The sequence below is a fragment of the Pristis pectinata genome, chromosome 4, assembly GCF_009764475.1.
Source record: "Pristis pectinata isolate sPriPec2 chromosome 4, sPriPec2.1.pri, whole genome shotgun sequence".
NCBI lineage: Eukaryota > Metazoa > Chordata > Chondrichthyes > Rhinopristiformes > Pristidae > Pristis > Pristis pectinata.
The window spans coordinates 48,469,065-48,541,153 of record NC_067408.1 but is presented as its reverse complement, the minus strand read 5'-3'; the positions used below and the strand labels follow the sequence as shown (position 1 = coordinate 48,541,153).

At 42.0% G+C, this 72,089-nt stretch overlaps 2 protein-coding genes across 5 annotated transcripts in view; both read left to right on the top strand.

Annotated features, from left to right (window-relative positions):
* Positions 1 to 1,730, top strand: part of LOC127569973 (M-phase inducer phosphatase 1-B-like) — a 34,409-nt gene extending 32,679 nt beyond the window's left edge. For all 4 annotated transcript variants that reach the window (XM_052015101.1, XM_052015102.1, XM_052015103.1 and 1 more), the window contains one exon: positions 1 to 1,730. This exon is cut by the window's left edge and continues 1,346 nt beyond it. The gene's annotated coding sequence lies outside the window, so the exon portion shown is untranslated.
* Positions 1,731 to 25,005: 23,275 nt separating this feature from the next.
* Positions 25,006 to 52,534, top strand: LOC127569548 (GDNF family receptor alpha-4-like). Its single transcript, XM_052014298.1, has 8 exons — positions 25,006 to 25,452; positions 37,285 to 37,566; positions 39,023 to 39,115; positions 41,050 to 41,398; positions 42,085 to 42,194; positions 46,353 to 46,487; positions 49,172 to 49,329; positions 50,530 to 52,534. Exons 1-8 carry the CDS (start codon positions 25,413 to 25,415, stop codon positions 50,698 to 50,700), a joined length of 1,338 nt encoding a protein of 445 aa, XP_051870258.1. The 5' UTR covers positions 25,006 to 25,412; the 3' UTR covers positions 50,701 to 52,534.
* Positions 52,535 to 72,089: the final 19,555 nt, after the last annotated feature.

Sequence of the window (72,089 nt, the reverse complement as noted above, 5' to 3'; positions counted from 1 at the left end):
AGGGTGGTTAAAAAGTGAATTGTTCTTTTTTAATGCTTCCCTCTGTGTCACTTTGGCTGAGATGAAATATGGACCAGAAATGGGGCTTTTATTGTGACATTAATTTGTCTTTGTTCTGGGATCTTCAAGAAATTCCATCTTGTATTAGTTTACTGTAGATCCTTTGTTAGATCCTTTGAAGGTTATGGCAGGGGTACACATTATCATCACTACTGCCTTGGTGCCAGTGAACAGTGAACAACAGGGATTTGACCAAGTGCATCTTGGATTTCAGAGCCAAGAACTCAACATTTTCAATGGAAATCAAACCATTGCCAGGCAAAGGAGTTGGATCCAATTTGTTTAGAATGACTGTTACTTAGACTAATCTTAGATCTTCCCTTTTTCTATTTCCATCTCACCCCATCAAGATAAATTGTCATTGAGGCTCCCACCAATGTTGGTTGAAGTTGACACTGCATAGGTTCCTTCCATCTTGAAGGAACCATGACGGTTGATTTGTGCAATGTCAATATTCCAAGCAATGATCATGCCACACAATCTTTCACTGGCTGCATACCAGTGGAGTTGAGCCTTTAAAATCCATATTTGGGGTGTGGGTATTCCTGGCATTTAATGCCTATCCCTAATTACCCTTGGTGATGGGCTGCCTTCTCTAACACTGCAGCTCGTGTGGAAAAGATGCTCCCACAGTTAGGCCTGTGTGCCCTTAGCTGTGCCAATGGTATGACTGAGGAATGAGGAGGAGGCTGTTTCTCCAGACTTTGGATGGGCCACTGACATTTTTTTTGAATGAAGCTGCTCATGCTCCTCTTCGTAATGTGACACCCAAACCCTCTGACCCTTACCCCAATCATCGTGACTTGTGCCTCTAAAGACCAGTCCACTTAAAGTTACTACCACATTCTCTCTGCTTGGGCAATGATAATTGTAACAACATCAATATTGCATTTTAAAGTAAACAGTACACTATTTAACTGGAATGGAAGTAGACATATTAAACCTTTCTACTTTGTCACACCTTTATTGCCACCCAATCAGTGATTTTATACACACAATATCTCAATCATCCCAGGTTATGGACACCCAACTGATGGACACTCCTACATGTGAATGGGCTCCCATAATGTTACTAAAATCAAAAGTCTGTGTACACATGTTCTGCCATTCACAGGAATGAATTAGTTTCCTGTCTGTGTGTGTGTCTCTCCTTTTAGTAATTGTTCTCCTTTTAGTAATTAGTAATTGTTTTTATGTCTTGTGCTTTTGATGCTATTCATTACAATACTGAAGGTATGGTCACCAATATTGAGTGTTTTTTTTGTGGTATTAGTTATTGCGTGTATTTTCTGACATGAACAAGGTCAACTTGTGGATGTCTTTGAAAAATGGAACCTGTTCATTACAAAGGGGTGGCATGTGTATGGTACCAAAGTCTGAGATGGTGCAACAAATCTTTTTATATAAACATGGCTTTTATTTGATCTTCATCAAGCCATGCATTTATTTTTTAAAAGTACTTTTGTCTTCTAACTTTCACTGCCTTAAAAATAAGGAACTAATGATCTCCATTGAACACTGATCACTCAGCGTAGCTCTCAGATGTGGTGCTGAGCCCAGTTGAACTACCAGATACCCGACAGTAATTCAATTCAATATGTGTCTGAACCATAATCCTTGTAACTTGCTGGCTTGGGACATTTTAACCCAACGCATGTAATAAAATCTGGTTGTTCAATGGTAAGCCTGTTTTGTTTTTATTGCAAGTTTTATTGTGCACTATAATTGAAAATCACTTCAGGAGTGCCATTTATCTCATCTCTCCTGAGTGTGCTGAGTTCACTTCATTGGAGACTAGGGCGAAGTGGTGATTATTGTTGGTGAAACATAATGGTGGGAATGAAGGGATTACTGGTTTTGATGAGAGTTGTGGGATGGGTGATTATTTGGACAAGGGATTTCTGGAGCTTTTCCATGTTTACAGGTCCAGTTGTGATGGGAATGAGAGCACTGGAGCAGAGGAGTGGGCAGTTAGGAAGTGTCCAGTCACGTTGCTTTTGGCATTGTGTGTGGCAGGTTTAATGGGCCAGCAGGTGGCTATTTCTGGTGATGGGGAGGCAATGAGTCCTGTAGTTGCTGGTGGGTTGCTATGGGTTGGGGCACAGACCACTGGCATCTGAGAATTGGGCTAGAAAATTTGAGATCAAACAGACTTGTAGGGATGGGCCGGATGAGCACCCAAACATGCTACAAGGCCACCTGAAACAGGACACTAGAGGGAACTCAACTCAATGTGTCCATTGTAGGAAGTGGGGATATCACTGAATTCAGGAAGTAAATGTTTGAAGTGGTAACTCTGTCACATTGCTGACCTGAGTGGTGGGTTTGTCCCTTTTCCCACATGTGACCCAAGAAGTAGATGGTGAGACTGGATGGAAATAGTGGATTGTTTCACTGCTCTGCCCTCTATCATAGGAAACTTCCAGTCAAACAAATGCAGCATGAATAGCTCTCACGTGTATAGATACAGTGGCTGGGATATTAATGGAAGTGGGGTTGGTGGGAGGTGTGCATGAGGAGCTCTTGTAGGTTTCCCTGAATACAATGGAGTATTCAGTCCACATTGTGCTCTTGTCCCTGACTGGTTTCCCCTCTCAAATGTATTTGATTGACAGGCTTGACTTCTAGTAGACTGGGAAGCACTCCAGAGCAGTGCTGATCCATGACGTTTTGGCATGAGGTCTGAGGTGCTGTTTGTCCAAAGGTGCATAAGATTTAAGATCAGTGTCCTGATGCAGGTGGCAGAGATCAAGGGGCGGGAGACATATGCCTTCTGACCTATCTGCAGTGCTTTGTAGGCACTTTCTGTCTGAAGCTGTCTTTGCCTGCCTGTGGCCTGGGAAATGCAGCTGTCCACCAACCAGGTTAAACTGGTGGCTCTGTTTTCAATGAATTATCACTTGCCAAACCCTGGAGAACAGTTGATTGTCTCACCCCTGTCCAGTCTCCTCCAAACCCAGACGCAAATGGGCTGGGGTTAGTGCTCAGATTCTAGAAAACTTTCCTTGTTTTACCCACTCCACATCTGATCCTAACTCATTCATTTTTGTTAACCAAAATCGACCAAGGTCACTACCTCTCCCACTTCCCCCCCCCCACCCCCCCCCCCCCCCCCCCCCCCCCCGGGTCACAGTAAATTTTGGGCCTTTTTGCTTTATTTTTGTACTCTTTGCACAACCTCCTCATCTAAAGTATTGGAGCCAAGTTTCTAAATGAGCACTAGTCCTTTTTAATTCAACACCATTGAAACTGGAGTTTATTACTATGATCTACATTAATCACTCATGTTTGGTAAGCATTGTAATGGCACAGAATGATATGTCTCCTTGAGGAAAGATTCCAATGGAGCTCGGAATGTCCCTGCATAGAAATCAGAGCTAGAATTCCAAGGTAGCTGAGATTCTGGGATTGAGGTCTTGCTATGAGTTTTGCAGCATTAAGGATTGAAAAAATTTAAACCTGAATTGCTTCAAGTGCAAATTGTCTACTGTGAACTTTTGCATTAGTTTAGAAAGAGGCACAAAATGCTACCCCCCTTCCATAAACCTGGTCAATTAATCACCAGCATGTATTTCCAACAATTGGGCCTCTTTTTGTGAAGCTCATAAAATTAATTCTTTAGGGTGCTCAATCCCAAATGGACACTACTCCAGATGCTTTCATTACTTTAACAAAAGTACTGACTAGAGTGCACTGATGGATCAGTGATTTAAATCCGATTACTGAAAAGTATAGGTCTGGATACCCTCATTAAAATACTTTTAAACCCATTTTCAGCTGTATTGATAACTGTTCCAGATACCACTTAACAAAATCAAAGAATATTTCTTTTAATAAGAAAGAAACAATTATGATAATGTTGGCTCAAGGAAGTCTTTGTGAAGATTTGTTTGGACACTTGCCCCATAAATTCTGTTGGGAAGCTAACACAATTTGTCCAGTACTGCTGATCCAGTGTTACATTGGCTAACCATTCTCTTCCTGTCCTCTGGTCTATGGATGATGCTCTTGTGTTATTCCAGGCTGCAGAGGGGAACCACCTGAGTAATGCAGTTGAAAAGATGGGGAAACTGTCAGCCTACAACCTAGTCAAGGTGAGGGGATTTGGACTAGTAGGGTATTGTTTTTGAGAACAGTGATCTATTAATCAAGGTGGCCATTATTGCCTTGCAGATACTAAAACAGAATGACTTTGTATCGATTGAAACTCTATAACGGGCACGTGACAGATGCCACCATCTCTGTTCTGCACCAAGGCAGAGGTAGACATCCATTGTGTGATTGATGGCTGTGGTGTACTTGTGCTGTGCCTTGAGGACTGGGATTTGTGAAGCTGAATTCTGAATCTCATCGATATTGTAGGAGAGAAGAATGAATCCTGAGCTGGGACTGCCATGAAAATTTCTCCAGTGTACAACTTGTCAGGAATGAATAATAGGGATATTAATGTCAGTTTGATTTTCTTCAGGCACCAACATAGAATCTTGTACTTTGCTTCTTAATAACCAAATAACCAGCAACATTTATTTGATGTAAGGTACCACTATGCTATTTGTGCATCAAAATGTTAAATGTTTACACATATTCTAGAAACCAGGGACCTTCTCCACCAGATTACCTGCTTCCTAACAACCGGCAGACACTACTTCCACTGGATTATCCTCTGGTGAGGGGGTGGGTGATTGGTGAGAGATGGTGGGGGGGGGGGGGGGGTGGTGAGGGAAGGTGGGGGTGAGGGTAGATTGGGGGGGGGTTGGTGAAGGTGGGGGGGGAAGGTTTGTGAGGAAGGCGGTGGCACCACGAGGAATTCCAGAGTTTAGGATTCAGGCAAATGAAGGCATAGAGCGGTTAAAGTGCAAGGTGAGAATTTAGAGGACTGTGGATATCTCCATGGATTATAGGGCTGAAGGAGATTAGAGGTGGGGTGGAGTGAAACAATGGGGAGATATGGAAATGAGGTTGAGAATTTTAAAAGTGAGGCATTATCAGAGCAAGAGCTAATGTGGGTCAGCAAGTAGAACGATGATGGGTGAACAGGTGGTATGAAGTAAGACATGGGCAATAGCAGAAGTGGGAGTTGAGATCCAGGCCAGGAAAAGAATAACCAAGTACTTGGAATAGAAGCTCACCCCTTTCAATAAATGTAACCTGTTTTCTCTCCTGCTATTAAAAAAAATTGTAATATGTAGCTTCAGCCTTCTCCATGTTCTTGATCGAAGGGCTTTATTTTGTAGCCTTACAGATATAAAGCTTTGCTCCTGATATTCTGAACTGATAGTACATTAAAACTAAGTAAAAGCTAAATACATTCAAAGAAGATTTAATTCTACATTATGTTTTTTGAACACATGATGATTTGTGCTTCTATTGATTTGAAAACCAATGGTATACCGGTAAAGAGAAGTTGGCAGTGGAAAAGGTTTGGTGATGGATTTTGCTGAGTAAACTTCAGCTGTTGTTTTTCTGTTTTTGTTTAAAGTTGAATTACCTTCCTCTAAACTTGGCTAACTCTGATGGATGGGTGATACATATCCCACCATATGCCCCTGTTCTCTTTGTTTATCCTTCACTGGTCACCATTTTCCATCTGAAGAAAGTCTTTTGTGTCTTCATTCCAGTATTGTTCCTGTAGAACAAATGCTCTGATTGATTTTCCTGTTCATAGCCCTGTCAGCATATTCTAGGATAATGGGATGACTTGCAAGTCACCCTAGGAGTTCCTGTCTGTGATCACTAAGGTCCCTTCAAGTCTCATCTCGATTTAAAGATGGATGTCAGTTAACCTGTGAGGGAAGTTGCAGTTCTCCAGTGAGTCTCCATTACAAAATTGCACTGCAGATAATCTTTACACAGTAGTTATACATGTTTCACTTGCAATGAAAAGCTGCAAAGAATATTGCGAAATTCCTTGATTTTCTTTTAAACAATCAAGTCTAATGTGTCCCCTCTATAATAACCAACAGGTACAATCCTAATATCACTCATTCTGCTCCCTAACAATCACCGGAAATACATTCACTTCACAGCACCTCTTTTAGGCAATCTGCAATGGTCCCTGAGTGGATAAACTTTAATCATTGCAGTTGTAGGACTACTGAGCCAATTGCACAAGAAGTGCTTTGGGGGTGCAAAATGGCCCACCCTCAAGCCTTAACAATCAAGCTTCTCATTGTGTTGGCCAATATAAATGAAGTGTGATGCACAGTCAAAAGATTCCATTTGAGTCACAGGCACCTTCTAAAGTAAATCTTAATTTTCTTGGATGGGCCTGTAAGATTTGGCATTTACTATAAAAAAATTTTAAGCAGCATTTTGAAGCCAATGTGCTGATCCCTTGTGGTTTAGAAGTGTGTGTTTTTGCCTGTCTGCCCTGAGCAGAGTGATCGGTGCATGATTTGTCAGTGTCAGAGAATCATACAGCAGAGAAACAGGCCCTTTGGCCCAGCATGTTCATGCTAACCATCAATTACCAATCAATACTAATTCCATTTGACAGCACAAGGTCCATAGCCTTCTGTAACTTGGCAATTCAAGTGCTTTTCCAGATACTTTTTAAATGTTCTGAGGGTATCTGCATCCACCCACCCCCCTCAGGTAGTCTGTTCCAGATTGTAACCACCCTCTGGGTGAAAAAATTCTTCCTCAAATTCCCTCTGAACCTCTTACCCCTAAACCTAAGCCCTCTGATTTTAGACACCTCCACTATGGGGAAAAGTTTCCTTTCCTATCTATGCCCCTCATAGTTTTGAATACAGCGCAGAGCATGCCATTTCATCACAACCGCACCTTACACAGTCAGTCTCAGACCAGTCCCTGTAACATAACTGGGTCCTTGTATCTTGTTCCTGGGTACTTTGATGCAACAGTAGGTTACCGGTGTGACTCCCAAAGGGAAGAAACAAAAGTTTGCAACCAGCTTCTGTCTTGACATTTTCCACAATCCCTGTTTCTCTATATGTGTACATCATGTGACTGTGATTCTTACTGAATTCAGTTTCCTGCTTGTTGGTTTCCCCAGAGGTAGCAAACCAATTTACCTGTTATTCTCAAGAGAGCTTCCTATCTAAGTACTAACCAGGACTGAGTCTGCTTAACTAGGACCAAGGGAGCAAGATGAGAATACCGATCCATTGCTCGCCGGGTGAAGGCTTTAAGTTAAGCGAAACTGCCCTCCTGTCTTGCATTCACCTGCAAAACTGGATCAGTTGTGCAGTTATTTTCACAGCTCAGGCTATCACTCTAGAACAGATCTTTCCAACGTTTAGTGCCTCTATACGTGTAGGTGAGGCTAAACGTCACTCTGTTCCATGACCAATGTGCCTACTCAGCCCCAGCCACAAGGTCCTCTATTAGATGAGAGGATATGGAGCATTCACAGCCTTCCAATTTTTCAGGGTTTGGATTAGGATATTTGTTTATTCTAGGTAACTCTCCCCAGGAATTGGTAATTGGTGTTTAGAACCAGCAGGTGGCAGCAAAAGTTAACTGTGAGCAGGCAGGAGGGCCTGGGTGTTGGAGCAGGCTGTCAAATTACCCGTGTTGATCCCTGGATTCATTCAGATGTACCTCTGTTTTATTTGAGTTACAATCAGTTTTATACTAGAACAGTTCAAATGCTGGTCACTAACTTGTTGTTTAGTACAGAACTGTTTGGGTTATGCCAAGTTCAAATCCTTATTACAGTTTAGCAACACTGAGCACTCTGATCACTTTGTTTTTATTTGTTCTAATTGTGTTCTTATAAAAATTGTTTAATTTATGTTTTTTCTTGTGAATGCTGCTTATATGATGCTATGTGCCTGTTATGTTGCTGCAAGTAAATTTTTCATTGCACCTGTGCACACATGTACTTGTGCATATGACAAACTAGACTGACCTTTTTTAAATCTCCAAATAGACCTTGTGTCAAGAGTGGTCACAACCCCGGTTCCAATTCACAACAAAGGTCAAAGCAATAATGTGAGGAATACCGATGGATTCGGCAGGTTGATACTAGGTAAGGTGGTGGCTCTCTGTGATCAGTGACAGTGGGAGAGGGGAAAACAAAAGGGTCCAACCAAATGAATGGCATTGATGAGTGACCTTAATGAGAGTACGATTTTCCTCAAGGTCAAACATTCAAAGTCTATTTGAGCCTGGGGTGGGTGGGATCCCATGCCAAATCCTATTAATGAGAAAGGAACTCTGGGCGAAGCATCATTGGGTAGCCTGCGTCCTGTTTTCCAATGTTCTATAAACCATCAACGTATTCTGCAGCACAAAGAGCTTCTCTCATTGTCTGCCAACCCTAAATCTGCATGAGCTGACAATTGGCAACCTGAAGGTACAATTAATGGGAGGTGTGAGCACGTAGCAATGAGTGGAGGCAATGTAAGGCTGGGTGTGCACTATTAACCATGGAACTCTCAGTCCACAAACTAAATAACAAAGCTCAAGGCACTCCCTTGCCTGGAGTGTATGCAAGCAAGCAAGTGCATACAGATTTCAAAGCAACGCATAAGAAGCTGGTGCGAAAATGGAAAAGGAAGGAGATGTCATCACTTGGAGCTGATGGAGCAGCTCTCAGGAAGCACATCAGTCAACAGGCCATATCGGTTTGGCACATGCAGGTTTCTGCTCTTGGCTCCATTTTCTATCTCTCATTAATGTTGAGTCTTGTCAAGAGCTTCCTGTTGCTGCTGGGCCATTCTGTGTTTTAAAACAAGGACAGCTGAATAGTGGAGGTCCTGAAGAAGGGAGTTGAGTAATAAGTGTGGCACAAGTGAGGCAAATCTCCATAAACTTTCAGTGTGGAGAAATGAGAACTGTACTGCTACAGTGTGGTACAGAGAATGGGATTATTGGGTGAATATTGTCCCAGCACTGAGGTGGGAATTTTTTGATGGATATTCTTCCTGTGTATATAGAGGTCGAGATTGTTAGGTGGACGTTGGCCTGGTGCAAGACTGGGGGTTTTAGATGGATGTTGTTCCAGGACCATTACTGAGATCAGGATTTCTAGATGAACATCGTGCCTTTGCATCACTGCATTTGAGATTTTGAGCTGGATGTTGTCTGAGTGCAGTACTTAAGTATTGATCTTTAGATGTATGTTATCGTGGTACAATACTGAGATTGGGGTTTTTTGATGGACATTATCCCAGTGCTGTACTGACTTGAAGATTTTTAGATGGATGTTATCCATGTATAGTGCTGAGATAGGAATTTTTAGGTGGTTATAAGGAAAAGCATTTTGATTAGCTACTTCTGCTGGTTCCAACTTAGAATGTCTAAAAGGGCAGCGTGGAGGGAGTTTTATTCCACATTTAAATGTTGTTGGTTTAATGCTTGGAGTGCCTGAGAGAGCAGTGTAGAAGGAGTTTAACTCTACATCCACACTGTGCTATGATTTACCCTGGAAGCATTTGATTAGGCAGAGGGCTACATTGGATAAGAACCATGAAATTATCTGTCTGGACAGACCTCCTCAGAGAACTTGTACATTTGGAGGGCAAAAAACATATCTTCAATCTCTTAAAATTAAATTATATAAAAGGTGCCATCTCCAATGTGTAAACCTATGCACCTACACAGGAATACACACCTCACCAATAACCAGTTCTGCACCAGATAATAGTCTGAGTTGTTAATAAATGTATTATTTCTTTTGTGTGCAGAAACCAGTGTAATTGGTAGATAATGAAAATTAAACGATGTCATTACTTAGTTAACTGGAATCAATACAAGTCTGTTTAGAGTGGACGGAGCTTTTTGGAAAAAAAATTCTGTTGCTTAGCAAGAGCAGCCTCTTATCAAGTGTTCAGATAAGTCTAATCAGCTGTATAAAGGTTCAAACAAAATGGCCAGCTCTTGTCACTGCCCCGTTTTCTGTCTGCCTCTGTTGAAAGTCAAACAATGAGCTTTAATTTCATTGCAAATCTTTTGTTCAAGCACTGAGTTTTATATTTTATCTACTTGCTAGTCTATGGTATGTTTGTGGTTTATAAAACAACATTAGGCAACAGTAAAATCTACAAGCCCCCAGTTCAATTGCCTAGCTGCTGTTGAGTTTGCTGATTCCTGAACTATGACCACAGAGGATTCTTGGTTTGTCTAAATGCTGGAAAGGCAAAATCAGTCAGGGTACTTGTTCTGGATCATTGTCTATTGAACTTGGCTCAAAAGTTGAATAGGTACATGATCTGGTTGATCACTGGATTTGTTTATAATGCCCTGGTATGGTCAGACTAACCTGCCTACATTCAATCTGAGGTTCCCACCTGTTTTAAATTCAATCTGAGGTTTCCATCTGTTTTAAGAAGGCCACTATCACCCCAGTACCTAAGAAAAACAAGATAACATGCCTTAATGGCGACTGACTGGTGGCTCTGACATCCACCATCATGAAGTGCTTTGAGAGGCTGGTCATGGCACGCATCAACTCCAGCCTCCCAGACAACCTCGACCCACTGCAATTTGCCTGCCGCTGAAACAAGTCCACGGCAGACACCATCTCCCTGGCCCTGTATTCATCTCTGGAGCATCTGGACAGTAAAAACACCTACGTTAGACTATTGCTTATTGACTACAGCTCCTCCTCCAATACTATAATTCCAAGCAAACTCATCAGCTCCCTCTGCAACTGGATCCTTGACTTTCTGACCATCAGACCGCTATCAGTGAGGATAGGCAGCAATACCTCCAGCATAATTATTCTCAACACTGATACCCCACAAGGCTGTGTCCTCAGCCCTCTGCTCTACTCCCTATATACTCATGACTACGTGGCTAGATTCTGCTCTAAGTCCATCTACAAGATGGCAGATGATATCACTGTAGTGGGCTGCATCTCAAATAATGATGAGTTGGAGTACAGGAAGGAGATAGAGAGCTTAGTGCCAAGGTGTCATGACAACAAGCTTTCCCTCAATGACAGCAAAGCAAAATAGCTGGTCATTGACTTCAGGAAAGGGGATGTACATGCATCTGTCTACATCAATGGTGCTGAGGTCGAGAGGGTTGAGAGCTTCAAGTTCCGAGGAGTGAACATCACCGACAGCCTGTCCTGGTCCAACCATGTAGACGCCACAGCCAAGAAAGCTCATCAGTGCCTCTATTTCCTCAGGAGGTTAAAGAAATTTGGCATGTTCCCTTTGACACTCACCAACTTTTATCGATGCACCATAGAAAGCATCCTATCTGGATGCATCATGGCTTGGTATGGCAACTGCTCTGCCCTGGACCACAAGAAACTGCAGAGAGTTGTGGACACAGCCCAGCACATCACCGAAACCAGCCTCCCCTCCATGGACTCTGTCTATACCTCTCACTGCCTTGGTGAAGCAGCTGGCATAATCAGAGACCCCACCCACCTGAATCATTCTCTCTCCTCCCCTCTGCCATCAGGCAGAAGATACAGGAGCCTGAGGGCACATACCACCAGGCTCAAGGACAGCTTCTACCCCACTGTGATAAGACTATTGAACTGTTCCCTGATACAATAAGATGGACTCTTGACCTCACAATCTACCTTGTTATAAGCTTGCACCTTATTGTCTACCTGCACTGCACTTCCCTGTGGCTGTGACACTTTACTCTGTATTCTGTTATTGTTTTTACCCTGTACTACATCAATGCACTGTGTAATGAATTGATCTGTATGAATGGTATGCAAGACAAATTTTTCACTGTACCATGGTACAAGTGACAAAGATAAACCAATACCAATACATTCCCCACATGTGCTTAAGCTATGGGAGTCCATCAGGGAATGGGAGCAAAGAGAGAGACTTGGATGAATATTCTGCTTTCTATTTGAGCACTGACTCTCCGTCGTATGATACCTCCTAAACTACTTTTCCATACAAATGGAAAAGAAAAATTTACCTCTCCAAACTTCTGTGTGGAGTTTGCACATTCTCCTTGTGATTGTGTGGGTTTCCTCCAGGTGCTTCAGTTCCCTTCCACATCCCAAACACACAAGGGTTAGGAGGTTAGTTGACCACTGTAAATCGCCACTGGTGTGTGGGTGAGTGGTAGAATCTGTGGGGAGTTGATGGGAATGCGGGGAGAATTAGTATAGGATTAGTGTAATTGACAGTCAGTATGGATCTGCTGGGCCGAAGGGCCTGTTTCAAAGCTGCATCTCTCTATGACATCCCTTCAGTTTCAAATTTAATTAGTTTCAAACAATGTGCAACAAGGATGAGAACAAAGAGTTGTTCTGTGTCTGTCTATTTTTTCATTACTCTTGGGCCATGCTTGGGGTTGGTTAATACAAAGGTGATAAAAGGTTCTGTTTCAATATTGTATCAGTGTTGTTTGTGAACCCTCGCGGAGAGCATGGGTAAACATTGGCAGAAAGTGTGGCAGCTGGCAGTGCATCTCTATTTATATCACCACGCTTCATCATCTGTGCATCTCTGCATGCCTTGCCTTTTGCAAGTAATCACCTTCAGATAGCTTTTGACACCTTGTGTGCACAGTGGAACGAATAGATCGACTTCCCACATGAAAAAAACATTTATGACTCATTGTAAAAAAAATCATGTAATCACGTTATTAAAAAAGTAAGGGAAAAGTTAGGAGCAAGTATCAGCCAAGAATCTTAACAAAATGGATGAACGTAATGATCATTGAACTAAAGGCACCCTGGTCTAGGTATAAAATAATGGATTCAATAAATAGGCTGCCTTCCAAGGGACCCTGCATTATGGCTGGAGTAGTGAAGTATTTCACCCTTTCTACGCTATTACTGATAGGCTGATGTACATACTTAAGGTGCGCCGATAAAATTGTGTCCCATTCATGTAACAAAATTATTGTATCTGTTGAAATAGGAGAAATATTGTTGAAATAAGGGGAAATATTGTTGAAAACACACACCAGAAAATAGGCAGAGATAGAATTTTTGGGTGGAGATATGGATCTGATGAAGTATCTCTACTTGCAAGACTGGCTTTTGTCCTGCTCCTGAATTTTGACCCGAGGTTTCTTTTGCCTTTCTACTTGTGATAACAACCAGATATTCTCCTCCCCACAAATGGCAACTATCCAGCACCCAATCCCTCATGCCCTGATTTTCCTTGCCTCCGCCATTACTTAAAACAGGTTACATCGTAACATTTTCCAGTTCTGACAAGAGGTCACAAACCTGAAATGTTAAAAGTCAGTTTCTCTCTCCATAATTGCTTCCTGACTGTCTGAGTATTTGGATCATAATTGGCACTACATAAATGCAAATAATTTTTTTTAATGTGGGAACTTTTGGCATACTCCCCTCCACATGCAGTGTTTCAGTTAGTAGCTACTACTTGAACACTGTGAGCAGACAGATTCAGAGGACCATCCCACCGAATAAATATCACCAAGTTATTTCATTTCCTTCCCTGACCAGTGGTGGAGCTGAATCATTGATCCTGCATCACTCTTCTGCCTGTTGCTTCAATAGCCCAAGCTACAGACATTATGATCCATGGGGAAACATAGAATTAAGCACTCAATCCCGAGAACATTTTGCAAATTTGTGGCTCATTAGGTTTCAATCCCCTGCACTGTCATGCTGTAATACAGCATGGAAACAGGCCTTTCAGCCCATCGATTCTGTGCTGACCCTCAAGCACACATCTATACTAATCCTACAATAATCCCGTTTTATTCTCCCCATGTTCCCATCAACTTGCCCCCGCACTCACCGAAGCAACTTACGGTAGCCAATTAACCTACCAACCTGTATATTTTTGGGACGTGGGAGGAAGTTGGAGCACTCCAGAAGACACCCATGTGGTCACAGAAAGAATGTGTGAACTCCACACAGACAGCACCCGAGGTCAGGTTTGAACCCGGGTCTCTGGGGTTGTAAATCAGCAGCTCTATTCACCATGCTACCTTTGTGATCAAAACAGGAAGTGGGACCAAGTGAGGAGTACCTACTTCGAGGGTGGTGAACCACAACAGAAACTATTTTGAGTTTAGGGACTTGGCTCTTCACACAGATAATCCCAATCAGTCAATTTCACATCCAGTCACACTCCTTTGAAGTGGTTTGCAGTGTTTTGTTCTACCAACGCAAAATCCAAGAGCATCTCATTTTCTATTCAACGTAACTGATTTCTCAGCTACTGCTCCCATTCCTTTTGTTACTGCCTACCTATAATCTGATAAGCAACCAGCAACAAACAAGTCTGGCAATTCATTTTCCTTGGACCTGTGCCATTCCCTGGGAACATGCCCTGTTTATGCTTCCATTCACTTATTTGGTCAGCTGTCAATAAATCGATCAGTTAGTTAAAAATACTGATGTGAAAGTGGGGAGAATAAAAAAAAAGGATTGATGTAGGATTAATGTAAATGGGTGATTGAGAGTGTGCAGGGACTCATTGGGCCAAAGGGCCTGTGTCCATGTTGTATTCCTCTGTGACTCCTTGGCTTTGAAAAATATACAACTTCTACCAAGTGATAATCTAATTTTTTTCCAAATTTCTGTCCCTTTTATAACGTGTTTTTATTGGATTCTCAAGAAAGTATATTTTATAAAGTCATTATGGATTCATATGTCATGAAGCTGTTGTACAATTAACTGTATTGCCACATATATATTTTATGAGGGCATTGTGTGATTGAACACATACATTACGTGGAAGTCTGTCAGAGGTAGTGACCCTCTTTCAAGACTTTAATTTCAGCAGTCTGCTCTGTACGTGGTGAGGCAATCACAGAGCAGTAACAGGATAGGAGGGCATTCAGTCCTTTCAATCTGTGCTAGCTCCCTGCTACAGTTGCGCAGCTAGTCCCACTTCTAGCTCCTTCCCTGAGGATCCTGCTACTTTTTTTTTCATCCTAATCCTATTCATGTTTGTGTGCTGTGACTGAACCAACCCCACCATCTCCATCCTGTCAGGTGACATGTCCTTGGTGCGAAACCCACCCTCTGTGTGTAGGGAAGATAATTCCTGTTACCTTTCGTCCTTTTGTAAATCACCCTGATCTATGTCCTCTGGTCCTTGAACTTCCCACCAACGGGAACAGTTTCTCTCCTCCCTGTCTGACACTGTCAATATTTTGAGCCTCTCTAATATGTCTCCTCTCAACTTCCCTTGCCCCAAGGAAAACAATCCCAGCTTCCCGAGCCTTGCTTGTAACATATCCTTGGAATCTTTGGAATAATTCCAGTAAGTTTCTTCTACAGGGCTGTCACATCATTCCCAAGTGTGGTGCCCTGAAATGAATATAATATTCCAGTGTTTTATAAAGGTTCATCACAATTTCCCAGTTTTTAGCCATATAGAGAGATAAAGCACAGGAGCAGGACCTTTGGCCCACCAAGTCCATGTCAACCATCAACTACCCATTTACGCTGATCTTACATTAATCATTTTTTTATTCCCCCCCACATTCCCATCAATTCTTCCCAGATTCTACCACTCACCTACACACTAGGGGCAATCTCCAGTGGCCAATTAATCTACCAACCTAGATAAACAAGAGACTGTAGATACTGGGATCTGGAGCAAATAAAAAGCCGCTGGAGGAACTCAGCAGGTCAGGCAGCAGCCCTGAAGGCAAAGGGATAGTCGATGTTTCAGGTTGAGATCCTGCATCAGGACTGAGAGTGTAAAGGGGACATAGCCAGTATAAAAAGGTGAGGGGTGAGGGGTTAGGCAGGAGCTGGCAAGGGATAGGTAGATCCAAGTGAGAAATCTACCAACCTGCATGTCTTTGAAATGTGGGAAGAAACCGGAGCACCTGGGGGAAACCCACGTGGTCACAGGGGGAACATGCAAACTCCACACAGACAGCAACCGATGTCAGGATTGAACCAGGGTCTCTAGCGCTATGAGGCAGCAGCTGTGCTCTCTGTGCCACTGTGCTGCCCATAACTAATTTTGCACTCTTTGGCTCTCTTTCTGAAGCCCAGGATCCTGTATTTTTTTTTAACTGCTTTCTCAAACTCTCTTGCTTCCTTCAAAGATGTACATATAGTCCCTGGTCTCTCTATTCCTGCATCCCTTTTAGAATTGTACCCTTCATATTATATTTCCTTTCCTGGTTCTTCTTACAAAATGTATCACATAGGTACTGTTCTGCATTAAATTTCATCTGCCACATGTCTGCCCATACCACCAGCCTATTTGTTTTTGGGTCATACAGCATGGGAACAGGCCCTTCAGCCCACTGGGTCAATGCTGGTAATCAATCACCTATTTACACTAACCCAGTTTTACTCTGCTCACACTCCCATCAACTCCCATTCACCCACACACTAGATGGAAATTTACAGCAGGCAATTAACCTACCAGCCAACACATCTTTCCAATATGGGATGGAACTGGAGCACCTAGAGGAAACCCACATGGCCACAGGGAGAACACGCAAACTCCACAAAGATATTTGCCAGAGGTCAGGATTGAACCCAGACCACTGGAACTGTGAGTCTGTGGCTCTCCTAGCTGTGCCACTGTGGTCTCCTGTGCTTTGAAGTCCATCACTGTCCTTCTCAGTGCTCACTCCACTTCCATTACTGCACATTTTAGAATTGTTCGCTGTCCACCTACTCAGTTTCCACCAGTCTGAAAAACTGTTCATCACAACTCTCAAAGCCACTCTGCCATTGCCACTTTCATTCTAGAGGTGTAAGCCTTGCCGACAAGCCTCTTATGTGGCACTAAACCAAACACCTTTTGGTAGACTATATGTACCATCTTGCCCTCATCAAACCTCGCTGTTGCCTCTGTCATCTATGATGTTAGTTAAATGTGATTTGATTTTCACAAAGCTTTCAGTAATTTATCTGTATTTGTCCAAGTGACTGTTAAATTTGTCCCAGATTCTTGTATCTAAGGGCTTCCCCATCCCTGACTGCCCTGTAGCTGCTGGATTTATATTTATTCTCTGTTTTTGAACAAGACTGTATTATTGGAAATTATCCTGTCCTTGGTGTCTAAGGGTGATTGGTCGGTTAAGTAATGATGAGTTAAGGAAGTTTATGTTTTGTACTCCTAGTAACTCCCAGTTAAAATCCTTGCAAGATGCCCTCACTGTCTTAGGTTATGCAAAAACCTACCGAATACCGATGATGCTGGAAGAACTCAGCAGGCCAGGCAGCATCCATGGAGAAAAGCAGGCGGTCAACGTTTTGGGTCAGGACCCTTCTTCAGGACTGAAGATAGGAAAAGGAGAAGCCCAATATATAGGAGGGAAAAGCAGAGAGTGCAAGGTGGAAAAAAGAGGGGAGGTGGGGTGGGCACAAGGTGGTGATAGGTAGATGCAGGCAAGAGATAGTGATAGGCAGGTTGCAGGGGAGGAAGGGCGAGCAGATTCACCGGCGGATGGGTCAAAGGTAAGGTGGAAAAAAACAGGGTAGAAAAAGAGAGAGAGGCTAGGAAAGGGAAGAAAAGAAGAGGCATGGTTGGGGGTGGATGTGGGGGGAGGGGTTGTGGGGGTTACTTAAAGTCGGAGAATTCAATGTTCATGCCATTAGGTTGCAAGGTTCCAAGACGGAAAATGAGCTGCTGTTCCTCCGGTTTGCGCTTGGAATTCTCCTGGCAGTGGAGGAGGCTGAGGACTGTCATGTCTGTGATGGACTGGGAGGGGGAGTTGAAGTGATTGGCAACGGGGAGATGCAGATCGCAGTTATGGACGGAGCGCAGGTGTTCTGCGAAACAGTCACCTAGTCTGCGTTTGGTCTCGCCAATGTAGAGGAGGCCACACTTGGAGCACCGAATGCAGTAGATGATATTAAGGGAGGTGCAGGTAAACCTGTGTCTCCTTTGGTGGACAATGACAAAAAATAATGGTCCCGGGCACATCTTGCAGAGCAAGGCCTGGAGCTGTGGAAGAGAGCCAAAAGGTGTCAGCAAATATGAAGTACAAATATGAAGGAATTAATTGAATGGTTATTATACATCTAAATGCTATGGACCAGCTTATTTATCTCTGAAATTGCTTTTCAGATCACTGTTGTTTGCAAGGCATGATGATGGATCTTGCCTGTGTGTCTTTTGATGATTCTGACAATAATGGAGTTTTCATAACTTCAGGCATCAGCAAGCAACAGCAACCATAACTCTTCTCCCAATGTGTGTGACCAGCAGATTTACTTCTTAACCCTGTCACTCCTGGATTGTGGACACATTGCCAACTGTGTGTGTGTGTCTCTGGACTAGTTTGTACTCAATTCTGTATATCCTGATGTGTGTAAGCAGCTTTGTGTTAATGCAATGGTGTCTGTGTGTCAGTATGTGTACCTGATGTTCTGTGTGTGTAACATGAGCACAATTCATGCATTGGTGTGCACTACTATTACTGAGCCTGAAAGTGCCTTTAATTAACCCCGGTGGCAACACATTACACTGGGATTAGCTAATGAACCAGTAATAGAAACCAATAATTTCTGATGATCTCAGAGCTCATAAAGGCAGTCACATGAGAAAGACAGTGTTGTTCACTCTGGACTAACTGTGGAGATCTGAATTCAGGTACCTAAACCACTGCATCTTATTTCTATCCCATACAGATTAACACCCATCCCTATCGGTGCATTCCCAACATCAGTTCCTGCAGGAACCATAGGTTGAGAAAGAGGTTTATTTTTACCTTCCGCTTTCAGTGACCACATGATAGAAGGGCAGTTAAATAAGCTACAGCCAACTGCTGTCAGTTCTTATGTCGGGTTTTCAGGTACAATAACCCAGCTGACCTTTCAGTGCTGGGCAGGTCTAAAGCACAGAGGGCATCACAGAGGCTAAACCTTGGATTTAACTTTAACCTTGTGAGGGCACAGCAAATGGCTGAGCCTAGTCTGAGCTTCGCTTTTCCTTCCCTTTGTGGACCTGCCCGATAACAATGGCCCCTAGGTGACTCTTCTCTAACATATCCAATTCCAAGCTGATGAGGCATCATCGACCTGAAATGATTGCCCTGCATATCTCCCTGCATATGCTGCCTGACCTGCTGAATGTTTCTAGTATTTTCTGCTTTTGTGCCTGATGTTCGGTGTGTGTACCAGGAGGTACTCTGTCACTGTGTGTGTACCAGGAGGTACTCTGTCACTGTGTGTACCAGGAGGTGCTCTGTCATTGTGTGTGTACCAGGAGGTGCTCCGTCACTGTGTGTGTACTAGGAGGTGCGCCGTCACTGTGTGTGTACCAGGAGGTGCGCCGTCACTGTGTGTGTACCAGGAGGTGCTCTGTCATTGTGTGTGTACCAGGAGGTACCCTGTCACTGTGTGTGTACCAGGAGGTGCTCCATCACTGTGTGTGTACGGAGGTGCTCTGTCACTGTGTGTTTACCAGGAGGTGCCCTGTCACTCTGTGTACCAGGAGGTGCTCTGTCACTGTGTGTGTACCAGGAGGTGCTCTGTCATTGTGTGTACCAGGAGGTACCCTGTCACTGTGTGTACCAAGAGTGCCATTCTATGTATAGGCATGTGCCACTCTTCATCTCGGAGTATACTAATTAATGCTACTCCCCAGTCCTGCAAGGCTGCCAGCACTCCAAATGCACTGCAGTTACTCACTCTGAAATCACCTCCCAAGTCCGCTACCACCAAGGACAAAGGCACATGGGGACGTTGTCATCTGCAGGTTTCCCTGCACATTTGAAATAAGCCGTTGTTCCTTCACCATCGGTGTGTCTAAGCCCAGGAACTGAGGTACTCCAGCAGGGACGTCCCAGGACCGGGATAACCAATGTCCAATATTCACAGCACTCTTTTGTGAGGTAAGATTCCAGCCATTGGATTGCTTTCCCTTTGGTGCTCATTGACCAGTTTTACCATCTCCTTAGTATTGTAGGAAATGTAGCAGCAAATTCATACGCAGATATATCCCATCAACAACAATGACATAATCGCTATTTTACTTTGCAGTTGAGTGGTAAATATTAGGAAATCGAGGAGAACACTTGACTTTTATTCACATAATGTGGTGACATCGTTTACCTCCACCTCAGTGAGCCTCAGTTTAATGTTTCATCTAAAAACAGCACAACATTCCTGTGTTGAGATATCAGATTAGATTTTGTGCCCGGGTCTCTGCGTAAAAGTTAGAAATATACTGTACTGTAAGAAAGACGCTTTAGTTGTATGCACTTATAGGAAAGAAGGGGTTCAACTGAGTAGAAATCGGTTTCAGCTATTTTCAACCCAGATCAAATTTCCTGTTGAGTCTGGGGCTGATATTAGAAGCTTGTTTATGAACCAAGTAAGTGCTTTGTTTCAGCAGTGAGAAAAGAAGCTCCAGCTAACCAGATGACAGGGTTGTAAGGTGCCATGTCCAAAGTACATCTCAGAAAATTGATTTGCTGGTAGAAGGCTGTCACCAGCAATCTTTAATGTAGAATAATACCCCAAACTTAATGGACTAAATTGGATGCCGAATTAAAGTAGGAGGTAGTGGGCTGACTAACTGTTTGGTAAAGGAGGTTCATTCTGAGCAGGGGTGTAAATAAGGAGAAGGAATTGGGGAAATACTGGAGTTTAAAAAGAGAATTTCAGAGAATGGGCCAAGATAACAAACAGGGAATATAATAGCAGCCAAGCAGAGGGATGGAGAACCGTGGGGAGTGGGGCTGACGTGGGAACAGGTAACAGAGATGAGGAAGGGTTTAAACATGTGGGTATTTTCCCAATTTTCCTGAGTGGGAAGATGCTGCCCAGATGCAATGCTCGCAATGCTGATTGTCCCAAACTGACCTGTGTGGAGTCCACTGGACGTCTTTACTGGCTCAGAGGGTCCTGGAGCCAAGCAGCCTGTTACCGGGTGGCATCAGGGCTTTGAACCATGCAACTAGGTGATGAGGGTTGGTCAGAACAAGCCCCACCCACAAAATTCCAAGGACCTTTGACAGATACAAAAGTCCCATCTTTAGGGGTCAGTCGAAGTTGTCAGTATTTTTTAGTGCTTCTGAATATTCCTGACTGAAAATGCTTTAAAATTATAAAAATATTAAATGCAAATAATTTAAAAGTTGTAACTTCCTTTATTCTTCCTAGGAGCCCTGTCAATCAATTGAATGGATTCATTGATTCTGCCTCAGATTAGATTTCAGGGGTAAATGGGGTCCAATAGCTGAGTAAATGCCAACAGGGTTCAGTCTGTAACTTTGCGACTTTCTCATTTAAGTGGTTCTTCCAAACAGAAAACCCCGTGTCTTCTGTTTGGAGGCACTGGAAAACCTGGGACCAATGCATGTGTTGGAGTGACAGGAGAGCAGGGTGGACCAGGGCAGGTGTTGGCAGAGTTTTGAATGCACTTTGGTTCACATGGATGTCTAGAAGCTGAGCATTGTAAACAGGAGTCAAAAAGCAAACAACTACAGATCATGGAAATCCAAAATAAAAGCAGAAAATGTTGGGGATACTCAGCATCTGTGGAGAGAGAAACAGGATTAACATTACAGGCAGATGCTCTTTCCCCAGAACTGGAAAAGTGAGAAAAAAAACTAAGTGTTTGTAAGGGAAACGAGGCAAAAAAAATGCATTGGAGGCTCTGGAGTCGATGCTGAATGGCTTCAGCAACACCCGGGCCTGAGATTAATGGTAACTTTACAGAGATGCAAGTGGGCAGTTTCTGTTCCATGGAATCAACTGGTAGCTCAGCTTTGGGGCAAGTAGGTCACTGAGCTTACGGTAAGGCTGGTTCAATCTGATCTAGTGGCTGTATGGGGGTTGAATCAGTGGGAATGGCAGAGGCTGAAGCAGTATAGGAGTGGCACGGTAGTGTAGTGGTTAGCATAACACTATTGTAGCGCCAGCGATCCGGGTTCAATTCCCGCTGCTGTCTGTAAGGAGCTTGTACGTTCTCCCTGAGTGTCTGCGTGGGTTTCGTCTGGGTTCTCTGGTTTCCTCCCACATTCCAAAGATGTGCAGGTCAGGAGCTGTGTGCATGCTATGTTGGCGCTGGAAGTGTGGCGACACTTGCGGGCTGCCCCCAGTACATTCTCAGGAACGCAAAAAATATGCATTTCACTGTGTGTTTCAATGTACATGTGACTAATAAATAAATATTTTACCTTATCTTATCTATTGTTTTGGTCTTTCCAATATATAACTAGAGCAAGTAATACCTGGTCAGACTTTGGATGTTGGACAAGCTTTTTAGCACAACAAAGCAGTTGATGGATCAAGTTATGTGATGGAGAAGTAGAGTTGGGTTTCAGAAGTAGAATTAAAGGCACTGCTGTGTCCTTCCTTTCTCTGCTTCTAGAGGGCAGCTTTGCCTGTATCAAAACCATCTGCCCATATGGGGCCAATGCAGGAAAATCAATAAGCAGTGAAGGAAACACTATGCTTCCTGCCACAGACCTACTCCGATGTGAGATGTTAGAGCCCAGGTGCAGCAAATACATTCATCCTCCTGCATCATTCCCAGACCTGTTCTGAGCTAGGCTGGGAAGGTTGGCCAGGGTTGGGTAAGTCATCTCCTTGGCCAGGGGAAATAACACTCCGCAGGACAATCTGCAATCAGAGAGCCTAGGTCACCAAGTAAATTACAATGACACTGTATAATCACTGCTTCCCAAGAAAAGAACCATATGCCCAGAGTCAGAATACTGTACCAATACTGTGCCCAATACAGAGTTGATTTATCATTGCTGCCTTTGAAATAAGGGCTCTGTGCTATGTATATTGTGTGATTATTGTAATCTTATAGTGTCTGAAAATAGATTCTAGGTATTAAACAAGGAGGCTCTGAATACAATACTGTGAGGGTAGTGCTCAATTTGTGTCACCCTCTGAATGGGCCAGAGCTGTGTGCAATCCTGTAGTAAGAAGATTATTGGAATCACAGGGAAGGTACAACGTGGATTCACAATGATATACAGAGCCACAATAAATATCTTGGTAAACTGAGGCTGTTTTCACTATAAGGAGGGGAGATTGATTGAAAGGAAACATGCTACGTTATGAAAGGGTTTTAGAGGTGAACTTAGATTGATTAGATTGTAGAATGTATTGCCATTTATGTCTATTGAAGTGATGGAGAGAATTAGATGCAGCTTTACAAAAATGTCTGCAGTATGGGCATTACTTTCTCAGGGCCTGTTAGGCATTTCAGACGTAATACCCATCCATTATATTTACCCCTAGATAATAAAATTAAAGACCATGAGGAACAAATGAGAACTGAGGCAGAAGGGCTTTAATAAGATGCTGGGTGTGCCATTGGTGGAATAGGTTGAAATGGCTTCTTTAAGTGTTGAAATACTGATTGTATAATAAATTGCACATTGTGCAAAATGAGCCTAGATAATAGAAAGTTATTAGTGCACTTGTAATGGAAAGAGCTTGTGAGACCTTTTAAAATGAACCTATTACAAAAGAAGTTGGCATGGTTTCAACACTAGCTATTTCTGTTTCCAGACAAGGGTCCTTGCAATGACTTTCCCCATGGCAGTTAGCATGAAAACCCCTGTGTAAGTACCCATAATCAGACTTGTGTCCTTTCTTGAAGATGAGATCGATGACGAAGTTCAGCATCCCCTCCAGTGTGCTCATGCAGAAATCAGCTGAAGGTTCTATGATGAGAACAAGTGGAGACCCAATAAAAATAGCAGAAGAAAGACCCAACATCCCAAAATATCCACGATGCTCACGGTCCGTCGAGCAGCAATGATCCTGCCCTCCTGTATGCTTCAGAAATGAGGACAACCTAGAGTAGGTACCTCAAAACGCTGAAGAACTTCCAATAACTCTATCTCCACTTCATTGGCACGATAAGTGAACCAATGTCATTGCCCTCTCCCAGGTCAACATCTGGTGGTACAATGGCACAGCTAGAAGAGCCACTGCCTCACAGCTCCAGTGACCTGGGTTCAATCCTGACCTTGGGTACTGTCTGTGTGGAGTTTGCACATTCTCCCTATAACTGCGTGGATTTCCCCCAGGTTCTCCACTTTCCTCCCGTATCCCAAAGATGCAGGTTAGTAGGTTAATTGGCCACTTTAACTTGCCCCTAACATGAATGGTAGAGTCTGGGGGGAGTTGGCGAGGGAGCGGAGAGAATAAAATGGGATTTGTGTAAATGGGTCCTTAATGGTCGTGGCAGACTCAGTGAGCTGAAGGGCCCAATTCCCCACTGTATGACTCTGTCCCCAGCATCGAGGTTCTGGTTACACTCAACCAACTCCAATGAACAGTCCACATTATCCATTGACTCCTGAAACAAGCCTCGACGCTAACCCAAGCCAGTTCCAGGAGTGCAAACACCCCAGAGATGTTCTCAAAGTCTCCCTGAAAGAAGGTAATACCCTCACCAACTTCTGGCCCATGACCTGGCATTCTCACCAGTTAGAACCTCAGGGCTTTACCATGGGAGCATGGGGAGGTGGAAGGAGCACGCTGCCCCTCATGCTACCATCTGCCTGCTCTATCAGGCACCCGTGTAAGTGTCTGCAGGAGCAACGTTGGCCTCATCAGCCACCTCAGAACCCACAGAACTGGAGCGGAAGCAAATGGGACCAGCTCAGGAAGGCATGGACAAGTTGGGCCAAAGGGCCTGCTTCCGTGCTGTATTACTCATCCTCAACCCAGAGGGACTGCCTTAGAACATAGAACAATACAGCACAGGAACAGGCTCTTCAACCCACAATGTTGTGCCCAACTAATTAAAGTAATGATGCCCAATCCCTTCTACCTGCACATGGTCCACATTGCTCCATTCTCTGCACATTCATGTGCCCATCTCAGAGCTTCGTGAATGCCCCAATCGTATCTGCCTCCACCACCCTTGGCAACGCATTCCAAGCACCCACCACTCTCTGTGTGAGAAACTTGCCCCGCACATCTCCTTTGAACTTTCCCCGTCTCCTGAAATGCATGCACTCTAGTACTAGAGGACCCGCTTCCTCTAATATTAAGAGGAAGAGTGTCTATGTGGTGGGTCTGTGTGTGTGTGGTACAGGTACATATATCCGCAGCTTGTGTGTGTATAGTGACCGGGTGGAGACGCCGTTACCTGCTCGAACGCAGTCACTGGCTGAATCTCTGTGTATCGCTGCCTCCTCGACACGTGGGTGGGTGTAATGTTGTAGCAATCCAGTGGTGACCAGCGACACAAAGAGAAGGGAGAGAGAGAGTTGGGGACGGGCTGTTCCCGAGCACCAAAGAATCGGGCCAGTAAAGTGGAGAGGACGGGATGAACTGCCCTGGGTGACCTGCGCATGGTGTTCGCCTCAAGATGAGAAGTTGGGAACATATTTACAACGAGAAGGAGATGTTTTGACTCAACATCCGACGGCTGAGGCTCTCCTTCTGCTCCGCTGGGCTTCTGGTGAAGTTTGAGTGTGAATGTGCTTCTTGGGCAGCGAGAGGCTGAAGCCGACGGGAGTGTGAAGAGGCGGCCAGCGAGCGGCGGAGACCGGTCAGCGCCACAATGATGGTCCCGGGAGTGTCCCTGCTCCTAGCTCTGGTCGGTGAGTACGGCACCGTTTCAAGCCAGCACCTCCCAGCCGGACCAACACAACCTGAGGATCATTGCTATTCCGTTCGCGGAATCAATTATATTATAGAACATCAAATTCAGTTTAAATCCCATTTAATCCGCTTCTCTTTTAGAATTGCAAGGCTTTTGTTTTGTACTTTTATCTTTTCTGCTGTGTCGGAGCCGTTTGAGAAAGCAGCGGAGATCCATACGATAAGATTGAGAAACAACTGAACGCGCTCTTAATATTTCACCAATTTCTAGAGGGTAAATCGAGGCAGGACCTTTAGCACATTCATTTATATAGCGCCTTTCATATTTCAAATGCACGTCCCAAGGCCCTTCACAGGTAAGGGGCACACGGGGAGATAATAAAGCAGAAAAAAATTAGGACGTCTCAAAGGAGGAAGGAATGATAGGGAGAAAGAGTCAGTGCTCCGGTCTTGGCAGCTGGTAGAAGGTGCGGAGGACCGGTTCTGACGTCCCGAGAACTGGGAAAACAAGAATTATTCTGGGTCTTTCATTTGCCTTACGATTCAATGTTTGAGAAAGTAAGCAAAGGAATTAGAGCAGAAGGATGTAAAGTGAAAATAGTCTGTGCTTTAACACCTATACCGTAACCAGAGCTCCAGGATGTCTGTATCGTACCACTTGTAATGTTCCATCTACTCAATAGTGCCCGTATATAACGTGTGCTATGTCACTTGTACCACCAGCACAGTAATGTCTGCACAACACCTGTGCCATACCACCTTCATAAAAATATCTGTATTAAACCATCTGTACCAGACCCCTGCCCAGTCATATCTGTACAATACAAGCTGTATCATTACAACCTCCTAACAGATTCTTAGTGACCCCATCTGTTCCATTCCATGTGCTTAATAGTATCTGTACAATACCAACTATATGATACCATCTGTACCCCTGCCTTGAATTGTACCAACTATCTGTACAAAGCAGTTAGTTAGATATAATATGCAAGAAACCACCTATATGTTACTACCCCAAAAATACCATTTGTATACTATCACCAGCATTATAAATTCCAAAGCTACAGTGCTTATACAATGCCACCCAGTACCTCCGCAGAGCAATATTGGCTGTACACCAACAGGGTCACGCCATCTGTACAATGCAATGCAACCAGTGTGATATCACCAGTGAAATGCACATGTTACAAAGATTCTGATAGACCCAAATAATATGTATGAGGCTACTGAAAGATTTAGGAAAGTAGTTGTTTTTTGCTGTTACAAAACAAAGGAGAGAATGAGCAGGTGAGTGGTCATGATTGGCCATTGATAAGCTGGCAGGTGATTCATCCCGATCTCAGCACCTGCCAGCAGTGTGCAAGGGTCAAACTTCAAGGAGTTGGCTGTTGGGAAGTTATAAGGAGTTTATGCTCTAACCTTGCCTCTCAGCACAAGTAAAGCAACAGACAGGTTTTTAATAGGTTGGGCTTGTTACCTTTCACTTTTAAAATGGCAATAAAAATCAGGAGAGTAGGGAAATAATATTCCGCTTCATAACAACAATTGTATGTGGTTTGATGCTTTATTTAAAAAAAACCTCTCTTGTAAGTGAACTGGTACTGGAGTCATTTGTAGGATAAAGTACAATATTATTTAACGTGGTTGTGTTACCCTGAGTTCTCCCAGCTGCCTCCAATATTAGCCTTTCACTTGTCTTGTTACGAGATAATAGATTGCTTTCCATCAGCTTTTGTAGTCACATCAGCCTTTTCATCAAGTGAGGAACCGAAAGAGAATGAATTTATCCAGAGCCCCATAACAAGTGAGCAGCCAATTAGCTCCCTACTGGTTATGCAGCTTCAACTCTTCTCCTGAAATAGATTTTGAGAGTACACGAGCACAAAATGGTGGTGGCAGATTTGGTGATGGGTGATGTTTGTTGCTCACTGTAATATACTACAGAGAGATATTCAGCACAATGGTGCTCAGTAGAGTGTTAAAAGAGCCCACCTGAATGGTGTCATTAAACTGGAGAGGGTGCAAAAAAGCTGTATGAGGATGTTACCAGTACTGGAGGGCTTGAGTTATAAGGAGAGGCTGGGACTGTTTTCCCTGGAGCATAGGAAACTGGGGGGTGGGTCGGTGACTTTATAGAAGATTATAACATCATGAGGGGCATAAATAAGGTGATTAATCAAAGTCTTTTCCCCAGGGGAGGGGAGTCCAAAACTAGAGGATATAGGTTTAAAGTGAAAGGGGAAAGATCTAAAAGGGACCTGAGGGGCAACTTTTTCACACAGAAGCTGGCGAGTGTGTGGAACGAGCTGCCAGAGGAAATGGGAGTGGCAGGTACAATTACAACGTTTAAAAGTTACTTGGATAGGAAGGGTTTAGAGGGATATAGGACTAATGCAGGCAAATGGGACTAGCTCAGATAGGCAACTTGGTTGGCACAGACGAGTTGGGCCGAAAGGCCTGTTTCCATGCTGTATAACTATGACTCCACCCTGGACTTTACTCCCAGTAGTCCATCATTGTGTATAAAAACCACCTGAATCTCTTCAATTAAATTTCAGCCTGTAACGGATTCCCAAGGCTTTGTTATTCTGTGTATTACCCACTTGAAATCCTTGATTAGATTTCATCCTATGACTTGCTTCCCAGGTTTCCATTACTCTAAATAATCCTGTTTAGTTTTTGTCTGGAATTTTTGAATTGTACATATTCACCACAGCTCCCCAAAAGAATTCTTAGAATATTCTGATCCTTTTTTAAAAGTTGTTCCTGACATGTGGCAGGTGCTGTCAAGGCCAATATTTATTGTTCATTTGTCCTGAGAAGGAAGTGTGGGGCTTGCTTTTGAACTGCTGCAATCTAATTGCTTACGGTTACCCCATACTATGTTTAGCTAGAGAATTTAGAATCATACAGCATGGAAACAGGACCTTTGGCCCAACTGGTCCATGCCAACCAAGATTCCCATCTAAACTAGTCCCATTTGCCTGCATTTGGCCCATATCCCTCTAAACCTTTCCTATCCATATACCTGTCAATTTAGGGTATTGAGGAAATAATATGGATTTAGTGGAACTTAGAAGTAATAATGTTACGTGATCTGTAAACCTTGCGGGTGGCACAGTGGCACAGTTAATAGAGCTGCTGTCTCACAGTTCCAGAGACCCAGGTTCAATCCTGACCTTGGGTGCTGTTTGTGTGGAGTTTGCACGCTCTCGCCGTGACTGTGTGGGTTTCCTCCGAATGAAAAGATTTCCTCACACGTTCCAGAGACGTGTGGGTTGGTAGATTAATAGGCCATTGTGGAGGCGGGTGGTAGAATCTGGGGGGAGTTGATGGGAATGCGGGGGAGAATAAAAAATGGGACTAATGTGGGATTACTGTATATGGGTGATTCATGGTCAGCATAGATTCAGTGGGCCAAAGGACCTGTTTCCCTGCTGTAGCTCTCAATAACTGTGAGTTCCCAGATAGGTGAATTTTTAAAACAAACCCAGTTTTAAATTGGTAGGGTAGTACACACTCAACTAGGTTTATGAGCTTCTGGGCTATTGTAGTCTCAAATGAACTAATTATTGATCAAGATAATGGATAGTGGCAAAGTGGTTCCACTAGTATAGCTGCCACTTCACAGCTCCAGTGACCTGAGTTCAATCCTGACCTATGGTGCTGTCTGTGTGGAGTTTGTACATTCACCGTGTGACCCCCTTGGGTTTCCTCCCACATCCCAAAGACATACAAGCTGGTAGATTAATTGTTTGCTGTAGATTGCCCCTAATGTGAGGGTGAGTGGTTGAATCTGGCAGGATGGGGTGGGGTGGGGTTGATGGGAAAGTGGGAAAAATAAAATGGGATTAGTATTGGGTTTGTGTATATTGGTGTTTGATGGTTGGCATGGACTGGATGGGCAGAATGGCCTGTTTCCTTGCTGTATGACTCTGTGACTCTATGACCTTGCCAATAAAATGGTGGGAAAGTGAAAGGAGCAATAGTTGTGTACACTGGTACATGTCTAGGGTCTGAGATGTGAGCTAAATTCAGCTCCAGGCCTCATTTAACTGCTTCAATGAGTGTGAATCAGTGACCATCGCTACAGTTTCCTGTGGCAGTGAAGTAGAATGACTCTAACACAGTGATGGCCATCAGGTTGGGAGGGGTAATGATCCCGGGTGGGTGATTTTAAAGGGGGCTGGATTGTTATTGTTTGGGCAGGGAGAATCCATCTTAGTGATCCTGACATAAACAAACTGACTGTTTTAAAGCAGTCTCCCATGGTCCAATGATCACTGGTTTGCCAGCTCAAAGTCTGGGTCGGCTAGATGGAACGGGAGCAGTGATAACCCCCTCTGTTTGCATCTGAAGTTCACACTTGGGTCCTGTAAAGGATTTTTTGACTCTAATTCACTCCCTGACTCCACTCCTCTCCCCAACCCACTTCTCGATCCTTCCTCTGAATCTTTTTCAATTCCTACCTCTATCTTACCCTTGGCTGTGTCCCATTGTGCTCAATAGACAATTATCAGCTTGCACACGGCAAGTTACTGTGCAAAATAACACCTCCGTTTATAATCAGAGGAACTTATTCCATTTTCAAGAAGGTGCCATGGGCAGTGAAAAATCATCCAAACCAACATGGGATGCAGTGGCTCAGAGTGCAGAGACTCATCCCACTTTTATGTTCGAGCAATGGGTGGGTGTGAGCTGAGTCTTACTGCTGATTGCGTGGGTTAAGGATCATTAATTCAAGGTGCAGAGTGAATGCAAAGATCCCTTGGATTTTCTGCTCACTGCCTCTTGAGTCAAGCTAATGAAGCACTACTGAGTTCTTTCTGTAACAACACAGCCTGTAGTGTAAAACCTTTGTCACAATAGAATCACATGACTGATAATTACCCCAGCTCACAATAATTTAACCAACTCACCAACTGATGTAAGGTGTGGAACTTGCTGGAGCGGGGCATCTGCCTGTTGACCTATTTTCTTTGCACCCTTAACTCAAAAGAACTTCTATGCTGTAACTTGCTGGAAGTTGGTGATAGTTGAGTGGGCTGTCTGGAATCTTAGTGAAAGAGGGGGAAGAATAGCCTTAGCACAGAGATTGAACGACTGAGAAATAAACAGATAAAAGAAAGAGTGAATTAGAAGGCAAATTAAAAATCAAAAGAAAAATTTAAAATAAGGAACGAAAGATTGGATTATGAGAGAGAGGAGATAGAATGAAAAAAAAGGTATGAAGTATTTAAGAACAATTCGCTCGTGGAACTACAACTCTACAGTTCTAATTGTTCCTTCTCTGGTTTGAAGAAGTTGATTGCCATTACATTACAGTTATTACAATGTTACAAAGGTAGCAAAATGTTTAATTATAAGAATTAATTATGTGCAATTCTAGCCATTTTTAAAGAAAGTTATTGGGGAGTCTAAAGGTGGCCTGTTGCATGTTTGGCAGTGTAAGTTGATCAGTAAGTTCTGGTATTTCACAACTTGTAACATATCTTTCAATCCCCTGAACTTGTTGGTCAATCTGCACATTAATAATGACATTGGTCATTTTTCTGCTCCCAGATTGCTATTTTTGATCAATATCCATTTTATAATAACTAATATGAAGTGTGTAATCTACAACCTATAACATTGTTAATGTAATGCTCAATTTCTAGAGTAAGCAACAAGTAATTTACACAATGCAAGTTAATATTTAAATGCATTCCATGGAATCTAATAATTAAATTCAATCCAACATATAATATTCATTCTGAAATCTATAATCAGTGCACAATAAATAATATTAACGATTCAGTTTATTAGGAATTCTTTTTAATTCATTCATGTGACCACCACTTATTGCCCATTCCCAATTGCCCTTGAACTGAGTGGTTTCCTTGGCCAATTCAGGGGGGTAGTTAAACATCAGCCACAATGTTGGCGTATAGGCCAGGCTGAGGGAGATGTATGCTTTTTTCCCTAAAGCACATTAGTAAACCAGATGGCTTTTTATAGCAATCCAGTAGTTTCATAGCTACCATTACATTACAGGCCCTAGCTTTTTAATTCCAAAATTTATTTAATTAACTGATTTTTAATTCATCAATTCCTGTGGGATTTGAATTTTGGCACTGGATCATCATTCTACATACATTAATTGAAGTCTGTTAACTTACCTCATTTGACCACCAAACCTTCCGATATACAATTTCCACTATTTAATAGCCAGTGTGCACAAACTAATTACACAGTATAAAATAGGAAATATACAATATATTAAACAAATAATATTCAATACACACGACAAAAATGAACTCACAATGTTCACAAAATATAACATGTAAATATGCAAACTATATTACGTAATATTCAATGCAAAACAATATTAAAATTATTTGAAACACATAATATTTATTGCAATATTTAATGCGCTACCATTTTCAGACACCATTTGCATTTTACATCCAGATCTGCAAGGCTGTTCTTGTAAATTGAGGCAGTCTTATAAACAAACAGTGAGGTCCTGAGCTGTGAGCAATGTAATCGGGTGAAGTGAATGGGCCAGAACAAGCTCCTTTTACAGCCCCATTCCGAATCCTTTAAAAATTAGAAATGAAACAAATAATTAAGCAATTTTAAACATTATTACAGATTTTAAATGGAAATTAAAACAATTAATTAAAATTTTTAAAGCAAACAGAATAATTAAAAATGAAGTAATATGCATTATCCTTAAATTTGTTCCCTTCAGCCCTCTCAAATGAATTGAATCTGGTGTTGGGTCTAATCTGGTGCAGGATCAGAGAGCAGTTCCCCAACATAAGCACTGTGTGAAACTGCTGGCCAATATACATACCGTGTAATCTGCAATATTTAACAAGAAAAATATGCAACATATAACGTGAGATACATAATATGCCACGCATAAAATGCTTGAAATAACCAGTATATAACATACAATGCTCACAATTTATAACAAGCAATATATAACAGAGTGATTCCATGAACTAGCTGCAGATTCTTTCCAGATGTGTCTTTAAAGGCCATTGCTTCCCAGGGAGCACTGTGTGTCGAATCAATGCCATTGAACTGCTTATTTTTGGATTCTTTATCCTTTTGTTACACTTTTTTATAATCTGACTTTCAGATCATTATCAATGGTGAGGTCTGGCTTGCCATTCTACCTGCCCCAACATGGCCAGGTATCACAGTGTGCCACATATAATGAGGAGCAAACCAGCCCCTTTAAGATAATTTCACCAAGCTGTGCCTCCCTTACATGAGGAGGAAGCCAAATAAGACTGACACCTGATAATAAATGAAGGGCTTTATTTGTTTAAAAACAGACAGCTTAAATGCTGATTAGTATCTCAAGAGAAGGAATTGTGAACCTTTGTCCTGCTACCTGGGTGGACAAATGGTAAAATTATCCATTGACACAGAAAAGATGTGGATACAAGATACACCAGGTAAACTCAAGCAAGCAATAACCATCAAATGAGTCCTCATGTACTACTTGGTAATTGGTCTCCTTTACACCTTTTAGTTATGAACATTGATGGACAGGAAGAGACCTGCAGTGTTGTCCCACACAAGAGAAACGCCAAGCTCTACCAACCTTTTTAAAACCATGGACAGACTCGGGGTGATTTACAAATGCCAATTAATTTACCAAACCTCACATTTTTGGGATGTGGGTAGAAACTGGAGCACCTGGAAGAACCCCACACGGTCACAGGGAGAATGTGCAAGCTCCACACAGACAGCACCAGAGGCCAGGATTGAACCCAGGTCTCTTGAGCTGTGAGGCAGCAGTTCTACCATTCTGTGCCGCCCCTATATAATCTCCACTCCAGCCAGAAAATTCAAGTTTTCACTTGAATAATAAATGTAAAATGGCACTGATCTCTGGAATTTCATCTACATTATAATCATGATTTTATTTCTGCGAGAAGTATCATTGGCAGACTCCACATCTTTTCCATGAGTCCTTATGATATAGTGATGGGAGAAGAGAAAGGGAAGTGTGTTGCTGCAACAGGGCAAGCGGTGAACAGAATTCTGTAGGGCTCAGTGCTGGGACCTCTTGTATTTAATAAATGGCCTGGATCACAAGATAAAATGTAAAACCTGGAAAAGACCAGAGCAAAAGCAAAGCAGTAAAACTGAGCATAGAGCTGGAAATGAGAAGTTTAGCAGTTTACACAAATGTCCAGGTATATGCATCCTAAAGTTTGATACTGAGAAATGCTAATTTTTGCACAGCCAATACATTATTAGAAGTACCATGAAGAGATTCATGGTGGGTCTTTGGTATAACAGTGGCTCTGCCTTGGTCCATTGTATTGCCAATATGGTTTGTAGTTAATAAACCAATTAAAATCCTGGAATGTATATCTCAGGATAGGTTGATGCAAGACCTCTAAGGCGATTGTGAGCTTTGCAATGTAAGTCTTCCCAAATTAGTCTTCCCAAATTCCTGACCTTAATAATCATTCAGAACAGGACTGATCCCAAGAGTGAGCTGTATCAGTTCATTTACCATTAAAACATCTACTATATTCATTTATTTGTTATCAGCTGTGCTAGATGTTATTGCTGTTCATGAAACATTCACTTGTTTTATTCCAGGGTCAGTTATACTTTTTTGGTCTGTTTTAGTGTTAATAGGATCTAGCTCCTATTGATTTGCCTCAAAAGCACTAGGACTCTACATTAGAAGTACTTTTCCCCCCATATTCTTAAAAATCCCATCAGTTGGAGATTATGAAAAGTGAGGCATCCCTACAATGTATCATCCTGCCATGGGCATAGATGTCCTCCCTGTCATCTTGAATGCTCAGTATTAATTAATTCAATGATAAATATATCACTTAAATTAGTTGATATTTAGAACAGCAAGAAAACAAGTTAGACAGGAAAATTATAGATGGTAATGAAGGTAGGTTCCAACTTTGAATGTTGGTATAAGCATAAGATAAAGGATCAGCCGTTAAGCATCTTCCTTGATTTTTATTTTTATCGACATTGAAATCAATAACAAGCAGCTGATCTGATATTTCCGTTGTCTGGTCAGAATTCCTCCCACAGTGATTGGCCACTTGTGGTGCGAGAACATCAGTCGGCTCAGCTTCCAGCGAGCTGATTAAAGTGCCCACTCTTGTTGTTTAGCTGGAACCAATAATCCTGTTTCCATCTGAATTTCAATGCAATAATTGAATTTTCATCCATAGCTACCCTGTAAGTGCATTCCAGATCACAATGATTTGTTGCTTCATTTTTTTTTCCTCATTACTCTCTTGGTTTACCTCAGTCTTACTATATCCGAATACCTCACAAACTCCAGCTTCTCCAATCTGTCCACAAAATTAAAGTCTCATCCTTGGAATCTGACTCGGATTCAGATTCAGGTTGGTTTATTGTCATATACACCCCATTCCTTGCTTGGCTGAAGCTCACAGAATAAACAGTATACATGGTAATAATAAATACAACAATAAATACAATGACGAGTGCAAAACATTGGAATGGTGCAAAGTATAGTAGTGCAATCTGAAGTAGTGCAAAAAGAAATGCTAAAGTGACAGTAATAGGATAACCAAGAGAGGTAGCATTAAGAGTCCAAGAACATGGCAGCACTACTGGGAAGAGGATACGAAAGAGGAGACTGGTTCAGAATTCTGATAGTAGTGGGGAAGAAGCTGTTCTTGACTCTGGTCGTCCAGGCTTTCAAGCTTCTGTAATTTGTCTTAGAAGGTAGAAGAGAGACTCTTGTAACTTTTGCATCTTTCCTAAAATATGTTGCTCAGAACTGGAATCAAAATTTCATTTGTGGTCAAACCAGCACTTTATTAAGGTTCATGAAAAAGTCCAAGAACCTATATGCTTTTTAACCACCTTGTCAACCTGCTCAACCACTTTAATGAACCATGCATATATATCCCCTTTACATCCACATAGAAATCTTTCCTCATACTTTGTGCACTCTACATTATGTTGCCTCTACTTATTCTTCCTCCCAAAATTTAACATTTCATGTTTCTCAGCATTAAATTTCTTCTGCCACCTATCCACCCATTCCAACTGTCTCCATCTCCCTGAAGTCTTTTACTCTCCTTCTCACAGTTCACAGAATAATTCACAAAGCTTTTGGAAATTGTGCCCTTAACCCATTGTTCAAGTTGTTAATATATATTAAGAAAATCAGTGGTTTTAGTGCCAGTCCCTGCTGAATATAACACAGCCTTTACTACAACACAGCCTTTACTACAACACAGCCTTTACTACTCTCTCTTTCCTTGTTCTGTGCCAATTTTCTATATGTTGTTTTCTTTAGAGGCTGAGGGGAAAAATTAATTGAGATGTATAAAGTTATGAAGAACCTGGAAAAATTGCATAAGAGGATCAACTTCCTGTAGCAGAGTGGCTATTAACTCGAAGGCTATAGACTGGGAGCCAGAAAGTGGGAATAAATTGAATGTTTTGTTTTGATGGTGCAGACATAATGAGCTGCAAAGAACTTGTCTCAACTAAGAACTGGAGCTTTCAGGGGATGGGGGCAAGGCAGGAAAATCTGCAAGGTATCAGCCAGATTAAAAAATGGAACATATTGCTTCAACTGGATTTTTCCAGCATAAAATGAGACACTATATCACAGATTTTGAACAAATTAACCTGATCCACTTATGCATAAATTAATCCAGACTGGCTAGTAAATAAATAAATTGCAATCAGCTAATAATTAATCTCAATCACCAATCCTTAACAAGTTAATCCAATTCAGCACATTGCAGAATTGGTGAATAAATTAATCCAATTAGCAATGGTGAATATAATAATCCTAATCATCGTTCACAAATTAAATTAATCCCAATTGTTTCTCCTGAATACATTAACCCTACTTAACAGTTGTGAATAAGTTATCCCAGGCAACATTGTGATTCCCAATTAGAATTTATAAATATATCTGCAAAGGTTGGAGGAGATTTTCCATTTCTCCTTTATTTCCAGTTTTTCTAAACTCTCCACCCTCTTTCCAGTTTATCTGAATACCAGCTTCAAGATCTAAGTGTCCTTTCTAGTTGTGTCTGAGCATAGCTGGTTGTTATACCAATTCTAGAGGCACTTGTCATATAGGCCATGATTAAACTGGTGTTTGTGACTGTGGAGCATAGTGCTGTCCACATATTGAGAGCTGAAGATGCTGTTGCCAGGGTAAAAGGTTATATTGTCAATAAGATAATAAAGTCTCAGTGATTAAATGTCTCTCCCTGGTGCAAAGCTTCTTCCTAAGGCTGTAATCACTCTTGCTGAAGTTCTCTCTCAGTCTTGCTCTCTCTTGCTCTCCCCACCCACACTAAGACTACACTCTCATGACTAGACTGTCCTCTTTTAAGTACTGTAAGTATCCTACTCTCATGCAGCTAGATTACTTTCTCATGGCTAAAATTTTCTCTTATATCGAGGACCCCCCACTCATCATCACAGTTTTATATTTGTTTTTCTTCCAGTAAGGATATCAACTGGAAATGTGTGCAAATAGTACATTCTGGTGCCCAAGGAAATACATGTCACACATACCGGTGTACAGACATGAAGCACACATGGATACATGCACAGAGAAACATCCACATTGAAATCAGCAGACATGAAGGCAGAATTGTACACATCTGATAAGAGGAGCAGGTCAGTTATCAGATGCAGCCAGAAATGTTTGTGCAAACGCAAATAAACACACCCACGTGCATAGACAAAGATGGAGGCACACCCCCTGCAGGATGTACAGGCAGATTCTTGTTTCACTAATGCATTGCTCTTGGTTGATTATTTTAAGCCATTTTCTCCCACAGATCACGTCCTGGTAGATGACATCACAACACCTGATGACTGCCTGTCAGCAGCCAAGCAGTGCACCTTGGACCCCGACTGCAACACCAGGTTCCACACGCTGAAGCAGTGTGCAGCTAACAGTGGGGTGGGCTCCCTGCAGCCGGCAGCCAGGAATGATTGCATGATTGCTGCATTCGCTCTTCAGTCCCACCAGCTCTTCACTTGCAAGTGCAAAAGGGGAATGAAGAAAGAGAAGAACTGCCTGCGAATATTCTGGACCATGCACCAGAGCCACATCCCAGGTACATAGGAAGGCCCAGGTATACCGAGGTTTCCCATAGCGATCAGCAGGGATAGTAAGACAGATGAATAATATATAGAGATGGAAGAGAGAGAATGGGGGACAAAATATAGTGATCAAAGTTGGAGAGATGTAAAAGTGAAAAGAGAGGGAGAAAATACTGCTTACTTGAATTGCACAGTGGTTTAGATGAGAACTGATCTAAAGATACATACGTATTGTACAGGATCAAATAGGAGCATGTGGCTCCTTTTCATCCATTGAACATTGTGCGTACTTAGGAGTTGCAACTCAAATGTTTGTGAGCTCTGCAGTTCAAGGGGGGGACAAATGATCTTTTATTTGTTACATTGGGTGATCGTGCAAGGGTTGACCCTGAGGATTTCATACTTTACAATAAACTAAAAGAGGGCATGGAATTGGGGATCCTCAGATGATTCCCTCCTTATCAGCTGAAATAAAATGCACCAGTTTAGAAAAGGACTTGGCTGAAATCCAAGACAAACAGAAAGGAGGAACTAAGGGTTAACACACTTCCAGCGGAAGGTTGGAAAGCAAAAAAAAACCTGCAGATGCTGCAAATCTGAAACAAAAACAGAAAATGCTAAGGACACTCAGCAAGTCAGGCAGCATCTATGGAGTGAGAAACAGAGTTAATGTTTAGGGAAAATAACCTTTCATCAGATGACCTGAAGCATAAACTATTCTCTCCAGTGATGCTGCTGACCTTCTGAGTGTCCCCAGCATTTTTAGGCTTTATTACAGCCGAAGGTTGTTGTTTTGACACTGTGATGAAATGTTCTTGTCCTTCAATAGCTTCTGTGACACTGAGTGAAACAGTTGGAGCAGTCTCAGTCACTGTGCCAGCAAGCAGTAGAGCTGTGCTCTGGTCTGAACCGTGGAATAAAAATTGAGAGACAGCAATGTTATATAGTGCGTCATCAGATGTCATATTCTGTCAACAAGTGATGATGTGTATTCTTTTGAGGGGGAGACATAAACCCTGAGGGTGTTGACAGGATGATGTGGAGAGGATGTTTTCTCTCCTGGAAGAATCTGGAGCTAGGGCTCACTGCTTAAAAACAAAAGGTCTCCCATTTAAGAGAAAGGTGAGGCAATTTTTATGCTCTAGGAAGCTTTTGGAACTCTCTTCTTCAAAGAGTGGTGGAAGCAGAGTCTTTGATGATTTTTAAAGCAAAGGTAGATAGATCCTTGATGATCAAGGGGGTGAAAAATCACCTTGTTTAGACGCAAGTGCGGAGTTGAGATTAGAATGAGGTCGGCCTCGATCTTACTGAATGCAAAATCATGTCTGAGAGGCTGAGGGGCCTGCTCTGAAGTTGCTGGTTTTCAGAGACCGGCACTGAAGCAGGAGGTAGTAGAAGCCGAATGTACGATGTTTGTTTGAGTGAACAGTGAGGTGTTGAATAAGCTGCCTTGTCTTTCCTTTCCTGTAGGTTACAATGAGTTTGACACATCACCCTATGAGTATTCAATGTGGGATCCATCGTGGTATTTGGACTATGGTAGACTTGCTTCTCTGGTATCAGGTACTGCAACCTGTAAAACGTATTTTATATGGGTAAAATACTGGGTTGGGAGCTTTTGTATCCTTTTGAGGGGGAGACAGAGTAGATTTCCACAAGGAATTATCGAGTTTTCATGTAATCAGATGCGGAATATTTCTTGTAAAGAATATAACAATTTTTAAATGACTGGTGTCAACATCACTTATGTCAATAACCTGCAGATAGTTCTTGCTTGACCAAAGGACTATGGAGTTGTAACAGGCTGTAAACTGGATAACGCTGTGTCATAAAATTGACATTACACTAGAATTGATAACACCACACTCATTGTGCCCTTCTCTATTGACCTTTTTTAGGTATTGTCAACCCTTGATTAGACTCCAGACTCATTTCCAGGACTTCTCTAATTTAAGTATCATTTGATCAGATAGTAGCCAGTGACGCATTTTTTGACGATTCATTATTAAATGTAAACCCCACCTCTTCCACCCCCCCCCCACCAAATCTGAGCTGGTCATTTAGAATTCTTGAATTAGTGACTCCTGAGGGTCACTGAAGCCAGTGGTGCAAACTGCATCAAGAGACAAGTAAGAAGTATTTAGGAAAATACAAGTTGTGTAAAATATTGAAGCTGTGATCAGTTTGTAAAGAGTGGGATTTCTGGGCACAATGGCCCAGTTTTATATTGGAGCTTTATGTAGAAGTTAAGGCACAGAAACAGATCTTTTGGCCCAACAGGAATTTGCTATCACAGTTGAGACAAATAACATTTTTTAAGGCTAAGCTGTATAATCACATGAGAAAGAAAGGAATGAAAGGAAACGCATTTAGGTTTAATGAAGCAGTATGATTGAGCCTCCTAAATGCATATCCTTTTATTCCTTTCTTCCTCATGTGATTACATGGCTTAGCCTTAACAACATTTATGTTATTTGCCTTAGCTATGTGCTAGCAAGTTCCACTTTCTCTGGGAGAAATTTCTTCTGTATTCCTTTTCAGATTTATTGGTGATATTAGTGGCCCATTTCTTGTACTCATCAAAACTTCAATTATTTCCTTTGTATCTACCCCTGACATGGGTCTCCCCCAAACATCTCTTTTCCAGAACAAACAGTCCAGCCTCCTCAGTGTTAACAATAGGTACAGGCTCTCTGTTCCTGTATCATGTTGTCAATCTAATTTGTACCTTCTCCACTATCTGTAGTAGCTTTTACTAAAACAGGAACCATAATTGTCTGCCAATGCAGTTTGCTGCAAGGTTAACTTGTGGTATTGTTAGGCAAGTAGGAAACTGATAACGTGTATTCTTGGGAACTATCTGAAGTAGTAACTGGCCAGTTCCCTACATCTTCACCAACTGTAGTAGGATTAAAAACCAGTCTAACCAAGAATAATTCACCAGAATTCACATTGCACCATTCGTAATTTATGATATTTCAAAGATCATTGCAGCCAATGGTAGTTTTGAAATCTTTACATCATTGGAAGTGCAGGACCCCTCAAACAACAAATCAACAATAGCTTCTGAAGGATAAATACTGCTTAGGGCATCAGGGATAACTCCCCTGTCCATTCTTCGAAATAGTGCCATGGAATCTTTATGTCTGCCTGAGAGAGCCCCACTTGAAACTTCAACAGATTGCACTCCCACAGAACCGTGCTGTACCGTAAAGGTGTGTCAGCCTGGATTATGTGCTCATGAATCTGCAGTAGAGTTTGAACCTATAAGGCTTTTAACTCAGAGGCAAATAAGTATTAAAAATGCAAGTAGATTTTGATATGTGTCATCTGGTTGGCTACAAGAAAACTACATGAAGGTATAGCTGAGTAAACACAAAGTGGCTAAACTGGAGTTACCTATAGGCTGCCTAATTTCATTTGTTGCCGCATGCCATTGACTCTGACCCAAATTGATTTCAATTTTCTTTCTATTTTGTTCTCTTTTTGTTTTCCAGAAGGGACAAAAGTTCAACCACCAGCCAGTGTCAACCACTGCTTAGATGCTGCCAAAGCCTGCAACGTGGATGAGAATTGTAAACAGTTCCGCACTGACTATGCCAAGAACTGCCTCAAACCTGCCTCCAAGTTTGGTTGCAACAGACATAAGTGTCACAAAAGCCTTCGGCGCTTTTTCGACCACGTGCCAGAGGAATACAAATACCCAGTCCTTTTTTGTCCCTGTGAGGACAGTCGATGTGCTGAACGCAGGCGCCAGACCATTGTCCCTGCTTGTTCCTTCGAGGAATCAGAGAAACAGAATTGCCTAAAGCTGCAGGATATGTGCAAGGAAGACATAATTTGCAAGTAAGAATAATGACTAAATTGAAATTAAAGGAGTTGCACTTGGTGGAAGATGATCAATTCTGTAAAATGTTTAGGTTCAAACTATTACTGTTGACTTCCATTGTGTAGAATTCCAATGAACCAGATCCCTTCCTAATTATTTTCCATCGATTTGATTTCCAGGGAATGAGCCCTTTTCAAGTCATTCCCAGTACATACAATTTCAGCGGATCAAACAGTTCTCTGCATTGTTGTTTATAAGGATTTCAAATGCATTAGACATTTTTCTACCAGTCAATGCATAAATAAACACATCTGTGGATACAAACGTACACCAGTATTACTACATTGTCACACCTGTCATGGGCCAAACGCGGGCAAATGGGGCTAGCTTAGATGAGCACCTTGGTCGGCATGGACGAGTTGGGCCGAAGGGCCTGAATCCATACTGTATTACTCTATAGCTCTATGATTCTATCTCTGTCCTTTCTGCCCTCCATTCTCACACTTGCCTGGATAAATAACTCGTCTCTTGTTGACCTAGCTGCTGGCCAGTCAAAGAACCTCACATAACCTTTTTGATTGTGAAGCTACCATTACTAGTGCTAGACTATTGATTAAACATTATTCCTCTCTTCTGTTGTGTTGCACCCCCTGGGATCAGGCTATGTCCCAGACATAACATCTTACTTTTATCTTTCTGGCAGATCTCGACTGGTGGATTTTCAGACTAATTGCCAGCCATCCAAGAAGTCTGCTAGCTACTGTTTTCGGGAAAACTATAATGCCTGCCTTCAGTCATACACTGGCCTCATTGGTAAAAAGTCACTAATCTTTATTCAGCTGCACTCTTTCTGCAGATTTAATACTGAGGAACAAATTATGCCAAATATCTTCTTGCAGTAGTGCAAGCACTTTGAAAGGTTTCTACTAGTGTGTTGACAACTTTGCGACTGCAACATTTCTAGTCTCCAATGTCTAGAGGAAAGTGAATGTATCCTAGAACCACTTGTTCACAGTGTTGCCAGCTGAGGAAGTAGAGGAATTGCAAATGGGAAGTTCCCAGACATTTTTCTGCTTCCGACAGAGAATTTTGCTTTCTTCTCGGCCCATCCCCTTTCTCCACTCTGACAATACGTATTGAATAAAAGCTGTTCATTTGTATAACTGTTGTCCCATTTCTAACTTTGCAAGCTCTCTCCCCAAGGGAGAAGGGGGAGGGGTATTGTAGACCGAGAAAATAAAAGGTCATTGTCCATCTAGCTTGCTGTCCACCATCCTGTTAGTCACATGACACAACAATAAAGTTGTTGATTAATGATGGCAACCTATCAGTTGTTCTACAACACACCCAGGAAAGATATGAATGGAAGGTAGTGCAATCTCTTCAAAATCTTCAACCTAAGTGGATAGGGTGGTAAAGAAGGTGTATACGGCATGCTTGCCTTCATCGTTTAGCATTTTGAGTATAAAAGTCAAGAATTCATGTTGCAGCTGTATAACACTTTGGTTAGGCCACAGTTGGAGTATTGTGTGCAGTTCGGGTTGCTGCATTGCAGGAAGGACATGGAGGCTTCGCAGAGGGTGCAGATGTTGCCTGGAATGGAGTGTATTGGCTATAAGGAGAGGTTGGACAAACTTGGATTGTTTTCACTTGAGACTGAGGGGCAACCTGATAGAAGTATATAAAATGATGAAAGGTGTAAACAAGGTAGATCGTCAGTCTTTTTCCCAGGATGGAAATCTCAAATACCAGAGGGCATGGATTTAAAGTGAGAGGGGGAAATTTAAAGATTTGTGAGGCACGTTTTTTACACAGAAGGTGGAGGTGCCTGGAACACGATGCCAGGGGAAGTGGTAGAAGCGGGTGTGAGAGCTTTTAGGCAGACACATGCCCAGGCAAGGAATAGAGGGATATGGATCTTATGCAGGCAGATGGTATTAGTTTAGATTGGCATCATGGTCAGTGCAGACATGGTGGACCAAGAGACTGTTCCTGTACTCTACTGTTCTGTCCTATGTTCTATGTTTCCAGTGTAATTCATAGTGATCAAAAATAATCTCTGTGTTGCCTCAATGTGCATGGGAGCCCAATTATTTAACCTTAATTCAGTCATCTCTACTTTTATTAACAGGATGAAACGGTCTGATACATTATTTTGGTGAGGTAATGATATTGTATACTGATGACTCAAGTGATCAGTAACACGTATCCTTTATTTTGGAGGGCCATGGGTTTTCTGCCTCACTCCCTCTACAAGTCATTCCTGGCTGTATATCCTCTGTAGATAAGCGTTCAACAATCTACACTGGCTGTGGGAGTACTCAACACGAAGGCAGAAGACTTTCCCCAACCTATTACCTCCAGGACAGGTACATTGATGGAATGCTTTGCTTCGGTCAGTACATTAGGGATCAGGAACTCAGCAGTGTGCACAATGTTCCCTCGCATCCCATTCTGGCATGGTGCTACAGCACATATCATTATTACAAATGCCAAGAAGTTTGTCCTCTGTATCTCACCTTAATTCTCATGTTGTTTTAATCTTAGTGTAACCAGTCCGACCGCTTTTGGGATAAAGGTGTCACTGGTAAGCCAACTATTCCTAGTTGGTTGGAAGGTATATAAAAAAACTTAACCACATGATGTGTGATTGGACTTGCGACTGTAAGAGGTCATGATAGGTTCTCCATACATCAAGGACATTAACAAGCCAGTTAAACTTAATTACAAGCCAATTCCAGGTCATTTCATAGTGTTAGTCCACAAATGATCAGATTTATTAACTTATTTTCCACAACTTTGCGTTGCTAATCCTGTAGTATAACCATGATCTCGCTATAGCACAGAGTGGTAGGTTGCAAGATCAGGCCTTCAATTCCTGTGTGGCTCATTGTTCATCACAGGCTTGAGGTTGAAGAGGACCTGCATAGATTCCTATAATTTCACCGTACAAGGAAAGAGGTTGGATACAAGCATGGAGCATTGCAATACCTGAACTTTTTCTTTATAAGAAAATCAAAGCTGTTACACTTCTGAAGGCCCTGATTCTGTTCTGTTTTTCTTTCCTTATTGCTCAACCTACCCTCCAACTCTCAGAAAACACTTCAAACTAAGATTTCATCAGCATATTCATCGGGCATCAGAACCCCAGGGCCCATTTTAAATGTTCTTCTGTTATCGTGCAATCTGCCAGGGGAACTCAGCAGGTCGAACGGCATCTGTGGGGGAAAGGAACTGTCGATATTTTGGGTCAAGACCCTGCACACTAGTCCTGATGCAGGGTCTCGACCCGAATTGCCAACAGTTCCTTACCCCCATAGATGATACTTGACCCATTCAGTTCCTCCAGCAGATTGTTTGTTGCTCCAGATTCCAGCATCTGCAGTCTCTTGTGTCTGCTCACTTCTGTTATCATGACCAACATTTCTCTCTCAAGCAACACGACCAGAGGATATACATAATGACGTATGTCCAGACTGTGAATCCATCACACTTTCCTTAAGAATGATGATCAATGGAATTCAGAAGCTTTTAATGATCTTTCAAAGATGTCATTGCCAAGTTGTACCAAGTTTTGTACTGCACCTCCATCTTCACCAACTTAAATTCACTATAAATAATAAGAGGCAAACAAAGGACTTGCATGTAATCATTTGGGTCTGTGTTTAAATTCACATTGTAGCCCCCATTAATCGTCTTTCTGTGGTAAAATGATATTTTCTGAATTACTGGTCATCACTTTAACTGAGTAGTGGCTTTAACTAGGCAATTGTGTGGCAATTGCTTCATACTATTAGGCAGCAACAAAAAGTATTTCTGAATGGTTCAGTGTGTTCAGTAAACACACTGTATGGCACGATCCTGAACCCCTTTATACTTGTTATCTCGCGTTTACACTCTTAGTCCTGATGCGGGCTCTTGACCCAGGCCACTGAATGTCCCTCTGTCTCCACAGGTGCTGCCTGGCCTGCTGGGTTCCTCCTGCAGCTTGTTTAGTGATTGTAAGTCTGTATCCAGTGAGGTTCTGAAGGAATCAGTTGTAGGCCCCCTTGAATTTTGTGGCACAAATCAATGATTTCCATTCATATGAAGGGGTTATAATAATAAATGATATCAATGTTAATGATATCAATGATATCAATGTTAGAAGTGTAGTCAATAGAGAGGAGTGAAGTTCTAGACTGCAGGCAGGTACTTGGCAGAAAAGTGGCAAATGGAATTCAGTCTGGAGATCTGTGTGGGGATTTAGGAAAGGAAGACAAAACAAGCAGATATAAGGCATGCAGTCAGGGCATGGAGTATAGAAGTTGGGATGTTATGTTGCAGTTGTACAAGATGTCGGTGAGGCTGCATTTGGAATATTGTGTTCAGTTTTGGTCACCCTGCTATAGGAAAGATGCCATTAAGCTGGAAAGAGTGCAGAGGAGATTTACAAGGATGTTGCCAGGACTCAAAGGACTGAGTTATGGAAAAAGGAGGTTAGGACTTTTTGCATTTGAATTTTTTCATTAGGAATTTTTTCTCTTGATTTGCCATCCTATTATCTCTCTTGAGAAAGGCTTAAATAGGATGAGATCAAGCTAGGTCTTAATTAGTTTCCCACCACCTATGCAATTTGAGTGTGGTGGTAGAGGTTTTTGATGTTCTGCATGAGTCATTGCCTCAAGTGGAGGGGAAATGAAACAAGAACAAACTTCTCTAAAGCAGCAAGATTAAGTGATTGGAATGACTCCTGGATAAAGAGACTTCATCCTGGTACAGCTCAAATAATCCAGACACAAATTGTATCCATGAGTCAGGCTGTTTACAGTATTTCTCCTGAGAGTTTTGCTTCAAACCTAAGTGAAGATTTAGAATGCTTGCTAGAGGATTATTGGATTTGTGAGTTTCCTGCACTTACTGCCTTAGAACTTGGATGTTGTACAAGATATACTTTACAGAGAGTTGTGGCCTCTTTTTGTTTCATCATAGGTACCATTCTGACACCAAACTATGTGAGCAACATCAGCTCTGACGTCTCCATATGGTGTACGTGCGCCAACAGTGGCAACCAGCATGAAGAGTGTGAGAACCTCCTGAGCCTTTTCACAAGCAACAACTGCCTTGGTAAGTGATGGACAGATTATGAAATCTACCCTCAGGATCTCTAGTCTGGATGACTAAAGCTGTTCAGAATCCAGAATGATTTATCCTCATCCCATATCTGTGAGACAAACCAGTCCCTCATAAAGTTAGTGAAGCTAGAAAGCCATGTCCTGCACTATAATGGCTAGAGCAGAAACCTGCTTGGATTAATTGTTCCATTATTAAACGTTTAGTATCTAATGGAAACTATTGCACATATGTAAGGTCATTTTGCACTTACTACTATTACTTTAAGCTTCTTGTTTGAAGTATGTTGGTGGTTGTTGTGAAATCCCTCCCTTTGTAACCCCCCTCTTACTAGCAACCCTCTAAGATCTCTGTGCTCCTTCAAACCTGACCTCTAGTGCAAGACAAGCTCTGTCACTGGTTGCCATAACCTCATCTGTCTTGACCCTTAAGTTTGGTGACTCCTTTACCAATGCCTTATGTTTCATTTAAGTCTGACTTTAAACTCTATAAACTGACTTTAAACTCTGTGATCCAGGTTTTGGCCACTTACCCTAATATTGGTATTGGTATTGGTTTATTATTGTCACTTGTACTGAGGTACAGTGAAAAACTTGTCTTACAAACCGATCTTACAGGTCAATTCATTACACAGTGCAGTTACATCAAGTTAGTACAGAGTGCATTGATGTAGTACAGATAAAAAAAATAACAGTACAGAGTAAAGTGTCACAGCTACAGAGAAAGTGCAGTGCAATAAGGTGCAAGGTCACAACAAGGTAGATCGTGAGGTCATGAGGTCATAGGTCATAGTCCATCTCATTGTATAAGGGAACTGTTCAATAGTCTTAACTCAGTGGGGTAGAAGCTGTCCTTAAGTCTGGTGGTACGTGCCCTCAGGCTCCTGTATCTTCTACCCGATGGAAGAGTAGAGAAGAGAGAATGTCCTGGGTGGGTGGGGTCTTTGATTATGCCAGTTGCTTCACCAAGACAACGAGAGGTAAAGACAGAGTCCAAGGAGAGGAGACTGGTGTCTGTGGTGCGCTGGGCTGTGTCCACAACTCTCTGCAGCTTCTTGCGATCTTGGGCAGAGCAGTTGCCATACCAAGCCGTGATACATCCTGATAGGATGCTTTCTATGGTGCATCGGTAAAAGTCAGTGAGAGTCAAAGGGGACAAACCAAATTTCTTTAGCCTCCTGAGGAAGTAGAGGCGCTGGTGAGCTTTTTTGGCCATGGCATCCACGTGGTTTGTCCAGGACAGGCTGTTGGTGACGTTCACTCCCAGGAACTTGAAGCTGTCAACCCTCTCGACCTCAACACCATTGATGTAGACAAGTGTATGTACACCGCCCCCTTTCCTGAAGTCAATGACCAGCTCTTTAGTTTTGTTGACATTGAGGGAAAGGTTGTTGTCATGACACCATTCCAGTAAGTTCTCTATCTCCTTCCTGTACTCCGATTCATCACTGTTTGAGATAGGGCCTACAATGGTAGTATCATCTGCAAACTTGTAGATGGAGTTAGAGTAGAATCTGGCCACACAGTCATGAGTGTATAGGGAGTAGAGTAGAGGGCTGAGGACACAGCCTTGAGGTGCACCAGTGTTGAGAATAATTGTGCCGGAGGAATTGCTGCCTATCCTCACTGCAGCAAGGTGTTACATTTTGTTTGTTAGTGATCCAGTGAAAAAGCCTTGAGACATTTTTACAGCATTAAATGTAAACACAAGCTGTTTTGTTTTGGATCTTTCACCCCAATAGAAGGCCAATGATTTTCACAACAGAGAAATGGTCTCCCAACAATGAGATTCATTTGGTTTTAATCACTCAATGGTGAAGGTGAAAAAACAACTAAGTGTCCGAGTATCTTTCCCGGAAGGCCAGGCAATGTTGCAAAAGTGTATTAGCGGTGAATGAGGAGCCCAGCTGTTTGGATACCAGTCTAACTGATGGATGGTCTTTTAGTGCATAACTTACTTCCAGCCCTTGGCCCCACCTCCAATGAACAGAGTGCTTTAGTAGATTGCAGTCTATTGTATCAGAGCTGAGATGCATTGAAGATTGATGAAAATTTTACATGAAGCCATTAAATATATACTAAGTCAGTCAACATGTATATCAGGATTAGATTTAGAGGGGAAAGTAACTGTGAATAGAATGCTGCTCTATTCAACATGGGCACTTACTCTGAAACTGGTATGTTGAAATGAGCCCATAGGCCTCATGATGATTGCTAAGATGGGCATGCAAACTATGTTTTGGATCACTTCAATTTGAGCTGTTTTAATATTGCTCTTTAAAGTTAAACTGGGGAGGCAGTGACCAAATTCAATGATGTTTATTGAACATAAAAACAGAAGATGTTGGAAATACTCAACAAATAAGGGAGCATTTGTGAAAAGAGAAACAAGAGTTGACATTTCTGCAACATTAACTCTATTTCCCTTCCCACAAATGCTGCCTGACCTCTTTCCAGCATTTTCTATTTTTATTTCAGATTTCCACCATCCCCATATTTTTTATTTTCAGCCAGTGCTGTTTATCTTGGCTTCTGTAGATTGGTGGCATATTTATCTCCAAATCTGTTGTCAGATGACAGATGGCTCAACATTCGCTGCATTAAAAGAACAATTTCCTATTGATGGAGCTAATTTCCAGCTGTTTTGCCTGACATTTGACATGATTTGGTCTCTTACAGGGAATTCTATCAATTGGTACACCAGTTCTGCACTGTTTCGCACATCGAATAATGAATACTCTGTAGTAACAACCACTCAACAGTTATCTTTCAACTTCCCAGAAAAGGATGAGCCAAACAACGATGCCAGTCCATTAGTCAAATTGGACACAAATAAGGTAAAGCCCTTTCTGATCCCCTATTCTGACATGAGTGCTACCATCATAAGATATTTTTAATTAAAGTTTTAGGATATTCAACCACATTGGGAACCAGCAATAATAAAGGGTTTACTTTTAGCTTTGAACAGAGACATTTCCAATATTTTAAATATTGAAAGCAACAGATAATGAGGATATAAATGGTTTACCTCTTAAACCTTGGCTTGGCACTATTAGTTAATTGGACCAACGTACTTTTCTGTATAGTTCCAACAACATGGTAGATCTTTGATCTACATCATATCCTCATGTCATCCTTGGAATCCAGTTCTTTGGCATATCTCATATTTCTCATGACATCAGAGGAGACCATTTGGCCCATCGAGTCAATGCCAGCTCTTAGTGCAATCTTATCAACCCTGTTCCTCCATTTCTTTTCCTATAACCTATTCACTCACACATGCACATTAACACCTCACCCACCACCTTCCTACACTAGGGGCAATTTACAGCGGCCAATTAAACCTAACAACCAGTACGTCTTTGGGATGTGGAGGGAAAATGGAACACGTGGGAGAAACCCATGTGGCCACAGGAACAAGGTGCAGATAGCACTGGAGGTCCAGATCGAATCAAGGTGGTTGCAGCTGTGAGATAGCAGTACTACCAACAGTACAACCCACATCTGCATGGGTAGAGTGTGGATCCTCAGTTTGCCCTCTCTGATCGAGTAACATCCAATTTGAGGACAGACTCCTTCGTGGACATTTCAGTTACCCAGACAGAGTCTGGGAAATGGGTATACCCATACATGATGCTATGCCTCACCTAACTTGCTTCAAGATAGATATCTCCTTCTGCACTGGAATGTCTCACCAGTGCAAGCTATTTCACCTGAACAACGTGGTTTTAAAAGACTCCCTTTTGAAAACAGCTGAATCCACGTGTAAGGCAAGGGTCAATGTTTTGGGTACAGCCTTGCATAAGGAGGTCCAACGCTCTAACAGTAGAAATATGTTGCATTATCAGGTGCATGTTGCTTCCGTTCAGCTTTAATCTTTCAGAATGTAGATTATTATCTCGTCTAGCTTTATGTTAAACATGAATCCTTAGCCCAGAGCTAAAGTGACATAGTTTTAAATCATTGCACCATGCAGCAATCTGAGAGTTTGATATGTCGAACACTGTGATTAACATATTTGTCTATTACCACTGCAGGATTGTGATCGTGGTGGCAAGCTGAAGGCTTCTCAAGAAAAGTCGATGTCTGAGAAAATAACTGACTGTAATGCAAATTCAGGATCTAACACCCAGAGTCTCTCTCTAATAATATCCCATGCTATCACATCACTTTACATCTTCATAGCCATTGTAGAAAATGCCATTTGAAAGGAAGAAACCAAGACTTTTTATAAAGACAGAAGGAGAGTCTGGTTTATAACCTTCTTTGTCTCCCATACTAATTGTGCTTGCTTTTAAAACAACAAACAAATGCCTGAAACACAGCTTGAACTGAGAAAATAGTTTGTAAAAATAGCCAATCGATTTGACGTTGCTAAGGTATTAACTAGAAATGTAGTCGGGTTAATCCATTCCAGTTTAACTCTCATAATGGCATGATTCACTAAAGTTATAACAAGCCAAAATTTCTTTGCATAATTTCCAACACAACCATTATGAATGTGTAACCAATTGAATGGATAGTCTTACTAACAATAAACATTTACCACTTCCATTTAAGTCCCTTCTTAATACCATTCCAGAAAGAATAGCATTATGCCCAGGTACTCTGTCAGTGGGAGATTATGCATTTGGGTATTTTTCAATTGAACCACCTCTTGTGGGACTGTAGATGTTCTTTAACTGATTACTTTTTTTCCAGAAGGGAGTTAAGTGGCAGAGACAATTTGCCAACATTTAAATAAAAGACTCTATGGTATTGCAAATTGCCTAAACAGGTAAACCTTCATTTTGGAATATCACTGCATCAACATGAAGTCTGAATCTCACACCCTGCAGCTGTGAGGTGTGAACACACTTCTTGCTCTGCTTGTTCAGTCACTCGGGATCGAGGGTGACTTGCTTCCACTCTACCTTTGTGGATTCCAAGGTGCCCGATGAGGCCATTGTGAGAAGCGAGACTCTTCCACAGATGGGACAAGAGGTGGCTGGTGGCATGAGTTGGTGGGTAGTTTGCAAGATGGTGGCAGGGCTTCTGTGTGCACCCAATGGACATGAGGTTCTCAGTACCAGCCCAAATGTTTCTTCTCCACTCTGAGTGGTCGTGGGCCAGGGATGCCCAGGGATCAGTGTGGATGTTGCTTTTCTTCAAGAAGGCTTTGAGCACATCTCTGCTGCTTTTTACGGATGTCTTATCAGCAGAGCAACACCATGAAAGATGAATCTTAAAGGATGGTGGTAGAGATAAAGTATTAATTGTGCTACAGTAAGCAGTTGGGACCATTTCTGGATTTTCACATGAATCAGTGGATAACTCAATGAACCTTGTCAGAATGAAGCACTTGAGAACTACTTAAGACAGGCCAGTTCTCACTTTAACAGATGTGTCATGTGGTTAAAGTAGTGGTACACATCTACTCATCAAGAAATAAGATGTAACACTTTCCATGGCAACAGGTCAATGAAGTGCTTTTAAAAATGTAGTCACTGTTGTAATATAGGAAACCTGGCAGTCAGTTTGTGAAGAGTAAGCTCACACAGACGGCAATGACCAGATCATGTTTTTGTGATACTGAGTGAGGGGTGACTCCCTCCTCTTCAAATAGTGTCACAGCATAGTTACCTTGTACCAATGTTAGGCAAGTGTCACTGACGTTGCACCTCTATCTTATACTATGCATTGTTTGTAAATAAGTCTGATGCTTTAATTGTTATAATGAATGAAATTGTGGCATAATCTGTTGAGTATTGTTTAATAAGTACCCTTAGAAATCTATTATTAGTAGTCTGACAGCACTGTTATTTTTATGTGGTAAATGTTTTTTTGTAATGTGACACATGACAGCTGCTGTCATCTTCAAATGGTGTTGGAAAACCACTGTGAAAAAATAGACAGCTGGACTGCATGGCTGTGGTGAGAAAATCAATTTGAAAAGAAAATTTACTGTCATATATATTTTATCAGTGATAACAGATTAGATGATTGTAAAGCACCAGACTAATGTTTGGATTGAAATGGCATTCATAAACTACTTAAAACTGACTACTTTTAGTATCTGATATTGAAATTTTCTCAGAGCATTGGAGTCCTACAATTTACTGCGAGTTATCTGGCATCTTCTGCAAATATATTCTATCAATGTCATCGTCTTTGCTTCAGTGTACACTCTTGATGAGTATCTAGACTATACATTCAGCACTGAGCGAGAAGGTCTCAAGGTTAAATTCCTTATCTCTGCTGAGTTATCTGTCCTCAATATGTGTTTAGAGATTGTGGGTGCATAGGACTGGGCTTAGCTGTAACTTGTCCACCGTTAAAACACAAGCCAAGTTGCACTGTGACAATGAAAGGCCAGAGGAAAGTAGAAGATCTATTAAGACCTTTCACATTTTACAACAAAGTTATTAGTGGGGAGGTTATTAAAATTATCAACATGATAAGCCATTGTAAACCTCAGGGGCTATCCTTAAACCATGCTCTGGAATCTCCTGGCCAATAAGGATTATTTTGATGATATTTAACACTGATTTCAACAGTGGATCTGCTGACATTTTCATTGGTAAAGCATATGAGCCAAACTGGAATAGGCAACTAGGTACAAGTTCCATTATACATGATAGAGTTTATATGCAGCCAATTCATAACAATTCAGGCTAAACTTCAACAGAACAATCCTCTGTGAGTTCTGTGATTTCCTGTGACCTCAAATGCAGGTTCACAAACATGCCCGAATTGCTGTCGCAGTTAAGATATGGTCACAGGCACTTTCAGCTTTGTTCCAGGTCACTGCCACTAATCAATACCACATTTTGTTGTTTACTGCTCACTGCTACATTAGGGAGGTCACCCAAGTTCTATACTCAAGAGGAGAAGGCCTTATCTACTTCAGCATACATTAACATTTAGTACAGGTATAAAGACCAAGCAGAAGTAGGAACTTTATTCATAGTGAAGATTTCCAAAGAAACCTCCTGCTGCAAGTGCCTGACTGCAACATTGAAGGGCTCTCATGGCTCCTTTGCACACAGTACATCTCTCCTGTTCAACTGTTCCGTCAGCCTCTCCACATCCTTTTCAGTGAATCTTGGAGCTTTCTTCAGAGACAACCCCTCCAGCGAAAGTCCCTTCCATCAGGAAAATGAACCCGGCACTTCTGGACGCTATTTACATTTATCCAGTGTAATTCAGGCCTGTGATGGCATCATCAAAGTGTGCAATACTCATTTCTACTTTGCTGAGAGAAATTGAAGCAATAATAGCAACCTTAGTTTATAAAGCCCAGTAAAACAAGGAGTGAACACCTGCAGAAGGTTGGCTAGGTGACATGAATTATAAGGCCCTGACTGTCATCTGCACGTGCTTGCCTGAGTTTTTAATGCTGTGCGTATTTGTTACCTGGTTCTTGCTGTTCTCATTTGCAGACTTTCAAGTTGAGCACAACTCTGGTATCTCTGCCTGAATAATGAGGCACTTGTAGCACAGGATTCAATCTGTGAGGAAGATCACAATGGTGGTGGGGGGACGATGGTGAGCACACACACTAAAGACACGTCTCCCCTCTCTCCTGCGTTCTCTCACCTCCGTGGCAACCTTTTATGCTGCCGGACTGCCACATCCCATGATTCCCAGCCACAAAGATGCAGCATCTGCTATCTCTGCAGGCAGTTGCCATCAGGAATTGCACTGTTGCATTTGTAACGCAGCAATCGAGGTGAAAACCACTCTAACCAAATTTTAAAGGAAAATTTCCGCAATATTGCAAACTTGGGAGATTGTGATTGAGCATTAGAATTCAGCACAATATCCATTTAGCAAACTAGATAAGGGTGAAATCCATTTTCTAGACAATAAGTTTTTTGGTTGCAGCTTATATTTTGCTGTGACTCATTATGTGAATTTTCTGAACTTATTGAGACTCATAGCTGTATCCATTGTACTCTTAATTAGATATAATTTTTATGTTCTGTACAGTTGTGGATCAAGAAAGGATCAAATTGTCCTTCATCTCAGCTCAGAGTCCACTTTCAACCCCAGCTACCATATGATACCTAAATTGGATGCAAAGAAGGGCTGCTGGTGTCACATGATCCATTGAGACTTACGATGCATTCGTGTAACTACTGTAGCATTGGTTCCACAGTTTAGAACTTCCCCTTCAAAATATACTCACTATTGAAGCAAAGGCAGAACTGCTTCACTCAAACTTTTAATTCTCTCTTGTAGCTAATCAAAGCCTAGCAAGTAATGATTGATGGATTAAAGACAATGCCATTGTTGATTCCAAGATAGACAAGTGTAGTGGATCACCTTTGTCCTTTAGACCTTTCCTTTCAATGTCTCCTTATCGCAAGTGAACATGTTGTGACAGCCAGTGCATTTTGGGCCTATGCTCGGAATTAATCACTCAACTTCATTATAGTCAAGCAAACTCAACTGCTTGGCTCTGAGGTACTCTTCCTATCAACATCTTCATTACATTAATTGCAGAAAAAGATCCAGTATGGTTGGTTGGTCCTTTTAAATCCCTCTACTCTTTTAGCCGCATTGGTAAAAAAGAAGGTAGATTTAAAGATAAGAAAGAGGTTAAAAAGCAGGACCTCAAAGGTGGCAACCTCCAGCTTACTCTCTATGCCATGTGCTGGTGGGTATAAGGAGGATAGTACCAATGAAAGTGTGGTTAGGGAGATGGTGTAGGAAGATGCGCTTTACATTTCCGAGGCCTTGGGAACAGTTCAGCAGGAGGCGGGACCTATACAGGTCTGCTACGTTGTACAGCAACAGAGCTGGGACCAAGGTCCCTGCAGGAACATCACTACTGTTGTTTAGGGAGTTCTGAGAGTGTATGTGTGTAGTTTATCAGGAGTGGCAAGGGTAAGTTCAGCAAGTGGGTTAAAATGCAGGGATTCTAGGCTTTACTAATTAAGGCATAGCGTACAGGATGAACTTTATAAATCAATGGTTTGGCCACAACTGGACATATGAACATAGAAATTAGAAGGAACAGGCCACTTAATCTCTTGAGCCTGCTCCACCCTGTAATAAGATCGTTGCTGATTGGATTGGAATCTCAACTCCACACTCCCATCTACTTGTGGTAACGTTACACTCCATTGCTTCTACCTATCTACCTCTGCCTTAAAAATATTCCTGACTCTGCTTCCACCATAAGCTGGGTTTTGAACATACTCCACTGACTCCTGGGAATTCCTAGATGTGACTGCTCAAAGTGGAGAAGGAGCATTCGGAACAGCATTGAGAATCTCAAGCCCATAGATTGGGAAGCAGCAGGAAAGGGTGCACCACCTCACAAGCCACCCACCTGTCCTGTACCTCCTGCCCCACTTGAAGCAGAGTCTGCAGGTCACATATAAGTTCATCAGTCATCTCAGAACCTGCAGAACTGGAGTGGAAACAAATCATCCTAGATCCTGAGGGACGGTATAAGAAGAAGATAAAGCTTACCTAGAAATCTTGCCTTTCACTCGCCCCATCATCGCTGCACTTTTCATAATGGCTTAGTAGAATTAGCCATCTGCTCTCAAATGTAACTGGTATAACTTAATTTGGGGTTTATTTACATGGTGAGAGCTATCTGCTGTGACAGTTGTCAGCTATTGGATGCTCTTTCACACTGAATGTGTCAAATCGTTTTGTGAGATGTGTGTTCAGAATAAAAACAGTAAACCTTTAACATTACTATTAGCTGTGCCTGTTTGCAGAAGAGGGAACTTGCTGCAGAGGGCAAGTTTCAGAGCTATAGAAAATATTCTTTGTACACCGGGAAACGTGATTTAAGCTAAGACACTGAAGTCAATTAAGAAATTAATAGATATTCTATTGGGAAATGATACAGATTTATATTCTGGAAGGATGAGTTTAACTGGGAACAAAATAGACTTCAATTCAATCATACATTTAATCTTTGCTAGCAGTCTTATAATAAGTTAGTATCAGATCAGATTCAATCATGGTATAATGGATAGCGGTTAATAGACTTCCAAAGATTGGTTAAGTATTCCCCCTCCCTATCTCATTTCTTTATATTCCTCCCAACTTTATTTGCCTTGCTGCATCTTTTGTGTCATTTCACTTGGCAAAGTGAAGTTATTGAGCTGGTTAGGAAATAACTTGCATCCTGCATCATGTCAATAGACTGTGATATTGGGCAGATTGAAATCTGGCATTCACCCCATTCCTATAGGTTTTCCAATCTGCAAGTTAGGTTACATTTACCCATGATGTTTCAAGTAAAAACCTAAGGAAGGACAGCCATCTCTCTAGAACATACAGTAGGGTACAAATCGTGCAGATGTATTTGTAACATCTTGTGTTTTCAACTGATTGCAGTCAAGTGGCCATCAACCAGAACTCCCTGACTGTTCTTATGATCATAAGTTAAGCTTAACATCTGCAGCAGGTTCCTCGAGAGTTCTCCTGGTATTGAAGAGGGACTTCCATCCATCTTCTTCCAATTACAGAGCCTGATCGAGGAAAAAATGAATCTCTGATGCGTGATTCTCACCTGGAGCAGAATAAGCATTAGCAGCAGGATCTATTGTGCATCAGGAAGGGAGGAGATAATTTGAACCTTGCTGTATTGATGATGACTGGAGCATGGATACAGTTGTTGTCAACATTACCATGCGAATATTTAGCACACCCATATCAAGTTGCTTCCTTCATTATTCTTGTGGCAGTGTTAATCCACTTAAAATAAACTGGTTACTACCCCATTAAAATACAGAGAGAAATTTGATATGAGCTCACTAAGCATTGCCGATCACTTAAAGTCAGGGGCATGGGTAAGGGGGAGGACTAGCAGAGAGACACACCTCCCCCTCCCCCATCATCACCCCAATTGTTCTGCACATCAAAGATATGTGCCTGAATTATGTGTATAACATACTTGAGGTTAATGTATGCCTTCAAAGGCAGTTAAATTTAAAGTTCTGCACACTCCCGCATAAAGTCATCTCTAGCCTTTACTGATGTAAATCCAGCTTTCCCACTACACTGTTTCACTATTCCTGCTACACTATCTGTTTCACTGACACCTTCCAACCAGCTTTCTGCATTACTGTCTCTGCTGATGCTAATCCTGCTTCTTCACAGTGTCAAGGCGAGTAACTCTTCCTAGCCATTACCCGGCTTCACTGACTGTATCACTATTGATGTTAATAGAGCTCGCTCTCACTATCAGTTTCAGTAATTCATCTCAGAAAGCATCCAGCATTAGTAGCTGTCACCCTACTGATGTTATTAATCCAGCTCCCTCACACTGTTGGGGCTGGTCATTGCCTTACCACCAGCGTCTGTGTCAGTGATTGTTGCTCTATTGAAGTTTACTCAGCTCTTTGTACCATGAGAATTAACAACTCAAATACAACAAAGAAACTCCTAAAATAATAGAGTGCTAGCGGTGAGTACAATGTGGTCATTTAATTGAGGGGTTCAGCAGGTATCATAAACCACAAGTGGGAAGTACAAGTGGTTTATTAGTGTATTCTGCAACCTGAGATTAAATTTCTATCTATCAATTTTATGATATGTACTGTAGACTCTATAATGTGAAAACTGCAACAGACAGCTAAAAGCAACTAATATTACTCAGAACACACTGCTGTATTAGCTAAGTGTCTCATGATTGACAGAATGGACTAATAAAATGATACTTACAACTGAAGGCAGCATTAGCAAATACAATTATTGCTAACTTTAACAGCCTCTGTAATTTATTGTCCAGGGATCTGAGAGTGAGACATACTCTGTAAAACAGAGCCTGACAATGAGATTCAGTGCTAAATAGATCCTGGCGATAAACTTCCCTGTAAAACAGAATTTCTCTGTAAAATGGAAACAACCATGTACAGCAGATTTTGATAGTGAGATTCTTGGAGAAATAGAGAGCACTGGGATTCACTCGGTAAGCAAATTCTGATGGAGAAACACCTTCTGGAAAAGAACCTTGAGAATGACACCTATGGCTATTTAAGGAATCCTGAAAGTGAGCTTTCACTTTAATATAACCATAACAGCAAGTCTTTTACAGATAATATTTTTCATTTGCTTACTTTAGGTTAAGGGATTCATTTTAGTGTTTTCCCTGGTTTTAATTTGTAGAAATTTCAATATCCACCAAAAGCCTGACCTCCACAGCAGAGTGAGAAGACACTATTCTCATTGTTTTGTTTTGCGCACTAGTGTTAAGTCATTTTCTGTCCACAGGTTTAATGTCACTTGAACAATCTAGACAGATTAGGAAGGAATGTCCCCCCCACACCATTGGATAAACCTAGCATTAGTTCACAGCTGACAGGGTGTGGCACTCTCCGGGAGGGTGGGTTGGGGGAAATAGTGTGTGCTTTAGACACCTGATTTATTTTGTTCTCTATTATCCCTTCTCTCCAAGGAAAGTAATGATCGGACCAATTGACTGCACTGAGCTCCATGTTATGCATGTACGCTCTGTGTTGTTGTCAAGTGTGATCATAATATTTCCCCTTGAATTCCTACCGAGCCTAACCATAAGTGTTAACCACAGATGGTTATTTGGTGCCTTTAGGAGAGAAAAGAACATAGCAAAGGGGAAAATTTGGGAAATAATAATTAGAATTGGGTTGGAGATATGCCCAACTATGGATTGAGAGCCAAATGCCTTTGGACCAGTTCAGTAGTTCAACAGCACATTCTTGAGGACAGTTTGGAACGGACAATAAATGAGATTGACAGCGGCATTCTATGTGTGATCAGGATGCATAATTATTGAAACCCTTAGCTGAGAGCAATGTTTTCTCTGCCGCTGAGATTTTGACCTCATTCACAGGATTCCACATGACAATCACTTGATAGGATATGTAAAGGAAGAAAAACTGTGTGGAATGAAAAAAAAGTCATCGTGCCTGCTCCTGGGTAAAGTCCATCTTACCATTAGGCTCCCCTCCCCCAATCAAGAACTCTACCCTCTCTGCCTAACGCCATGCGAATCAAACAAATCGAACAGCCTTTAATCCCCAGTTGTCTTTCTTGACTGATATTGATCCTGTTCCTCTACAAGGGTACGAATAGATCCAGAATTAAAGACGCTTTCTGGTAACTTGCTCTATATGTCAAAGCCTGTGAATTAATAACTACCCTCACTCTCCAAGATAAATAGACAGTCATGCAATGTCCACCTCCTTCCTCCACCCTCACCATTGACAACCTGCTCACATGCTACACACTGCTTCCCATGATAACTTGTGCCCCATTGAATGTCCGTGTTTTTTTTTCAACCTTATCCACAGTTTTAATTTGACTAAGTCATGATCCTCACTTTTTAAACAAGACTTTTTTGAAGCCCCTCCTTCCCCTCCCCCCATCCCCCCGCTTACCCTTATGGTTTTCAAACAACATAGGAGTTAGGGTACACCAAACTGCACACCGTATTTGCTCACTTTGCCGCTGCCTGCTCACACTTTGATGTTGAAGTTCGTGTGGGGAAGATGTCTTTTGTCCTACTTGCCCTATGCAATTAGTCAGATCTCTTTAAAACACACAACTGAACCTGGATTGAAGAGTGGGTGGAGGTAGTTGGAAATGAAAATCAAAAGAGGTGGTAAAATGGAGCTTCCAGTTGGCTATCACTGATTTTATCCACCCCACCCCCTCCCCTTCATTGCAAGTACACTTAATACCGGCATCAGCATTCAAGTGTTTCCTTATCACAAAGACAATTTGATAGGAGGTGGGGAGAGAGGTACAGCACTTCTATGTAGCCTGTTATTTAATCACTAGGCAGGCTAAAAATATAGATACAATCTAGGCTAAACTTGGGGGTAGAATCAGCAACATTCCTCTATAACGCTTTGAGGTGATCAGAACTAATCCAAATGTTTGTTAAGGTAGGGCCATAATTAAGGAGCCATACTTCAGTCTGTGACTTCTTTAGCAGGGACAACATCGTTCATCACACTAACTATGGTTAGCTTCCAATAGATCCCCAGCTTTTTCAATCAATGTCATTGCTGAAGAATTGTGGTTGAGATCTGCTGTGTGGCTCCTTGCTGAGCAACATAAAAATATGAGGAATATTGTTAGACCCCTGCTGTAAGCTAATGGAGACAAAAATTTTCTCTTGTAATTTGCTTTTGGCCTTTACTGTGGTTGTAAATATATTTGAGGTTTACACTGAAGCTCCAAACACAGGTATGGCTGGCTTCACTGCCCATTCCAATAAGAAGCATTGTGTTAATTCACGTTTAGAAACAGAGAATGCTGGAAACACTCAGCAGGTCAGACAGGATCTGTGGGGAGAGAAACAAAGTTGATGGTTCAGGTCAAGGACCCTTCAGCTTAACTGGAGAAGTGGGAAAACAAGTGCATTTAAGTTGCAGAGAGGGGAAAGGGTATAGAGACCTGAGGGAATGTCTGTGAAAGGGTGCAGACCAAAGTTGTCAAGGTAACAATTACTTCAAAAATTGCTGTTAGAGGAAGAAGGAGAAATGAAACAAATCGAGATAGAGAGACATTGGCTGTACCTCTCTATCTCGATTTGTTTCATTTCTCCTTCTTCCTCTAACAGCAATTTTTGAAGTAATTGTTACCTTGACAACTTTGGTCTGCACCCTTCCACAGATATTCCCTTGGTTCTCCTCACCTCTCCCACTCTCTGAAACTTAAAACACACGTGTACTCTCGCTTCTCCAGTTTGATGAAGGGTCCGTGACCTGTAACATGGACTCTGCTTCTCTCCCCTCGGATGCTGCTTCACCCACTGAATACTTCCAGCATTTTCTGTTTCCGTTTTGACTTTCCAGCATCTGAAGGTTTTTGCTCCAATGTCATTAGTGTGGTTTGGCTTCACTTGATGGGAGTTCAGTGTAGAGGAAAGCACAAGTACAATAGCATAGCCTAGCTCGAGTAAACAGTCACGCAATGTCCTCCACCTTCCTCCAGCCTCACCATTGACAACCTGATCCCATACGACACATTGCTTCCAATTATAACTTGTATCCTATTGAATGTTTGGCTTTATTAATGGTCATTCTCTTTTACTCCTCAACTTTTGCCGGTAGGTCCTTCCTGAAATAGATTGTTCAAGGCTCAGTAACAACAACTCAAATTTATATTACACCAGTCACACAGTAAAAACTGTACAAGGTGCTTCACAGGAGGGGTTTTGACTCTATGAAGCATAACAGAGCTAATAGGACAGTTGAGTTCTCCCTGTAAGCATGTGGGGTTCCTTCCGATGCTCTGGTTTCCTCCCACATCTCAAAGACATGCAGGTTGGTAGGTGAATTGTCCACTAAAAATTGTGTAGGTGAGGGGTAGAATCTGGGTGGAGCTGATGGGAATATGGGGAAAATAAAATGGGATTAGTGTAGGATTGGTGTTAATGGGTGTTGATGGTCAGCAGGGACTCAATGGGCCAAAGGGCCCATTTCTGCACTGTGTCTCTCTATGAATCTATGACCAAAGAGGCTGGTCTTAAGGAACATTTTAGAGGAGAAAGAGATGGAGACCAAGATAGAGAGGCAGAGAAGTTTTGGAAAAAAAGAAAAACCAGAGCGTAGCTCCTAGGTTGCAGTAGTGAAGTGAAGGAGGTTGTGGGTGAGCAAGAGGCCTGAGTTGGAGGAGCATGGATCTTTCACAGACTCGCAGGGATGGAGGAAGTAATAAAGGAAGGAGGGTGGGAGCCGAGGAGAGGTCCATTCTATTTGAGCATTCAGCTCCATTCTATATTATGGCCTCAGTGCGAACATGGATAAAAGAGCTGGATCAATGAGACAATAAGATCCAAGTGCCAGGATCCTCAGATAAATTCAAGTTTATGGAAGGAAGGTGGGAGACTGGCTGAGAGAATTTTCAAGTGGTTGAGCCTGGAGGAGGTAAAGGTGGAACGAGTGTTTCGGCCACAGAGAGTTCGATGCAGAAGCAGAGGGGAGGAGTTGCTGCTGAGGTAAAAGTGGATGGTCATGGTGATGGGACAGGTACCGGGTCAGAAGCTTATCTCAAGGTCAAATGGTCAGACATAAATGTTCTCCTTCAGTCATACGTAGTTACCAGGGTGAGCGATGAAATACATGGCTGGACTACAGAATTTGTCATCAAGCAGTCAGCTTGCATGACCACGTTACAAACAGTAGCCAGTGTTGTAACACTGAGCACTGGAGGGTGAGTATTTTAACCTTCAGAACATGTGGGAATCAGAAGACAAGATTTATTAAGGACTACAACTGCACCAGTTGTAGCCTTGATGCAGTACATTAAACTGCAACACTCTGTGTGATCAATATTCTTTAAACTACCTGATCAATAAGGTGCTAAAATTACTGTGTTTACATTTAGAGCAGAGAACATTTTGTCAAAGAAATTCTTGAAGTCTGGGAACATGAGCTAGTGAGCACTATGTCTTGTGGTCTTTGTAAATGTATAAGTGCCATGACTAATGGTCTTCATGCTGCAATATAACTGAGGTTTCAAACAGTGCATATGATTGTGCAAGGTTAGCATAGTGACACAGTGAGGTACACATCAGGTCCACTGAAATTTAGAGCTAAAGAGATTAAGTGATTTGTATGTTATGTATTCCCCAACTCAGGTGTGTCATTGAAGATGGATAAGGAATGGGGGGAGGGTTCATTTACATGGAATGCAATCAGTATTGATGGTTCTTGTACATTTCCTTACAGAGTGTAGTTCCACCCAACTTGAAAACCCTGTTGCCATATCCGAATTTATATCAAGTCTCTTTCATCCATTGGGAGAAAGGATGCCTTGCTACAGTTATACAGGGCCTTGTTGAAGCCGCACCTGGAGTATTATTTGTATTTGTGCTCCTTACCTAAAATTCTTACAGCACTTTTCGTACTGGATGTGGGGAGGATGTTTCCCCCCATAGCCGAGGAGTCTAGAACCAGCCTCAGAATAAGGCTGAGCTGAGGACAAATCTCTTCACTGTTGGGGCGATGAATCTTTGGAATTGCCTCTCCCGGAGAGCTGTGAAACCTCAATTCATTGAGGCCATTCAACAGTGAAATCAATGGATTATTGGATATTAAAGCAACCACACGATATGGGGATAGTAGAGGAAAATAATGCTGAGGTAGACCATCAACCAAGATCTCATTGAATGATGGAGCAGGCTTGAAAGGCCAGGTGGCCTACTTCTGCTCTTAATTCTCATGTTTTGTAGATCTGTGCCCACTAATACATATTGGCCCTCATGCACTTATGCCTCAAATTAAAATTATTATTTTTGTTTTCAGATCCTTGAACACCCTCACACCTATCTCAATAGCCTATTTCAGTAGGCCGAACCTCTTAGAACTCTGCATTCCTTCATCTCGGCCCTCTTCTCTTCCCCTTTCACAAGTCTCCTGTCAACATTTATCCTTCATTCAACATCAATTGCACATGGAGATTACCTAACTGTTTTTGTTTTTGTTTAGTGGGATCTTGCTGAACACTCAATTCTTCATTTCCCTAAATTAAGCTAGTGACTATATTTCAAAATTCTTCATTGTCTCTGTGCTTCTTGAGATAAACAATGATGCGATATAAATGCACATCTAAACAAGCTGTCAATTGTTCTAACATGCACCCCAGTGAAAGGGCTGGGTGGAAGGAACATGGTGACATGGAATGTCTGGATTTGAAAGGCCTTTGTTGGGCTCAAGATCCAGTCTGCTGCTCCTTTGCTTCCTGATGGAACCCATGATGTGGAGAATATGTAAACTACGCACCTCCTGGGTTAGGTGGCTGTTGCTGTGACTCTGCTGTGAATTTTCCACAAGCTGCATGCCACTCAGTAACTCTACACAGAAAGAGTGCAGAGCTAGGGAGGCAATGCAACAGAGACATCAGGTGACACCATTAGTCCTCCATGTAAAGGCTGCTTCTCCTTTGCATTGCGTGGCACTCTATTAGAATAAACTATTGAATTATTGATAGGTGGATGAAGGAGTAGGGTAGGTGTTTGAGAGCTAAGCACACAGTCATCTACTGGAAGCTCTATAGGGTATCTAACACTGAACTACTAAAAGCTCTTGTAATGGTGATGTTAAACACACACTACTGCTCAGGGTGTTTTTCCAGGCACATAGCCAGGAAGCTAATAGCATCCACTCCAGATTGTAAGACATCATTACAAACTAAGCTTCAGAAACTGTACTGGCCAAAGAACGGCTTTGAAGATAGATCTGTGATTGTGTAAGTAGAGTACAACTCCACTTAGCTGGCATGCTTGGGACTTCTGTGGCAAACTTTCTGGATTTATTTCTCGAAACTCCTTTAATTCCTTTTTTTTTAGATGTTATGTAGTTTGATAATGAATCTTCCAGAGAACCAAGTTAATTAAAAGGGAGTGCAGGAACTGGGGCCCTGTGTGTTGGAAGGGAGCATTGGAACCGAGGCCCCAGTGAGTGGAAAGAGGGCAGGGAACCAGGATCCTAGAGTGTTAGTGGACCATAGGAACCAGGGCCCCAGTGAGTGGAAAGGGAGTGCAGCAAACAATACCTGGTTAGTCAGATGCAGAACCATTGAGATTTCTGAATCAGTGGAAACAGACCACAGGAGTTTTACTGTACAAGGATAGAAAGTCACCGTGTTTTCAAGAGCTGTAGGTTCACAGTGCAGGCCAGGGGTTGGGGGCTTCTGTCCTTCTGGTTTGAGTCTCCAATATTCTACCATGCCCCATGACCAAAGCATTCTGTGTGGTGGTAGAACCAAAAAGACCTTTCTTCCATGATCTCCCACCAATTATGTGGAGAAGGGGGTGTGGTAGATAGCGAGTAGTTGGAGGAGGAGTGTGTAGGTGTTCAGCAGTAAGATGGTTGGAAGAGAAGATGGGCGATATGGTGGCAGATGGAAGTGGGCTGCGGAGAAGATTGGTGAGGGGTGATGGTGATGAGGAGAAGGTTGGTGCTGGGGAAATGATTAAGAAACGAGGAGGTTGGAGGGGAGGCAATCAGAAGTAGGCAAAGGAATTATGCAGGGGATCAGGTGAAGATTTTGGATATATGGGGAGAATATCAGTGAAAGGGGTAGGGGAGTCTGAGGGGTCATGGAGGCCGCCAGCTGTGAGTGGAGACTGGATGCAGGGGGTGGTTTTAGTATGTTCAACAATTGGGTTTTGCAAGAGTATACTGCACTCTGGAGAAAACCTTTGGGCAAAGGAGTCAGACTGAGAGTGCAAAAGGGAGCTAGTTTGTCACTCCCAGTCCTATTTGCCCCTCAACTGAGACACCAATCCCATACCCTTTCCATCACCATGATGACCTGTTTGCATCCTAAAAGAAACTTATCTAACATTTATATAGCAACCATTACTACCTCTGGACATCCATACTACTTTACAGCTGATAAAAACTTCTTGACGTGCAGTCAGTTTGATAATGCAAGAATCGCAGGAGCCAGTTTATACACAGCAAGCACCCACAAATAGCAAATTCAAAATGGCCACATCATCTATTTCAGTGACGTTGATTGAGAGTTAGATATTGGCTGGGTCACCAAATGTGTCTTCTCGGTTTTTCTTCAAAATGTTTCAATGGGGAGTTTTATAATCACCAGAGAGACCAGACCTCAGTTTAAAATTTCAGCTAATAGATGGCACCTACAAAAATGCAGCATTCGCTCAGTACTGCACTGAAGTTTCAGCCTTGATTTTTGGACTTTAAGCCCTGGAGTCAGGCTTGAACCCACAGCCTTCTGTCTCAGAAGTAAGAGTGCCACAGCTGAACGCCACCTGCCTCTGCCCCTGCTGCAGTCCATCTGCTGCTGAAGTCTTCACCTAGGCCATTTATTCCCTCATGACTCAGCTATTCCAAAGTGTGTATCTGTCCTCCTACCTTGCATGTTCTGTAAATTTGAGGCCACTCAGAACTCTGCTACCCCAATTTTAACTCATACTAAGTCCCATTCAATCATCACTTAGCATTCATTGACCAATACTGGCTTCTAGTCTGGATTTGCCTCTGTATTAAAATTCTCAAACAACAGACTGCAATCTGCAATGGACATTGGTATTGGTATTGGTTTATTATTGTCACTTGTACCGAGGTACAGTGAAAACCTTTTCTTGCATATCGTTCGTACAGATCAATTCATTACACAGTTAATTGAGGTAGTACAGAGTGCATTGAGGTAGTACAGGGTAAAAAAATAACAGAATACAGAGTAAAGTGTCACCGCTACAGAGGAACTGCAGTGCAGGTATACAATAAGGTGCAAGGTCAAACAAGGTAGATTGAGAGGTCAAGAGTCCATCTCATCATATAAGGGAACCGTTCAACAGTCTTGTCACTGTGGGGTAGAAGCTGTCCTTGAGCCTGGTGGTATGTGCCCTCAGGCTCCTGTATCTTCTGCCTGATGGCAGAGGGGAGAAGAGAGAATGACCTGGGTGGGTGGGGTCTTTGATTATGATGGCTGCTTCACCAAGGCAGCGAGAGGTGAAGACAGAGTCCATGGAGGGGAGGCTAGTTTCCGTGATGCGCTGGGCTGAGTCCACAACTCTCTGCAGTTTCTTGCAGTCCAGGGCAGAGCAGTTGCCATACCAAGCTGTGATACATCCAGATAGGATGCTTTCTATGGTGCCTCGATAAAAGTTGGTGAGTGTCAAAGGGAACATACCGAATTTCTTTAGCCTCCTGAGGAAGTAGAGGTTCTGGTGAGCTTTCTTGGCTGTGACGTCTACGTGATTGGACCAGGACAGGCTATTGGTGCTGTTCACTCCTCGGAACTTGAAGCTCTCAACCCTCTTGACCTCAGCACCATTGATGTAGACAGGTGCATGTACACTGCCCCCTTTCCTGAAGTTGATGACCAGCTCTTTAATTTTGTTGACATTGAGGGAAAGGTTGTTGTCATGACACCATTCCACTAAGCCCTCTATCTCCTTCCTGTACCCTGTCTCATCGTTATTTAAGATACGGCCTACTACGATGGTATCATCTGCAAACTTGCAGATGGAGTTAGAGCAGAATCTGGGCACACAGTCATGAGTTTATAGGGAGTAGAGTAGAGGGCTGAGGACGCAGCCTTGTAGGGCACCAGTGTGAGAATTATCGTGCAGCATTTTGTGTGTGTTGCTCCAGCATCTACAGAATCTCTCGTATCTCCGAGGAGGAGTGATAGGCAGGTGGAGGAGGGAAGAGTGGAAGTAGTGACAGAGGCTGGGAGGTCTTAGGTGAAGGCAGCCTAGGCTTGCATATGATGGAACGAATAAGCGAGGGAATGAAGCTGAAGGGATTACTCAGAATCAGCGTAGTTTGATAGGCCAAATGGCCTCCTTCCTTGTAGTCTTTGAATCCAAATGTTAGGTCATTACCGGTGGTCAGCCAGGCATTAATTTAATTATACTTCAGATGAGTTTGGTTCAGCTGAAAGCTTGACAAGTCATTTCAGAGGACAAACAATTTGTTATGGTTCTGGAATGATATATAAACCAGACTGGGTAAGGACATGGGTCAACGTAAAAGTTCGACTAAGGATATGTGACATTTTACAAGTCTGGTGACAGACAATACAGGTAAAACTCTAAGTGATAAAAATTAATAAAATATAATATATTCTAACCTCCCACCTTTTTTTGTACTCAAGTTCATACGTTTTATCTTTCTTGTATGTGTGTCTTCTTGACAAAAGTTTTGCTTATTTAAATGAAATTTGTTAAAAGCACATATTAGTTTAATTTATATTATGTAATTGGGATCTGAGTCACAGTACTGTGAATCTCCAAACTAAGTAGTAAAATTTAATGAATCTGCAACAACATCTCAGCAACACTGACGCAAACAGCAACCTCTCTGGATCTCTGTAGCTGTTGTTTAATCACCAGATTAATTTGATTTAATTGAGGTGAACTTTAGTAACATGCAATCGGATCCCCCTTGGTGCCAATACATCTGCTGAGGATAACAATTCACTCATTAATTCATAATGGACACAGCAACTTGGTCCTTAATTGAAGCGTCAAAGCATAGAAGAAGGTGAGAAAATGAAATGATTGGGAAGTGGTCAACTCATTACCTCCTACAGCAGGGGGAGAACTGCTGGAAAGTCTGGCTTTGATCACAAGGTAAATTGTTTCCCTCTCTGTGGACAGCACTGGTTATGGTGCTCAGTGAAATTCTTATGCAGAGTTCTGATATGTACTGCTGACAAGGTGAAATCTGCAGGACTGTTGTTCTTGAGAATCTTGCCAGTAATAAAAATCCTTCTCAATTGTTAAACACTCCAGCATGCAATATCGTTACAACCTCTTCATTGTTGCAATTAAGACCCTCTGGAGTTCAGTTTACCTAAAGCTCTAAAAAGGAAGGGTTCTGAGGTCCTGCCATTTTGTATAAAACATTATGCTAACCAGACTTTGTATGGCACCATGGTAGGAGTTTCCAAACCATAGTCCAGGGAGTCCTCTGCCTGCTAATCCTGCAGTTCCCATTCTGCCCCTTAATGAAAGGATCCGTGATTTTGGTAAATGGCTGCGAGAAAAACCATTGGTGGCACAGAGGTGCAGTTAGTAGAGTCATTGCCTCACGGTGCTAGAGACCTGGGTTCAATCTTGACCTTGAGTGCTATCATTGTAGATTTTGCACGTTCTCGCTGTGACTGTGTGACATGTGGGTTCCATCTCAGTGCTCTGGTTTCTTCCCACATCCCAAAGACTTGCAGTTTGGTAGATTGATTGGCCACGGTAAATTCCCCCTCGTGTATAGGTAAGTAGTTGAACTTGGTGGGAGTTGCTGAGACTGTAGAGAGAATAAAAAAAGTAGGAATGGTGTAAATAGGTGGTTGATGGTCAGCATGGATTTGATAGGCCAAAGGGTCTGTCTCCACGTCAACATCTTGCATTTAACTAACACCTGTTAACATATATAAGTATGAAGCAATGTTCACAAGATGTACCCCTGTCCCCACAAGTTAGAGCCATTACACTTAATTTAATATTTATCATTGTATCAAAATAAATTAATTTCCTGTCTTTTCATTTACGATGAGGAATTATCAGAAAATTATCAGAAAATGTTTTTTTAATTCTTTTTTTTAATTTTTATGTTTATAGTTTATTTTTTTAAAAATTATGAAAAAGGCAGTGGAGGTAGGTATTCTCACAACATTTAAGAACCATCTAGACAAGCACTTGAATTGTCAAGGCATAGATGGGATAAATGGGACTAGTATAGATAAGTACAATGGTTGGCATGGATATGGTGGGCTGAAGGGCCTGTTTCTGTGCTATATGACTCTATAACTCTATTAAAAAAAACAGAGATTGGGAATAAAGTATGGGTGTGGATAAAGTGAATCTGCTGCTGACATAGGGATGAGCCCTGCCTGAAAATGTTTGACAAGCATTCTGTAACATTTTAATAATAACTTACTTTGAAGCTTGACACTTCAGGTAGCATTATCAGGTTAATTGAACAGGTGACCTTCGGCTTGGTGAAAGAGGTCGGATTTAAGGATAGCTGTCTTGGAGGAGAAGGCAGAGTGAACGCCAAAGCTTATCTCCTTGGTAGCTGGAGGACGGTTAATCAAACTCGCTGTGGTATCGATGTCAAGGTCTTCACCCTATGCTTTAAATTTCTCCATAGCACTGCCTTTGCCTTTCTTCATGACTTCATCTAATTGTGGGTCTCTTCACTCCTTTTACATCTGCTTATGTCTTATTTCTCTGCATCTGCCATGGTTCAGTTGTCTCTGAGGCAGAAGGCTGGGTGTTTGTCCCTGTTCACCTTCTCGACTGCAAATATCTGTAGTCCTGACGAATGCTTATTCTTTAATTGGCATCATTAAAGCTGATAGTCTTGCCATTATTACATCGTAGTTCATGGGAGATTGCTGTGCATAAATTGGCTGATGCATTTCCTGCATTAAAACATTGACCACACTTCAAACGTACTCCACTAGTTGCATTTAAATGAAGTCTTTCTTTCATTCCCAGTGTCCTATGTTCCACTGTCAACAGCATACATACTGTACCTCCAATTTTTTGAACTGACTCTCCTTTCACAAACTACCTTGCCTTTGGAAGCACAAGAGATTGCAGATGCTGGAATCTGGAGCAAGAAACAAACCGTGGAAGGAATTCAGTGGGTCAAGCAGCATCTTTGGAGGCAAAGGGATAGAAAACGTTTCAGGACCAATGCAGGGTCACGATCTGAAACGTCGATTGTCCCTCTGCATCTACAGATGCTGCTTAACCCACTGAGTCCCTCCAGCGGTTTGTTTTTTTTGCCTTTGGAAATCTTATTATGGCAGTTCACTCACTGTCTATCGCCTCTGTAAAATACCTGGGAACACATAAACTGTTATGAGAGATGTGAATTGCCGTTGTTGCAAATTGTGTCAGAGGCCAGCTCTGTGTAGTAGCAGCACTCTGCATTTACATTGATTATAACAATTCATTACACCACAGTCTGGATTACAATAATATAGCAAAATACCAGATGATCCTGGTGCTGATACCAAACCTCTACCGTCCCTTCATTTCAGAGGAAAGAGAGGGCTTTCATCAGATTGTGGTGACTTTCATATTATAAAAGAACTATCATAAGTCAGTATCACTTTGGAGGTATCCAGTGCACATTGAGCCTGTTTATTAGGCAGAAATCTGTTTCATTCCTTGACCCCTGACCTTCTGTGAATATTTCTTCAAAATATGATGTCATCAACCTAATGAAATCTCAGTGACCTACCTCTCGTGGTGAAAAAAGCATGGGTAAAATTTTTTTAATCTCCTATGAAGTATGCTGATTCCTCAGGCTAATAAATAATACTCCCTTTGGGAGAGATTTAGTTGCTGGGCTAGAGTGAGAGGGGCACTACAGGGAGAGTGTTTATTCGCTTTTGGATTAATCAACCACTCATAAATAACCCAGTGGGTCTCGCATCAAGAGGTTGTGCTATTTCAGAGAGCTTTATAATGAAGGTCTGCTGTACTTAAATAATAAGATGTCCTATATCAGGGTGCCATGGTCAGGCCGAGACTACATATCACTGAAATCAAAGACCACACTAGAGGTCCTGAGAAGATGCTTTGTATTTTAATATTAATATAATAAGAAGTCAGGAGAGACAGTGGTGTTAACTCTCTGTGTGGATGGAAGCTTGGAGAAAACTGTTCCCCTTGGGGTGTAGATTTCAGCTCATGAATATTGTACCCATATTTTTTTCTTCAATGAGTAAGTTACTGAGACTTCATTGAGTTAAAGCAAAACAAGTTCTGCATTTCAATTTTGTTTTAAATTATTCATTCACAAGATGTGAATCTTGCTGACAATGCCAGTGTTTATTGTCTGTCCCTTATTGCTCCTGAACAGAGGTGCTCTGGACAAATGTAGAGGCAGACTAGGTAAGCATGGAAGACTGTGAACCAGTTAGGTTTTTATGGCAATCCAGTAGTTTTGGGGTTCCTGTGTTTGTTCTGTTTAATTGTTTGTATTAAAATTCCCTGTTGACTGTGGAGGGATTGGAGTTCATGTCTCTGGCCAAAACTTTGATAGATAGGCAATCCTCCAAATCTTTACATCAGCCCATAAAGGATCAACATGTATGTGAGTAGAGACATTATTACACAAGCCAGCATATTTTTAATTCAACAAGACCAAAG

Excerpts from the sequence above, each read along its gene's own strand:
- LOC127569548 (XM_052014298.1), top strand. The coding sequence starts at position 25,413 with ATGATGGTCCCGGGAGTGTCCCTGCTCCTAGCTCTGGTCG. Across the intron at positions 39,116-41,049 it reads ACTTGCTTCTCTGGTATCAG|AAGGGACAAAAGTTCAACCA; the intron begins GTACTGCAACCT and ends TTTGTTTTCCAG. Across the intron at positions 41,399-42,084 it reads AAGGAAGACATAATTTGCAA|ATCTCGACTGGTGGATTTTC; the intron begins GTAAGAATAATG and ends TCTTTCTGGCAG.